The sequence below is a fragment of the Sphaeramia orbicularis genome, chromosome 15, assembly GCF_902148855.1.
Source record: "Sphaeramia orbicularis chromosome 15, fSphaOr1.1, whole genome shotgun sequence".
NCBI classification, from domain to species: domain Eukaryota; kingdom Metazoa; phylum Chordata; class Actinopteri; order Kurtiformes; family Apogonidae; genus Sphaeramia; species Sphaeramia orbicularis.
The window spans coordinates 52,313,491-52,384,163 of NC_043971.1; the positions used below are offsets into that span (position 1 = coordinate 52,313,491).

General features: G+C 42.4%; 5 protein-coding genes across 7 annotated transcripts in view; all 5 read right to left on the reverse strand.

Moving 5' to 3' along the window:
- Positions 1-326: 326 nt before the first annotated feature.
- On the reverse strand, positions 327-24,994 carry eml4 (EMAP like 4). 3 transcript variants are annotated; one of them, XM_030155390.1, is made up of 24 exons: positions 24,666-24,994; positions 20,348-20,530; positions 18,864-18,984; positions 17,775-17,957; positions 16,253-16,393; positions 16,123-16,148; positions 15,632-15,667; positions 14,707-14,830; positions 13,638-13,787; positions 13,493-13,562; positions 13,291-13,401; positions 11,981-12,076; positions 11,774-11,908; positions 11,129-11,264; positions 10,136-10,284; positions 9,431-9,556; positions 9,090-9,221; positions 8,695-8,762; positions 6,658-6,746; positions 6,457-6,554; positions 5,544-5,631; positions 5,352-5,450; positions 4,935-5,065; positions 327-4,458 (listed from the first exon to the last, which is right to left on the reverse strand). In XM_030155390.1, exons 1-24 carry the CDS (start codon positions 24,688-24,690, stop codon positions 3,985-3,987), a joined length of 2,991 nt encoding a protein of 996 aa, XP_030011250.1. In that variant the 5' UTR covers positions 24,691-24,994; the 3' UTR covers positions 327-3,984. The 3 variants fall into 3 exon arrangements, with proteins under 3 accessions (XP_030011250.1, XP_030011252.1, XP_030011251.1); XM_030155392.1 differs by lacking the exon at positions 17,775-17,957; XM_030155391.1 differs by lacking the exon at positions 15,632-15,667.
- Positions 24,995-26,387: 1,393 nt separating this feature from the next.
- tspan14 (tetraspanin 14) lies at positions 26,388-31,792 on the reverse strand. Its single transcript, XM_030155400.1, has 9 exons — positions 31,678-31,792; positions 30,694-30,776; positions 30,004-30,054; positions 29,773-29,919; positions 28,665-28,835; positions 28,338-28,463; positions 28,100-28,150; positions 27,887-28,000; positions 26,388-27,093 (listed from the first exon to the last, which is right to left on the reverse strand). The coding sequence occupies exons 2-9, from the start codon at positions 30,772-30,774 to the stop codon at positions 27,028-27,030; spliced, it is 807 nt and encodes a 268-aa protein (XP_030011260.1). The 5' UTR covers positions 30,775-30,776; positions 31,678-31,792; the 3' UTR covers positions 26,388-27,027.
- Positions 31,793-40,695: 8,903 nt separating this feature from the next.
- LOC115433844 (potassium voltage-gated channel subfamily G member 3-like) lies at positions 40,696-45,860 on the reverse strand. The gene is made up of 2 exons (XM_030155397.1): positions 44,869-45,860; positions 40,696-41,681 (listed from the first exon to the last, which is right to left on the reverse strand). Exons 1-2 carry the CDS (start codon positions 45,441-45,443, stop codon positions 41,036-41,038), a joined length of 1,221 nt encoding a protein of 406 aa, XP_030011257.1. The 5' UTR covers positions 45,444-45,860; the 3' UTR covers positions 40,696-41,035.
- Positions 45,861-50,085: 4,225 nt separating this feature from the next.
- prph2b (peripherin 2b (retinal degeneration, slow)) lies at positions 50,086-57,522 on the reverse strand. Its single transcript, XM_030155398.1, has 3 exons — positions 56,673-57,522; positions 54,127-54,373; positions 50,086-51,692 (listed from the first exon to the last, which is right to left on the reverse strand). The coding sequence occupies exons 1-3, from the start codon at positions 57,251-57,253 to the stop codon at positions 51,495-51,497; spliced, it is 1,026 nt and encodes a 341-aa protein (XP_030011258.1). The 5' UTR covers positions 57,254-57,522; the 3' UTR covers positions 50,086-51,494.
- A 2,824-nt stretch (positions 57,523-60,346) lies between these two features.
- ubr2 (ubiquitin protein ligase E3 component n-recognin 2) overlaps positions 60,347-70,673 on the reverse strand; it is a 37,917-nt gene continuing 27,590 nt past the window's right edge. The window contains exons 29-47 of the mRNA XM_030155402.1: positions 70,207-70,293; positions 69,944-70,125; positions 69,529-69,737; positions 69,365-69,455; positions 69,126-69,287; positions 68,047-68,138; positions 67,769-67,829; positions 67,277-67,425; positions 67,140-67,195; positions 66,801-66,897; positions 66,590-66,657; positions 66,362-66,500; positions 65,912-66,002; positions 64,808-64,938; positions 63,526-63,634; positions 63,297-63,431; positions 61,371-61,541; positions 61,072-61,173; positions 60,347-60,944 (exon numbers count right to left, since the gene is read on the reverse strand). Of these exons, the coding sequence (XP_030011262.1) occupies positions 60,803-60,944; positions 61,072-61,173; positions 61,371-61,541; positions 63,297-63,431; positions 63,526-63,634; positions 64,808-64,938; positions 65,912-66,002; positions 66,362-66,500; positions 66,590-66,657; positions 66,801-66,897; positions 67,140-67,195; positions 67,277-67,425; positions 67,769-67,829; positions 68,047-68,138; positions 69,126-69,287; positions 69,365-69,455; positions 69,529-69,737; positions 69,944-70,125; positions 70,207-70,293 (2,274 nt within the window). The 3' untranslated portion in view covers positions 60,347-60,802. The remainder of the gene's footprint in view (positions 60,945-61,071; positions 61,174-61,370; positions 61,542-63,296; positions 63,432-63,525; positions 63,635-64,807; positions 64,939-65,911; positions 66,003-66,361; positions 66,501-66,589; positions 66,658-66,800; positions 66,898-67,139; positions 67,196-67,276; positions 67,426-67,768; positions 67,830-68,046; positions 68,139-69,125; positions 69,288-69,364; positions 69,456-69,528; positions 69,738-69,943; positions 70,126-70,206; positions 70,294-70,673) is intronic.

Consider the following 70,673-nt stretch of genomic DNA (forward strand, 5'->3'; position numbering starts at 1 on the left):
CTAATTAAAAAATCCGATTTCGATTTAAAATCGATTAACCGTGCAGCCCTACCTCCTCCTGCATCACTTAGTTTTTATCTTGCACATCTTTTTATTCTCATCGTCCTCATTTGGTAAAACATCGCTAACTGCTCTTTGTCACCTCCCACTTGCCTTAAATTAGGGCGGGGTTTGAGACACATCAGACCCGCCTCCATCTCCGCCCACGTTTCATCACAAACCGACACCGAATCACATGAAAAGTCTGTAAAACTCTGGGTCAAAGGTGGAACCATGTGATCACCCAAACAGCTGTAACCATGGAAACAGCAGGAACAGTCAAGTTATTGTCGCAGTTTTGAAAACATTTATTTGCATTATTTTCTGTTACAATCTTCAGTACAGTCTGTCGTCTGACAGGAATGCATGAGAGAAGACATGATTGGCTCAAAACGTCATCACATGAACATGTTCATCATCATCATCATCATCATCATCATCATCAGTAACCGTGTCGTTACTGAACGTTGAAAAACAAACATCTTAATCCAGAAACTCCCATAACCCCCCACCCCTCCCCATGGCCCCGCCCCTCTGTGACTTCCTGTACAAGCCCTTAGAAAAAAATCAACATAAACTGGTGAGTAATAAAAAAGGCCCCGCCCATGTCACGAATGACCCCGCCCCACCCACTGGAGTGACATCATCACCACATTCATAAAGGAAATGGTCCAAAAAACTGAAGAAAAAGAAAGTGAGTCCACATCAGAAAAAAAATATATCAGCCAATCAAATGACACCTGTGGATTACAGCCTGTCTTCTGATTGGCTGCGCGTTTCTCAGAGGCTGGATGTGTTTTACAGATGTGCCGGGAGCTGCTGCCCCCTGGTGGTGACCAGAAATATACAGACGGCATCCGGAGTATATACAGACACAGATGTGGAGACGCCACCGGGTCCGTCAGGCTTCCATCTCATGGTTTTACCAAAGTTCAGACCAAATGTGAAGTGCACTGTCCTAATGGGAGTTAACGCCACAGTAGGAGGGGCTTAATAGTGACCCACAGATGGGGACATGCATGAGGTGATGCTCTGCTTTCCACAATAATTTCATTTGTGTCTTTGACTCTTGGGTTTGGGGAACCTGGTTTTAACGTCACACGTTCACACTAAATATCTGCTGACGTCATAAACAACCGTTTCCATAGGTTTGATGTGAGATCGTCATCGCATTGTGTGACAAGTTCACTTGACTTTTGGTCTGAACAGAGACTCTGGGAAATATTTAAAGGGTTTTTAATAACCTGCTGTTATTTTTTCCATCCAGTTTCACCATATTTACTACAGATAAAGCTGCATTCGTCCTCGTTCAGACGATGTGACGACCAAAGCCCAGTGACTTCGAGAATCTGAACCACGAGCCTCAGAGTGACACCAGTTCCACCCAACGGACCAATAAACCCACAAGGATCTGAGAGCTGGACCTGAATGTCCAAACGTGGACGGACACCAGCAGTAGGACGACCCTGAACAGGTCGACTGCTGCATCATCTGCAGCTAACAGACAGAAATGATACAAAGAATTATTTTACTTACTGGTTGTTGATGGGCTAAACATGCATAAAAACTCAAAACTCTGCGACAGATGTTATATCTATGAGTCGCTGTTACGGATGTGGCTCAATGATGCCCCCAGGAATAAAACGTTAACCCCCCCATGCACCTGGCTCGACCATCTTTGAACAAATGTGGATACATCCATCGGGTCAAACAGAGTCCAGTATTTTGGTTCGAATGAGATTTTTGTCCATTTGTTTTTGTCATTTTCTGCTGTTACAGTGTTGACATCTGAACAAACTTTAATGTGTTTGTACAAAATCCAAACCCAGACCTGAGGACACTGACACGTCCACATCCAATCCATCATTTAGTTCATGAAACATCAGGAAACGAAGACCTGATGTTTATTCCACTTTATATCTGAATTTAAAAAAATAAACAAATAAACAGGTAAAATTAACTGATCGACTAACGTGACACATTTATCAATGACAAAAAGGACACAGAGGCCACGCCCACACGTGTAATTCAATCCTCTGAGTCGGGTTAAAACACTGAGCATCTGATTGGTTAAAATAATCATAGACGCTGCCCACCACCAACGAAGAAGAACAGGATACATTCACCACAGAGAAAACTATTAAAGCTAAAACAAGCATGCTCAAACACCTGACAAATCTCTCCTGACGACGACCTTCCGTTTACCTGACGTCCACCTCGGACCGACATGATCATTGCCTTTCCCACTTTCAGAAACACTTGAACCTGAAACTTGCACATCCTATTTAAGGCTTGTTTACATTTTGCTTACTTCCTGTTTACATTTCATTTACTACCTGGTTAAGGCTTGTTTACTTCCTGTTTACATCTCGTTTACTTTCTGGTTAAGGCTTGTTTACTTCCTGTTTACATCTCGAATACAGACTTTAAAGAGACTAAAGTGCGATGTCCTGTCACATCTCGACTATGTGTCAAAAGCCAGTTTTTAGTCGACAGGTTTTTTTTAACAGGAAATCTGAGTAATAATTTTCAGAATAAGAACAGATTCTTTTGTTTCTCCAGTTTTGTTTTGTTTTCCGTTTCCACAGAATAAGAATCCAGTCTCATCACTGGATTCGAGGAGTTAATGAATGAAAATGAAGAACTCGTTACAGATTCAGTTGAGGTCTGGGCTCGGTACAGCTCAGCAATTCCAATTTGGGACGGCTTGCATGAGTCATGGCTGAACTGATGAGAACTATGGGCAGGTCAGAGTTGGGTTTAAGTAACTCTGAGTTTAGGTTTAACTCTGACATCAAGATTAAATAGTGTGAGTTTAACAACAAATGAATCCAGACGACTGGAGCCTCAACTCCATCATAAATCCATCTGTAACACTGACATTGCTAGAAAAACCACATGGTTCATGGCCGCCATTAGGCACCACTCGTTTTAACTGTGACTCCGGTCTAACTCTCAGACCCCTGAGGTGGTTCCAGGGTCTAGTCTAGAACCAGGTCTGTTTCATCTGACAAAGAACCAGTTTTCCTACTGAAAGGTTTCCTATTGAAAACTGGTTCTTTCCAGAGCAGAGCCAACTCTTTGTGGGTCCTGAACAAAGAACCAGTTACATCGGGGTCTGGTTCAGGACTATCAGGACCAACGGGAACTTTGTAAACATCATTTTTAGAAATCAGAGCTCGAGTAGCATCGAGTCTGTTGAATCCAAACTGGCCTGAACCGACGTTACAACAACTTGTTGCTTGGTAACGTTAGCTTTACCATTAGCTTGTTTCTTTGTAAGATTGTCATTGGCTCTGAACGTGTCTGAACCTGTAGAGACAGAACGAAGCTCTAAGGAGGAAAATGTTCCTGGAGGGTTTGCATGTTGAACCCATGGACGTGGGTATGTAGACGACGCATTGGTCGCCTCAGTCCATTGCTGTGATGTCAACGCTTCTGCCATTTTGCATCAGTTAAAACGCAAACAGGTTAAAGGAGGAGCTGGAGTCAACGAACCGCCACCTGAAAACACAACAGATGGTCTACATGAAAGTCTGAAGGATGAACAGAAGAAATGTCTATAGCGAAAAGTCAAAGGTCAAGATCTCTGATAGACTTAAACGTGCTAACATGCTAACATTTGTTTTTCATCAACTCATTTTATCTTCACAGTGAAGTGTGATATTTAGCGCCATCTAGCGGTGAAGCTGCAGATTTCTCCAACACTAAACATTTTGATTTCCCTCGTTTCCTTGTTTGCGTTTACAACCGACTCCAAAATGGCGGCGGCGCTGACATCTTACCAGTGCGGTGTCTACATGTGTGACTACCGGGCTGAACCAGCACCGGGGGATGTTGGTGGAAAAGGAGTGTCAGGTGTGACTGAGGTGTGACTGAGGCCCCGCCCTCTCAGGTGTGGCTCAGGTCCAGCTCTCCCAGATACCCCCTCCCCTCCAGGAGTCCCTATGAGGGTGGGGTGAAGGGTGGCAGCCCCTCGTCGCTGGGCGTGGCCGTGTCGTCGCTCGGGTCCAGGCTGTCCTTCAGACTCACGGTGCTGTCAGAGGGGGGCGGGGTTGACTCAGAGTGGGGCGGGGTTAACTCTGAGGCAGGGGGTGGGGCCAGCTCTACGGGGGGTGGGGTTTCCGGTGAATGTTCTTGAGTCCCGTTGGCTGTCAGGGATGGAGGAGGAGGAGGAGGGGCCACCTCCTGTGTGGGCGTGGTTGTGGCGGGAGCGGGCGGAGTGAAAATGGAGTCCATTCGGCGGGGGGCGGAGTTAGAGAGGAGGCCGTCGGTGAGTGACAGCGAGGACTTCTCCACCAGACGCCACTGCATGATGCTGGTGTCCTTCCCACCAGTGGAGATCAGGTGACTGTCTTTGTACAGGAAGCTGACGTTGGTCACATGACTGCTGTGAGCGCTGTATTTATGACTGGGAGCCTGGTGACAAACATGTCACATGGTCAACAGCGTTTCATTTTAACGCGACGGGTTCGAGTTTATTCACGTGAACATCTTAAACATGTTAAACGGTGTCAAAATGGTGAAAAATAATCAATATTCAATGGATTGATTAACATCTGAACTGAGGGTCTGTGTATTTAGTATATTTTGTGTGTATTTTGTGTGTCTGGGCATATTTTGTGAACATGTTGTGCATCTGTGTGTGTGTGTGTGTATATTTTGAGTATCTGTGCGTGTCAGTTTGTATTTTGTGTATTTGTGCGTATGTTTAGTGTCTGTGAAAATTTTGTGCATCCGTGTGTATATTTTGCATTTCTTTGTACATTTTGTATATTTTGTGTATCTGCGCATGTCTGTATATTTTGTGTGTCAATACATTTTGTGTCTCTGTATATTCTGTATATATTTTGTGTGTATTTTGTGTAGATGTTGTGCGTTTGTGTGTGTCTGACCTTGGGTGTGGAACATGGGTAGGCGAACAGGTGAACTTTACAGAAGTCGTCTGCGAGGGCGATGACCTTCCTGTTGTGAGACCTGATCAGAGCGTTGATGTCGGTGCCATCGGATCCTTCAGGCCACACCCCTGGTACACACAAATACACACTGGTACTGCAGTACTACTACAGTACAAACACCTGGTACACACAAACACACAATGATGCTGCAGTACTACTACTACTACAGTTCCTGTGTACTTGGAGTCAAACAGAAGCTCAGTAGGGAATCATTTACAAACTACAAAAAGTATAATACTATATGATCTAGTAGAGGAATACTACAAATACTGCAATAATCCTACATCAGAGTGCAGGTACTATGGAGTACCCTGGTTCTGCGTACTATGTACTGAGGTACATGCGTGAACTGACCGAAGACGTGGAATCCCAGGACGCAGGTGTACGTCGCCCAGTCAATGTCTTTACACTCTGAACGATTCCTGATCAGTTTACAACCGTTGGGTACATCCCCTGAAAGTACACCAAAAATACACTGTTACAACACAGTAGTACTATGAGTATACAGTCACTGGTACTAATGGTAGTATTTTGTTGTGTACTCACAGTAGAGGATCTCATAGTCTCCAGAGTTGGACATGATGAAGTTGTTGTCAGGTGACCAGTCCAGGTGAGTGATGTAACTGGAATGACCCTGAAAACACAAACAGCATCTGAGTGATACCTGATCAGTCCGATCGATACCTGATCAGACCGACTGACACCTGATCAGTCCGATCGATACCTGATCAGACCGACTGACACCTGATCAGTCCGATCGATACCTGATCAGACCGACTGACACCTGATCAGTCTGACTGACACCTGATCAGTCCGATCAACACCTGATCAGATCTGAATTATGTCGTCATATCAGATCTGTTTTTACACAAGTCCAGTTTTACTCGGTTTAACTCAATAATTTCAGTTTTAACTGTCGTGTAAACATATTCAGTGAATTTCAACTCAGAACATTTGAACTGAAAGTGTTTGAAAAAAAAAAAAAAAAAGAGTTTCATCTGTTTGTTTCCGCACTCTAAGGCCCGACTTCACCTCTCTAGGGTCACTGGGTTCAACCAAAGAACTGGAACAGGGGTCAGCAACCCTGGTCCTAGAGAGCCACTATCCTGCATGTTTTAGATGTATCCCTCTTCCAACACACCTGATTCAAATGATAAGCCTATCATGAAGCTCTGCAGAAGCCTGATAATGACCATCAGGTGTGCTGGAAGAGGGAAACATCTAAAACATGCAGGATAGTAGCTCTCTAGGACCGGGTTTGCTGACCCCTGAACTAGAACAACAATGGGGTGACAACCAGATCTGGGTCTAGGAATTCTGGTCCCTCTTCTTTACCTCTGATGATCTTCAGACCACGTCCAGCTTCAGTTGTTGCTCACATCACATCACACAGGGAACTGCAGTATTTCTGGCTACACAACTGATACCAACACACACATACATACACACACAGACGTACCGTACACTTTCCATATCGACTGTACTTGCGTCCTTTTTCCGTGACGGTGTAGAGGTAAATAAAGTTATCATGAGATCCGACCGCCAGCAGACCACCATCTACAGTGACACACACACACACACACACACAGGAGGATTCTGGGAAATGTAGTTGAGCTCTCAGACTAAAACAGAAACCATTCTGAGTTTTGACTCCACCCACCTACAGAGAACCGCATCACCGACAGCTGCTCGTTCCCGTCAGTGTGGATCGCCACCAGGTCAGTGGACTCAGCGTCCAGGACGTACCACCTGCGCCAGGAAGACCAATTAGAGACCAGTTAGAGACCAGTTAAAGACCAGTTATGCCGCGTTTGCACTATGTGGAACTGGCTCGGCTCGACTCCGGTACCAGGTCCTATTCCTAGAGACCGTTTCCATTACAGGATACTGCAGACTTTACAGTACCTGGATGTCACAGCGATGCAGCGCGTTACTTCCGTGTCATCTGCTCAGAGTTGCTGATAAACTCACTCGTTGCGTGTTGTCTCGTCAAACTCAAGCTGAATTTTTGCGTCTGAACCTCCTCGACAAACCATGGTGTAGTTTTCAGGCTGTCATCATGTGGATTAACCTACCGCTATTTTTACTGTAAACTTCCGCATCTGTTTTTTGTAAAATGGCGGGTCACTGAGATGACTCGCTGACCAATTAGTGGTCTGCAGTGTTTACACGTCACCTTTTAGTATCTAGTACCCAGTCCTGGAACCTCAGCGGAGATGATACAAAAAAACTAGTACTGGGCACCAGATTCCAGGCCCTTTATCGTAATGGAAATGCAAAAAGGCCGAGTCGAGTTGAGTCAAGCCGGTACCACGTAGTGGAAATGTGGCATTAGAGACCAGTTAGAGACTACTTAGAGACCAGTTACAGACCAGTTAGAGACTAGTTACAGACCAGTTAAAGACCAGTTAGAGACTACTTAGAGACCAGTTACAGACCAGTTAGAGACTAGTTACAGACCAGTTAAAGACCAGTTAGAGACTACTTAGAGACCAGTTACAGACCAGTTAGAGACTAGTTACAGACCAGTTAAAGACCGGTTAGAGACCAGTTACAGACTAGTTAGAGACCAGTTAGAGACTGGTTACAGACCGGTTACATACTAGTTAGAGGCCGGTTAAAGAATGGTTAACTCTTTAAGTGCCAGACAGTTAAGGGGCTAATAAGCCTTAAAAGTGCCACAGAATTTGGCCGTGTTTCAGTATTTCGCGTCGTTTTTATAATATTTCAAGAATCCTGCAGGAAACCGCTCGGTAACATCCGATCGATTGCTGATTAGATCCAAAACGCACCGGACGCAGCCGATTCATTATTGATCGTAATTTGCATAATTTATAATAATAATAATAATAATCTTTATTTATATAGCACTTTTCATACATTAAAAACTGTAGCACAAAGTGCTTTACATATCAGTTTAAAAATCAGTACCGCCCCCCACCCACACCCACCCACCCACGCACACACACACACACACACACACACATACATGCAAACCCACAAGCTCACACATACTTAAGAAGACTGACTGAGCACGGGTAGACCAGAACAAAAATGTACAAGTAAAAGTAAAACATCAATTTAGGAGGCGCTGTCTCAGGGAGCCATCCGCACCAGGAGGCAGCCGCCGACCCCGGCGACCAGGCACCAGCAACACAGCCCCGCATCCCAACTAGTGGGAGAGGGCCAACTGGGACCCCCACCCACCAGAAAGGAGCGGACCCCAGTGAGAGAAGGCGCCACAGCCCCCGGAGTCCACAGCCGCCCCCCGGCATGGAGGGCTCCCTCTGATGAAACACCGGAGAATAAGAAACATTAAAAAGATATAAACATATTATTCGGTCACGTGACCTCAAATTCCCGTCTGCTTGGTCTCAAAAGGGGGACACAGAAAGAACGTCATCGAAATGTGAGAAAGAAATGGGGGTGAATGGTTTGTTTGTACACAAATGTGGCGTGTTCTCCAAAGCCGATCTGATCGGCCCGTGGCACTTTACAGGTTGTTTTCGTAAAGCCGATTTAATCGGCCCATGGCACTGAAAGTGTTAAAGACCAGTTACAGACCAGTTAGAGACTAGTTAGAGACCAGTTAGAGACTATTTAGAGACCGGTGACAGACCAGTGAAAAAGCAGTTAAAGACGGGTTAGAGGTCAGTTACAGCCTAATCCATAGCAGGAGAATAAATGATGTACTGACTTTCCCGAGTGCGTTCCTATGGTAACCACAGCTCCACTGGGATGGAAGTCGGCACAGTGCCCGTGTTCCTGTGGAAATGAACGGAAAGAAACGGATGATGACTATATGAAACAAGACCACCCAGACCTGGACCACAGAACTCAAAACTATTGATCAGCGAGTTGAAAACAAAAATCACATCCATTCATAAATTTATGTTTTTCATTCTGTTCACATTCTCAGGTTAAAATTAAATAATTTCAGTGTTTTGTTGTTTTACTTCGTGTACATCGTGTATGTTTTGATGCTCAACAGACCTTTTATCTTAGTAAAACTGTCAATGTTCTAGATTTGTGAAACGTTCTGATCATAAACAACCATTTAATGCCGTGTTTGCCTCCTTTCGTCAGTTTTACCTCCAGAGTTCGGCTCCACTGCAGACTGTGATCATCGGAGTTCCAGAGACAAACCAGTCGATCCTGAGCACACGTCAGGAACATCTGTCTGGACGGATGACACGCCAAACCCCACAGCTCGTCTGTGTGTCCCTGAACACATCACAACAACACAAACAGCTCATCTATGTCCCTGAACACATCACAACAACACAAACAGCTCATCTATGTCCCTGAACACATCACAGTGAGGACACTTCATTCTCAGGTTTAATAAACTGTTAAACATTAAACATATCAAGTCATTTTTCCAATAATTCTGAACCTAATGAAAACAGACGCCTTCATGGACCTGGACTCACCTGGACCTCAACCATGAAGCCGTCATTGAACGTTCCTCTGAGGATGAAGTTCCGTGAGGTTCCGACCAGGAACTCATCCCCTTTGCCCTCGGACACGGCCCTGATGGCTCCGTACTGATCTGGGACCTGTGAACGCACCGTCCAGTCTGAGTGAAAACCTGCCTTATGTTGTGTCTGTGACCCCCTCCTCAGAGGCTTTGTCTTTTAGATAAAATAATGACTCACCTGGTTACAAAAATAAATAAATATAACTACTGCATGAAAATAAAACAACCACTTTAGTCTCTAATTGTTATACTCACATCCATCTCAAAGAAAAACTACTGAGCTAAAAAAACAACTATTTCCTATGGATTGTAATAAAATAGATGTGTGTTTATATCTTTACATTTTCACAATGTATTTTCAGCATTCTGGTCTAAATCCAAAAGGCAGCTTTAACATTAGATTTACAGTCAACTTTTGCATCAGGATAAAAGACAAACCCATGACCTTCAACTATTAAAAACAGCTGATGTCTCCAATTTGACAAGTTCATCCTAACAAATTAAATTCCACACATTTTCAAAATTTGCTGCTGATTTTTCTTTCATTTGGTGACTTTTTTCCAGGTTTTTCCATGAGTCTGAGCCTGATCTCAGCTCATTGACAGAACATATTGACAGTTTCAGAACCACAGAGGTGTCGGGGTTCTGTTGGACTCACCTCGATGTCCCGGTCGGGTCGAAGATCATGGTCCCACAGGACAATCTTGCGGTCTTTCCCTCCTCCGGTCAGCAGAGTTCCACTCCGCATCTCGCACAGACAGAACACACTGCCCTCGTGACCTTTGACCTGCCGATTGATCCTGAACGCTGTGTGAACAGAGTCCAATAGTTAAGGATTTAACTTTAAATAATTAATGAGGTGTGAAAACGTCTAGACATAAATACTGTAGTTTTATGTTCTTTCTTTTTTTAATGTTCTTGCCAGGAAGCTGCAGTTCCTCCTGTCACCACCAGGAGGCAGCAGATCCACAAATGGAAACCTGCCCCCCTCCCCCCCACCACCAGGAAGAGGAGTGGGTTTTAAGTACAGCCTTCAGTCGTTTTACTCGGTTTAATTCTGGCTTTGACTCCAGAGTCAAACACTGAAGCAGAAAAACCTTTAAATGTTGGCTCCGTTTCCTCCAAAACCTGCTCAGCAACATGTCCGGAAAACCATTAACGGAACCTGAACCCGGGCCAAAGCACACACCCTGCTCCTACCGCGCCTCCTGCTTCTACTCCTACTGTGCCTTTTCCTGCTCTTACTGCGCCTCCTGCTCCAACCATGCCTCCTCCTGATCCTCCTCCTGCTCCTACCACTCCAACTCCTGTTCCTTCCTTACCTTCTCTTGCTCCCACCACTCCGCCTCCTGCTCCAACCATGCTTCCTCCTGCTCCTACCTCACCTTCCCTTGCTCCCACTACTCATCTTGCTCCTACCACTCCTCCTCCTGCTCCTACCTCACCTTCTCTTGCTCCCACCGCTTCTCCTCCTGCTCCTACCACCCCTTCTCTTACTCCCACCAATCCTGCTCCTACCTCACCTTCTCTTGCTCCCACCACTCCTCCTCCTGCTACTACCATGCCTCCTCCTGATCCTGCCACTCCTACCACACCTTCTCTTGCTCCCACCATACCTCCTCCCCCCTCCAGACCTTGAACCTAGACTCACCTCGGGGGCCCTTCCCTGTGGGGGGCTCAGCAGAGTCTCGAGTCCAGACCAGCAGGACTCCCCCAGAGTCACCGGTCAGAATGTCTCCAGTGCTCAGGAAGGCCAGACACTGGACAAACTTTGGCTTCTCGTATTTCTGGACAAAAAAAAAAACTCCATTAATCTGCATTAAACCAAGACTAAGAGTTAGACCAGAATCAGGAACTACGGTTCCTGATCTGGACTCAAGAGAGACCAGACCAGACCTTAGATCAGGATGAAGACCATGACCCTGGTTCAGGCCATTTGTGGTTTTAAATTGTCAATTATCGTTTCAGTCAAGTTTTTCATCATTTCTTTTGTTTTTTAAATCAAATACAGACGCTTCATGTCAATAATTAAATTCTGCAGCATCGGTTTTCAATCATCTCCAAATAAAGAACAGAAAAATGAAGAACACGTCGCTGTTTCCAGCCTTCAGTTTCACCATCTCATCAACATAAAGACTATGTCAAGGTCTGACAATGATTTGATTTTGTCTGTATTTTATACAATGTAACATTAATATTGTTTTGTTAAATATTTGCTGTAAGTTTTACTTTAATTTAACTTCTTTCTTCACCAAATCAGAGATGTTTCTGAATAAAAGGAAGAATTAACTCTTACCCCAAAAATGCCCTGTTTACGGGCCAACGAGGTTCCAGTCCAGGTCCAGAAGAAGATGTGTGACTTTCCACAGGTGACGATGGTGTTTGGGTCGGTGGGATGGAACTCCACGTCCAGGACCACCTCGTTAGTGGTCTAAGAAAGACCACATCAAGTCAGACCCAGATACCAGACCCAGTTCACTGTGTTTTCATTCAGTTTTCTCACCTTAATCTCAGCGATCTTGGACTTTTTCTGCCAGTCCCAAACTGTGAGCATATGGTCGTTACAGTCGTCGATCACACTGAGGTGATGACCTGAGTCCTGTCAGATGACGAGAGGGGCAGAGAGAACACAGACACACAAACAAACAGATAAACAAAGAGACAAACAAGCACAACATCACTGATCTGAGGCACATTTTGTATGGACCACAGTTCCCATCATGCACCTCACCGACCCCCTTTTTCACTTGTATTAACCCTATAAGGACTACCATTATAGCAGGCCTAGATTTATTTATTTTGTTTTTGCAATTACAGTGTCAGAAAAAGTCTTTTTTTTGCCAGTTCTTAACTTTCAATATCTGGCTATTAATTGTCATTATTATATGTGATAAATTATTAAAATGGGGTGTTACAGTAAAAAAGAAAAAAAAAACAAAAAAAACCCATCATATTTAATATGAAAAAAAAAACCGAACTAAATATGCTCAATGAAACTTTATAAGATTATAGAACAAACTTTCAACAATTTTCCATTTGCACAAAGATTTTAGTCTAGATCATTCTGTGTCCATATTCCAGCCTCTTAATTTTAGTTATTTCGAGTCATTTTTTGCCTGACACATCCACAAAAACATTCATCATCTGATTCTTTTACAGACACTGCATCTCTGTATGCCCTGGACAGCTCTGCATATAGATTTGCATACACTGTAAACAGAAATATACAGACATTTATAGAATATTTACAGTTAAAATACAACTAACAATTAACTATACAAACTGGAAAAATACAGATAAAAACAGTGGGAAAAAGGTGAAAAAATGACTCAACAAAAACACAGCAAAACACACTAATACGCTCCAAAACAGCAGTATCACTATTATATACAATTACTTACAAGAACTCACAGCTAAAACCTTACTAAAACGCTGCTAAAAGTAATAAAAACCTTCCATTTCTCTCTCACCGACTGCACTCTGCTGCTCTCTGCCCCGCCCCTGGTCTGAATGTGGCCCCTGAACTGAACTAAAACCAGTTTGACACCCATGGTAGAGTTTCTTAATTATTAGTTTACTCTATCGATGCAGATGTCTGGATACTGATGTATCGTAGAATCGAGATATTTCCACCTCTATACTTGGAAAAACCAACAGGTAAATTCAGACATCTGCTGTGGAGCATCATGAGCCTGTGTCGCTCTGGAAAACTGGTTCCACAGTGGTTGAAACATGAAGGACTGGTCTGAGCTTTGGACCAGATCTGAACTAACCCAGAAAACCTCAGTGGAAAACAGGATGGTGGATACTCACAGCTTTGGAGAACGCCAGCGATCCGACTCCTCGCTCAAACGTCCCCAAACCGATAACCTGCAGCGTGGACAGACTGACGCTGTCCCAGATCCGGACATGAGGCTGCAGCGCCTGAGGATGTAGAACCGGGTCCGTATGAGATTTACTGTAACCACCGGAGAACCCATGATGACACATGTTCTGTGGTCTATGGAGGACTCACCCGTCCGTCTTTGTCAACTCCTGCAATCTGTCCTGTCGCGATTCGGATCTTATCGGGATGGATGGCCAGGCTGACGGACACACACTGCATTAGAATCTGAGTTTATCAGCATTTATTTGTGAACCTTCTGGAGGCGTTTTCTCACCACTTGACACAGTCAGTGTGTCCCAGGTAATGTCGCTGAGTTCGCTCTTCATAGTTGAACAAAACGACGACCGAGGCAATGAAATACACGATCTCTCCAGTGGGAAGGAGGTAGACGTTGGCTCTGCAGTCTCTGCCTCGGTAACCGTACCTGAATGTCATTAAGGACTCACCTGACGCCAACAACACAGCTCTCATGTTTTTACACAACCACGGATTTTCAACAGTTACTGTAAAGCAGGGGTCTCAAACTCATTTTCTTTCAGGTTCCACATTCAGCTCGATTTTTGATCTCCAGTGGGCTGGACCGGTAATATAATAGCATAATAACCTATAAATAATGACAACTCCAAATGTTTGTCTTTGTTTTAGTGATAAAAAACCCAATTAAATTATGAAAACACTTACTTTTATAACTTATCCAAAAAAAATGTGAATAACCTGAAAAAACTGAAATTTAAATCAAAAAACTTAAGAAAATTTAGTGCAATTTTAACAATATTTTGCCTCAACTTATCATTTCTACATGTGCATTATGGATCGGATCTACAAAGATACTAAACACTTAGTAACAGGCAGAAAATTATTAAAATCGTGCTTAATTTTCTTTAGTCATTTCAGGTTGTTCATATTTGTTCAGGGTATTGACATTTTATTGTTACAGATGGTTTGTAAATGTAAATATTTCCATAATGTTATGTTATTTTTTGCACTAAAACAAAGACAAAAATTTGAAGTTTGCATTATTTATAGGCATTGTGTAATATTATTTTTCTCACATCAAAGCAAGAAGAGAATACAGAGTCATTATTTTTTGTCGGTTATTCTGCTGTTATTATTTAACTGTAGATCATATTGGTCTGTATGTGGAACCTGAACTAAAATGAGTTCAACAGCCTAGACTGTGGAATTTTTGCACTTTGCAAATTCATCCCACGGGCCGGACTGGAACCTTTGGCAGTCCGCATTTGGCCCCCGGGCTGCATGTTTGAGAACCCTGGTGTAAAGCCTCTGTGATATTTATATAAAATTATGAGGACAGTGCCCCCTGTGTGCAGACTGAAGGATACACCCATTCCAGTTTGAGTCTTTCCGACGGCAGCTCCGTCCGAACGTCCTCGTAGTTCTCCACATCTGATGGTATGTACATGGTGATCGGTCGACCACGCATGAACATCTTTATGTGATTTCCCTCTAAAACGGCAAACGTACACAAAAATTAAGACACAACAAAATGACAAACAAAAGAACAATAACATCAGGTTGTATTAATGTGAGATCAGATATCAAAAACGTCTGTAAATAAAAACATTGTCCACAGTGGGACTTCACATGTATTAAAAATACAATTTGTACTGAAACAAAGTTCCACAGTGTAATAAAATTCAGCTCCCTCTGGAGGACAAAAGGTGTACAACAACACAACGAGTGTGTGACCATAAAATTACGAGTTTCATCAAAGTTTAAACTGAAATTATTAATACAATCAACATCCAGACAGTCATGTGACAAACAGGAAACAGTCATGTGACAGACAGGTAACGGTCATGTGACAGACAGTAACGGTCATGTGACAGACAGGTAACGGTCATGTGACAGACAGGTAACGATCATGTGACAGACAGGTAACGATCATGTGACAGACAGGTGCGGAGGCGTTGAGTCCGTGCAGGTGAAGCAGAAACACAAACCTCCATTTGGTTTACCTCCATAGAGAATCAGCTGTTTACAACCAAATTAAAGAGCTGTCAATCACAGCAGTGTCCAATCCCGTGCTTTAAAATCTGGTGCTATGGAGGTAAACGAGGGCGGGAGGCAGAGTCACAGACAGGTGTGACATCACCTGAACAATAGCAGGGTGAGCGAGGTGTGGAGCAGAGAGAGAGAGAGAGAAGAGAGAAATGTGATTGGCCCAGAGCAGAAACAGGAAGCACTCATTCAGCCGCTGTTAGCTGTTAGCAATTAGCCTTTAGCTTTGAGCTCTGACAGACTCACCTGCTTGGCTGTTTTTCTCTCTGGTCGACATTTTGGCTGGTTTGAGACAAAGACACCATCACTGAACAACAACACCAACAAGAACCCGAGAGGACGGCCGTCGCTGCCTGGCACCAACATCAACACTGCCCAGTGCTACCAGTGTCAGTACAGGACGCTAATGGTGTCCCTGCCAAGTGCTAACAGTGCCATTATTCAATGCTAACAGTGTCAGTACAGGATGCTAATGGTGTCCCTGCCAAGTGCTAACAGTGCCATTATCCAATGCTAACAGTGTCAGTACAGGATGCTAATGGTGTCACTGCCTGGCGCTAACACTAGCTCCACAGCCTCTGAGAGGTCATACAAATCTGTGGACACGCCCTGTTCACAATGGGATCAAATGTCTGCTGTGCTAACGGGGGCGGGGCAGCTCTGGTGTCCTCTGGGCTGAAACACATGATGAAGATGAGTATGGAATGCATGATGAAGATGATAGAATATTGATTTACCTTGACTGACAACTGGGTCTTTGTGCCTGAAAGACACAAAACACACTGTTTGTTTACTTTAACTTCATAATACTATCAATCATTTTACAAATGGAGCAGGTTACGTGTTCATCAGTGTGCTTGTGTTTACCTTTCAGCATTCTTCACCACCTTTGCCAACAGTTTGGAGGTGGACGCAGCTTTCACCAGCTTGTTCCGGTTTTCCTCTGAACTTTCCCAGGTGCTACTCTGGGAACGTTCCATACCTGAGGACCGCTTCACACTGGGACCTCTGAGGTAAGAAACACAACAACAGTCAGAGTCTGAGGAGCAGCAGGAGGAGGAGCAGCAGCAGGAGGAGGCCCTCTGAGTCACCGAGCTGACATCGATCTGGATAAAACTTACTGATCTACATGTTTGAGAAGCTGCAACTGTTTTTTCATAGTAACATATTGTGTCTTTTACACCTCAAAAGAAAACTAAATATTACACTGATTCAGTTTAGAAAATAGACTGTTGAAGCTCTGATTGACTAAGAGTTTCCTCCTTCTAGAGCAGCAGGAGAAACACACAACCCAGGGAGAGGAGGTCTGCTGGAGGAGGAGTTAGAGCAGAGGAGGCCTGTTGGAGGAGGAGTTATAGCAGAGGAGGCCTGTTGGAGGAGGAGTTAGAGCAGAGGAGGCCTGTTGGAGGAGGAGTTAGCGCAGAGGAGGCCTGTTGGAGGAGGAGTTAGCGCAGAGGAGGTCGTCTGAAGGCAGAGTTAGAGCAGAGGAGGTCTGTTGGAGGCGGAGTTAGACCAGAGGAGGCCTGCTGGAAGAGGAGTTAGAGCAGAGGAGGTCTGCTGGAGGAGGAGTTAGAGCAGAGACACCTGTTGGAGGCGGAGTTAGAGCAGGGGAGGTTTACTGTAGGAGGAGGAGTTAGAGCAGAGGGGGTCTACTGGAGGAGGAGTTAGAGCAGAGGAGGCCTGCTGGAGGAGGAGTTAGAGCAGAGGAGGCCTGTTGGAGGAGGAGTTAGCGCAGAGGAGGCCTGTTGGAGGAGGAGTTAGTGCAGAGGAGGTCGTCTGAAGGCAGAGTTAGAGCAGAGGAGGCCTGTTGGAGGCGGAGTTAGACCAGAGGAGGCCTGCTGGAAGAGGAGTTAGAGCAGAGGAGGTCTGCTGGAGGAGGAGTTAGAGCAGAGACACCTGTTGGAGGCGGAGTTAGAGCAGGGGAGGTTTACTGTAGGAGGAGGAGTTAGAGCAGAGGGGGTCTACTGGAGGAGGTGTTAGAGCAGAGGAGGCCTGTTGGAGGAGGAGCTAGAACAGAGGAGGTCTACTGGAGGAGGAGTTAGAGCAGATGAGTCCTATTGGAGGAGCAGCAGGAGGAGTTAGACTAAACCCAGTTAGTAGTCTAACTGAATCATCAGAGGTTCTGGAGGTTCAGGATCATTCAGGCCTCATTTATGAAAATCAGCATTGCAGTCAGTTTGTATCCGTTTTCACAGATTGTCTGTGAACACACCATGATGTGTTTAAGGTATATCAATCTATATGTTGACCAAAGTTATTTTTAATAAATGAGGCCAAAGATCCTGGTCCAGTGGAGCCAATGTCCTCCTCCTCCTCAGTGGAGGTCCATGGCTCCTCTGGATGGAGGGGTGAGGGTGGGGGGTCAGGCCAACAGCTCACAAACAGAAACCTTTTGGGAGGGGTGTGGCTTTTACTGCTGTCGGACTGGGTCGATCTCTGCAGGTGGGGGGTCTGGGGGGAGGAAGGGGAAGGACTGGGAGCTGGTTCCTTTGGGTGAGGAGGCTCCTCACGCTCCTGGATCTCCTCCATCTGAGACCGTTGACTGCCGAGCTCCTTCTTCCTGTCTGCTCCGCTGTGGATCAAAACCAGTACGATGAAAACCAGTTCGGAGAAAACCATGAGCATAGAAGCTGTTGGACCGGCTGGTCTTGGGTCTTCAAGGACCCTACAGACTCTCAGGTCATATGGTGCCCATCAGTCAGCTCAGGAAATGTACAGCTGTTGATCAAACAGTCAATAAAACTGTTCAAACATCCACAGCGTTTACGTCCCTGGTGCAGAGTGGGGTTCTGGAAGTCATTTCATTTCACTACAGTCTCATAAGGAAATAAAAATACTCCCAGTGTCCCTGTTTGTCAGCGTCATGTTCGGTCTGAATCAATCCCCAGTTGAATGTGTGAGGTTGTCAGGTCCTGTCTCTATGTCCCAGTCCTGTGGTCTGGATGCATATCAATCTAACAATAGAAGTGGGCGGGACTTTCACTGGAGGAGAACTGAACTAATTCAATCAAAGTCTATCAGTGATCAATAGGAACTACACTGATATCTGGAACCATTTACATGTTGTAAGCCATCGAAATATGAACCATTATAAGTAAAGGCACAGTTGAAATTTTTTTCAAAAATTCATCAAAAATTCAAAAATCTAAATTTCTCAAAACTGTGAACAAACTTTGCAGGCATTGTTCCAAAGGTGATACATGTAAAATTTGAAATTGATCCAACCAGTAGTTTCAGAGAAGATGTTAGAAGAAATTACTAACGAAGATGACAACACCAGACCACAGAGCCTTCACAATATGAGCCTGGACTGTCCTGTCGGTCCTTTTTAAGGACAACAGCTGTACTTCATTCATTCATTCAGTACTTTTACTGCATCTGGTACCCAACCATAATCCTGCTGGAAAACTGACATCAACTCCATGCTGGACCAGAACCACGCAGCAATAGATGAACATCCGATTCAGGTAGATCTTACCTCTTGGCAGCAGATGACACTGTCTCCTTCCTGGTGACAGACGTCGAGTCTCTCTTTCTTCCAGAAGTTCCACCGTTAGCGATACAGGACATTGAATACGCTTCACGTAGCGGAGTTCCACCTACAGACCAAACACACAGGTGTTAAGAGGACCAGAACCAGGTGAACACTGACCAGAACTAGGTGAACTGAACTGGTGTTGAACTGAACTGGTACTAGAGCTTTGAACAGACTCATGATGTTCATGTTCGTCCTGTAGTGGATGTGATCTCCTTGGTGTTGTCTCCTTAGATCAGGCGTGACCTGATCATAACTGCATTAGTCTGTTTACAACAAACACCACATCAGGGCCGTCAAAGTTCAGGTTCCACATTCAGCCCAATATGATGTGGGCCGGACCAGTAAAATACTAACAGTGAAAAAAGTAAAATACATTATATTGTATCAACAAACGAAAGAGAAAAATATGTAGTTGTCATTATTTATAGGCTATTACAATAGAATTTTACTGGTTCTGACCCACTTTAGATCATATTGGTCTGAATGTGGAACATGACCTAAAATGAGTGTGACATCTTTGATTGTAATTTTTAGAGTTCATAAATTCATCCCATGGGCTTGATTGGACCCTTTGGCGGCTGGTTGTGACCCACAGGCCATATGTTTGACCCCTCTGCATTACATGATATTCTATACTGATGTAAAACCACATAAATTTAGCATCATGACACCATCATCATCGTGTTTGACACTCTGTAATTTGACAGAACCTGAATAGGGGTGTTTGAAAATATCGGTTCTGCAATATATCATGATATTTCATTTCACAATACTGTATCGATGTTAAAAAGTACTGTATTGATATTTTTAGGTATTTATTCAAATGCAGATATGACGGAGGTTCATTTTTGTTTTTTCTTTTTCTTTATTTATATCTTATTTATTATTATTTAGCACTGTTTTATTAAATAATGTTTATTTGAAGCATCCTAAAAGGACTTTTTACTGTCTGAGAGGCAGATGTTAGTTCCTTTGGAAACTAGAAGAATTAGAAAAATGTTGTGCTATAGCATTAGATCCTGATCTGGTCAAATAAAAATGTGTTTAGTATTTGTACATATCTCTGGTGTAATTCAATTCTTTGAGGAAATAATCTTTACCAAAAAACAGAAAGAAACAAAAATTTGCCTTTCTAACAGTATCTTGATATATTGTGATATATCGTATCGTGATCCTAGTATTGTGATTTGTATCGTATCACCAGATTCTTGCCAATACACACCCCTAAACCTGAATGATGACCAGTGTTGGTTCAGAAGGTTTGAGTAAACCTGGTTTTAGTGTCTACACTGGGCCAGACCAGACCGGACTGAACCAGTAAAACCAAAAACAGACCCAGCTCTAGATGGAACCAGCTGATGAATCCTGGATCCTCTAAAGTAGTGAAAATAAGACACTGAAGACGAGTGAAGTGAAGCGTTCACCTTTTCCTGTGTGTTGTTTCTTGGTGTTCGACGCTGAGTCTTCGGAGGCAGCGAGGCGGCGGAGGACGTCGGCCAGAGCCGCCTTCATCACCGTCAGCTCATCCTCCTGCTGCTGAACACGGAGCTCCAGCGCCGACAGGCGGTCATTGACGTCCGAAACACTGGCTCCGGACATACTGTCATCTGGACAAACCAACACATCGACACTTTAATATAAAGGACATGAATATGGGGGAAACAGAGCCCCCTTTAGGCTAACATGGTGCACTTACCTTTTATTAGACCCACGCAGTTTAACAACCACCAATAATACAAAAGGAAACAGCCTCAAGCTTTAAACAGTGTAAACACAGCATAACCATGGACCATGTGTTCTTTGTTGTTTGCATGTTTTTTATGCGTTGTTTATGTGTTTACACGAACGGTCCTGTGTTGTTTATGCAAATGTTTGTCTTTACATGTTGTTTATATATTGTTTTTGTATAGTTTACGTGTTGCTTACATGTTTATGCAAGTGTTTGTGTTGTTTGCAAGTTTTGTTAATGCAAGTATTTATGTTTTCTATACTTGCTGTTTAGATATTTTTTACTCATCTCCACTGGCGTTAACATGTTTGTGTGGGTGTTTCTGTGTTGTTCACATATTGTTTACACGTTTATGTGGATGTTAACACAGGGTTCCTACACATTTGAAATTTCTAAATTCTATACTTTTTCCAAACCCTAATTTCCAGTTGTCTTGGTAAAATAATTTCAACCAGTCGTTATATTTGGTTTATGAGCCAGTCGTCAGAGAATTTCCATCTACCCATTGTGAGTTCTGCCAACGATCATACAAGGCATGTTGAATATCTCGCTCATGAACAGTTTGTGGATGTCACCTGTCTGTCAAAGCAACAGTGAAACTTAACGACACCTGGGTGGGCCTTTAAATGGTTTGGATGTGGATAAGAGCAGAGGGCGGGGCATTCAACTTGTCAATCTGCCCAAATGTTTTCTGGAACTCGTAGCCAACTGTATGTGCTCTCACACAAACATTTTAGCTGCGCTAGCAAGCACCTTAACAGAACAGATCGATCCATTTATTTTTTTTAGATATTCATAATTGTATGTTTTAGAAAATAGAACAGTGGGAACAGTCTGGGAAACATAAATATTTTTCCGTACATCTGCTTCCATTTTCCATACTTTTCCAGACCTGGAAATTTATAGGATCTAATTCCATACTTTTCCATACTTGCGTAGGAACCCTGTTAACATGTTATTTGCATGTTTACATTGTTATGCAGATGTTTATTGCTTACATGTTTGTGGGTGTTGTTTGTATGTCATTTAAATATTGTTCATTTGTTGTTTACATGTTTATGTATTTATGTAGGTGTTTGTTGTTTACATGTTTACTGACATGTTTGTATGATTTTTATATGTTGTTTGCATGGTTTTTATGTGCTTTTTACATGTTTACGTGTTTGGGGTTTTTTGCTTTTACATATTTATGTGTTGTTTTTTTTTTTTACAAGTTTTGTACGTGTTGTTTGTGTGTTTGTCACAAGTTGTTTATGTGTTGTTTACATGTTTTTATGTGTTGTTTACATGTTATTTACATGTTTTTGTGTGTTTACATGTTTTGTATGTGTTGTTTACATGTTTATGTGGCGTTCCTGCATGTGGTTCAGGTATCACTTCATGCCTGGGGGGTTTAAATACTTGTAAATGTGTCATATTTCACAGCTGTGTCTCACATTCCTCAGCTTTAGCTCAGGGTTATGGTTATGGTTAGTGTGTAACATTTACACAGTGTTTTTAACAGGTTAGTTCAGTCCTGTCCATTAGTCCTGCTGGTTTAACCTCTGTTTAACCTTTACTACTTATGGTTATTGATCACTGATTGACAGGAGTCGTTTTGTTCTGAGTGTTGAATAGTAAAGTGTTTAGTGCGTCTGAATGAACAGTGGTGAACAGACGCTGCATGTGTCTGCATGTCGACAACACAAACACACAAACACAATAACACACAGCGCCCTGTAATTCAGTTCAGCTGACTCCGATGGTGGCTGGGTGGGGGTTGTTGGCATATGGGGGGGCAGCACCACATATTTCAGAGACAAAGTCCAGGACTGAATCCAACACATTGTTTAATTCAGCATCTGTAGGTTAGTGTGTCGGGGGGGGGGGGGGGGGGGGGGGGGGGGGTGATGATGATGCTGGCGTCCATGGTTTAAGGTGGGTTTTAAGGTAGACTGGGGTTTGAGGAGAATTCAAGGTGGACTGGGGTTTAAGGTGAGTTTAAGGTGGGTTCAAGGTAGACTGGGGTTTAAGGTGGGTTCAAGGTGGACTGGAATTTAAGGTGAGTTTAAGGTAAACTGAGGTTTAAGGTAGACTCAAGGTGGACTGGGGTTTAAGGTGGGTTTGAGGTAGACTGTTTAAGGTAGACTGAGGTTTAAGGTAGACTCAAGGTGGACTGGGGTTTAAGGTGGGTTTGAGGTAGACTGTTTAAGGTAGACTGAGGTTTAAGGTAGACTCAAGGTGGACTGGGGTTTGAGGTGGGTTTGAGGTAGACTGGGGTTTAAGGTGGGTTCAAGGTAGACTGGGGTTTGAGGTGGATTGGGGTTTAAGGTGGGATCAAGGTAGACTGGGGTTTAAGGTGGATTGGGGTTTAAGGTGGGTTCAAGGTAGACTGGGATTTACGATCATGGTAGACTGGGGTTTAAGGGTTCCGTCAGTGACCTCTACATAAACACTTCTTGTTTTGAACTTCCTGTATCTTTCAGAATAAAAGCACATACTAACATAACCACGAATGCTGCAATAAAAGCTGATGGGATCCAGTTTAAGGTTTAAAACTGAATCCAGGTCCAGAATTAAAACCTTAATCAAGGACACAGTGGATCACAAGGTCATGTTAACGTGTCACTAAAAACACGCCACAGTCATGTGACTTCCCATCCAACAGAGTTTACGTGTCTGAAAACCAGGGTGGAGACAGATGGTTATCTCTGGTCATCACTGGTTAATGATTAACACATTAACAGTCACTGACAATAACCAATAAAACCAGTGAAAACCACATCACAGCCACTGGTTCAACCATTAAACACTAGAAATAGACGCACTACTGCCGACTGTCATTATTATCAAAAAATAAAATCAGTATTTTGAACTGAAAAAAAGAAAACAATTAACTTTAAACCATCTAATGTACAAAACCGGTGTAATTAAAATATCCTGAACTGGTTTAAACTGAAAACCAGCAGCTGATATCTGATTGATTTCACATCCTTATTTAATACGTGTCTCAGTGGTTGTTCTTTCCATTTTATCTTAATGATATCTGTTCAGTGTTTTTGTGTTTATCATATCTGGAACCATGTCTCTGAACAAATACTGTTTGTTTTGAATGTTCAGTCTCCATCTGATGGTTTTTATGTCACAGTTTATTCACTAAAAAGATTCAGTAAAAATAAAAATGAACCAGGTGATATTTCACTGACAATGTCCATGTTTAAGTGTGTAATTAAAGGTTTGCATTTATTAGTGATGTTTTCATCTGCAGATGGTGGCAGTTGGTCTGAATGATATGAAAACAATAGTCTGACTATGACTCCATATCAATAATTAACAGGTTCAGCTTTAACTCACTGTGTCCTGATGGTCTGATCCTGGAAAAGCCACATGTTTATGAGACCAGATGTACACCCTCAGTCCTGGTTCATTATTTACCGTCATCGTTAAAATTATTAAAGGGTTAAAGTCATGTGCATCCTGTTGTTTCTGTTACAGATATTTAACCATTTACTGCCTGTTTTCGACGCTCATTCAGAACCAGAACCTTTAACCCATTAAACAATGAATGTTTATCACGATCATTATTGACACTGAACTGGCAAAGCTTTATCAAGAGGACACTCTGGTCTGGACCCTGCAGAACCCCAACAGACCCGGGTCTGGACCCTGCAGAACCCCAACAGACCTGGGTCTGGACCCTGCAGACCCCCGACAGACCCGAATCTCGACCCAGCAGAACCCCAACAGACCCAGGTTTGGACCCCTCAGAACCCCAACCGGCCTGGACTGTGCAGGTCTCTATCAGACCCGGGTCTGGTCCCCCTCCCCCAGGTCCGGTCCAGTCCGATCCGTTCGTTCCACGGACCCGGGCCCTCCGGAGGGGCGGTGTAGACCCGATCCCGCTCCTCTTCGTAAATACACCAGTGACACGTGTAAAGACGCCACGGGAAGCGGCGCGTGCGGCTCCGCGGCCCGCGGCGTCCCCACGGTAACCCTTTGATCTGCGGCGCACGAGCGGCGCGTGCGGGACTCACCCAGACTGCCAGTGAATCCGTCCATTTTCCGGGACAAAGGTCTGGGTCCGGGTCCGGGTCTGGAGGAGGCCTAAGGAGGAGGAGGAGGAGGAGGAGGGCTGGCGAGACACTGCGGGCCTCCGTCCGGGTTTTTCCACACGAGGAGGAGCGGGACGAGGCCTCACGAGCCGTGCCTGTCCGGGCAGCGCCGCGCGTGTTCGCCGGTCCTATGGAACAAAGACCCGGTCCCGGAGGGTCCGAGCACCGAACGGAGACTCCGAGCAGAAAGAAGCGGAAACACCGACAGGACGGACCGACGGAGGCGCGTTTCCGACTCCGCCTGCTCTGGCAGCGCGCGCTTCCCCTGCAGGAGGAGGCGGAGGAGGAAGAGGAGGAGGGGTCAGGTTTCACAAACACAAGGGCCTGCAGCGACCCCCGGCGGAAGGACACCGACGGTACAACACTGGGGCGGAGGAGAAACAACACAAGTGAAGGACACGCACAACAAAACAAATCCATCAGATACAAGCAAACACATACAGCAACAAAAAGCAGAACAAAACGACACAGCTGAATAACACAACACAGAATAACACACACAATACAACAGAACACAACACAAAAATAACACCATAAAACACACAACAGGACACATAATAGTCCACAGTTTAATCAGGATCCAGACAGACTCGGGTTCAGACGGATCTGGGTCCAGGGTCCGGCTGATCCAAGTCCAGTTTATGTCCTGAATATGGACCTTGAAATGTGAACTGGTTCCTCAGTTTCACATCATGTCACGTGACAATTAATTTAATAACAGGTTAATTAACCCTTTCATGCATGAATTATGAGAACCTTCGTCAAGATTTTTTTCTTGAGTGTTTTTATTCCTCTTTGGGCAAGAAAAAAAAAACAAAAAACAGTGAGATTGATTCTTTTTTGTTTTTTTTAATTAACCTATTTTTCATAGAGTTACAAAAATGTCCACTCATTTGGACACCATGTGTTTAATTTTCTAAGCAAAGAAACATGTATTTAAAACCCATCATCAGAAAGTGATAAACTGTGTGAAAACTATGAAACAAAAGTATTTTTAATGCAGCTAATCTAATGTTTTCTCACCTTTTAACATAATCTAATACTAGTTCTTACTCATTTCATGGAGATAATAATAATAAAAAAAACTTTTAAGAAAACTGTTAATTAGAGTCTAATAACAATTAGCTCTTCATTTACACTCAGTCATGTTAGTGCAGATCAGGTTTATTAAGAGCACAAAGTTACAGTAATGGTATGAATTGCAGTGTGTGAGATGATGCATAAGTGTCCACTGTGTTGGCTGATATGGAACTAAAACAACAAAACCCAAAAATATACAACCGTTTTGAATAACTGTCCACTGTAGTGAACACTCTGCATGAAAGGGTTAATGTGATGTTTATCATTACGCTGCATGAATAAATGTATTTAAAACATATTTTCATGCAGAAACTTGTTTGTTCATAAACATATCATATATATAAAATCCCTTAATGATCCAAATAAACATCTCATCACGTCTACTGTGATATTAATCCATTTTGTTATTGATGTGTCTTTTATTAAACCAGCTTTGTTTTGTAGATTTTCCGTCTGTTTTCTGTGTAGTTGCTGTTTTTGTGCATCAGCATCTTCAGACCAACAGAAAATCCCCCCCAAAAACAGTCCATATATTGACCAGATAAAAAAAAATTCACATAAACATGAGGTGACAAATGTTTATTTCATTCAGTAGAATATAAAAAGGCATATGTATAAATTCAGTTTGATAAAAAAACAGAATCCCCTCAGGTTTTAAAGACACAAAAAGATGAAAATTCATCAAACAGACCAAATAAAACTGAACCAAAGCAGAGTCTGATCAGACGTTTAGTTCAGACGTTTAGATAAAGACTGGTTAGGACAGCTGTCAATCACACCCTAACACACCCCCTTCCTTTATTACTAAAGGCGAAAACAAAGCGTACCTTCTGCGCCCTCCAGGGGGCGTCGTCCTGGAAACCAGTGTTTGTTCTGAGCTCACGTCATTCACATGAAGAATCCAGTGTCGTACAGTTACAGGTGTGTTCATGAGGTCACGTGACCCATTTAAAGGAGCAGTCAGCGAGTTTTAATCGTTCATTTCTTCTTTGTATGAAAAAAAAAAAAAAAAAAAATAGCTGAGGTTGGATGAAGGCACACATTCAGTCTCCATGACGACCACGGCAGCGGCCCATTGGATGAAGAGAGGGCAGATACAGCTAAAGAAGAACAAGAAGACAAAAGAAGAAGAAGGCACCTGGTCCAGTAACACCTGACAGAGACACCGCCCCTTCTGCGTGGAGGCCCCGCCCTCCCATCAGGTTCAGTAATTAAACTTGACTTTCTGGATGTCAGAGATCAGAGTCCGAGCCAAGTAGATCCCAACCATCTGAAAGAAACAAACGAGACCGGGTGAACCCCCCAGACAGTTAGAGGACCTCCCAGACCGGCACAGATACAGATCTGACCCCCCCAGATTATCACAGAGAATAGTTTTTTGGTGTGTCTGTAGTTTTTGGTGCATCTGTAGTTTGTGGTGTGTCTGTAGTTTTTGGTGTGTCTGTAGTTTGTTGTGGATTTGTAGTTTGTGGTGTGTCTGTAGTTTATAGTGCGTCTGTAGTTTTTTGTGTATTTGTTGTTTGTGGTGTGTCTGTAGTTTGTGGTGTGTCTGTAGTTTGTTGTGTATTTGTAGTTTGTGGTGTGTCTGTAGTTTATAGTGCGTCTGTAGTTTTTTGTGTATTTGTTGTTTGTGGTGTGTCTGTAGTTTGTGGTGTGTCTGTAGTTTGTTGTTCGTCTATAGTTGTGGTGCGTCTGTAGTTTGTTGTGTATTTGTTGTTTGTGGTGTGTCTGTAGTTTGTGGTGTGTCTGTAGTTTGTTGTTCGTCTATAGTTGTGGTGCGTCTGTAGTTTGTTGTGTATTTGTTGTTTGTGGTGTGTCTGTAGTTTGTGGTGTGTCTGTAGTTTGTTGTTCGTCTATAGTTGTGGTGCGTCTGTAGTTTGTTGTGTATTTGTTGTTTGTGGTGTGTCTGTAGTTTGTGGTGTGTCTGTAGTTTGTTGTTCGTCTATAGTTGTGGTGCGTCTGTAGTTTGTTGTGTATTTGTTGTCTGTGGTGTGTCTGTAGTTTGTGGTGTGTCTGTAGTTTGTTGTTCGTCTATAGTTGTGGTGCATCTGTAGTTTGTTGACCTGCAGCAGTGAGATGACGATGAAGACGATGGCGACAGTGTAGAGGTTTCTTGGTAACCAGTCCTCCAAAGCGCTGATGCAGCCTTTAACGTGAATGTGGCTACTCCAGTCCCGCTGATCAATAATGGTAAATATCAGATCAATAATGGAAAATATCAGATCAATAATGGTGAATATGAACTCAATAATGGTGAATATCAGATCAATAATCACCATTGGTCTGTTTCTGACATCGTAGCCACACTGTGTGTTCACCACCGAGTCCTGGAAAAAGGAGACACCGTTTAGTGGTTAAACTCTGGTGTTCAGGTGATGATGTCACATCATATGTTCACTGTTGGACTGCCTTTAGAACCAATCAGCTCACTGATCAGTGTTTAGAACCAATCAGCTCATTGATCAGTGTTTAGAACCAATCAGCTCATTGATCAGCTCATTGATCAGGACTCACAGCAGGGTCGGTGACGCAGCAGGAGAAAGGAACGCCACACTTTTCTCGGCTGCGATGAGTCCCGTTACAGCTGAAGTAAACGTTCAGGTCCCAGTCGTTGGGATCCTGAGCTCCACAGCAGTAGTTCTGGAAGAACCGCACATCCGTCAGAACCAGAGCCCACCAAACAAACAGAACAAACAAACATCCGTCAGAACCACAACCCACTAAACAAACACTGTTCATCAACACAAAGGGCCGTATGTCTCCTGTACGTCATCCGTAGAAACCCTGCGCCCCCACATCAGTATCTAAAACGTGAACCGCGTCACCGCTGTGAACCGTTACCATGCGCTGCAGGGAGTCGATCAGATTCTGCAGGTCGATGTCGTCTCTGTACCCTTTGATATTCTCCAGAAAGAAGTCGTTGAGCCACTCTCGGACCTGGCTCTGAAAGACCACGGCCAGCACTGCTGCCGTCAGCTCCAGGAAGAAGATGAGGCCGATCACGCCTGAAAACTGGCCAAAAAACACAGCACAGCATTAAAAGTACAAAAAAACACCACGTCAGACCACAGATGATGGCGTCGCTTTCAGTCCACATACAGACACTGACGTCATCACCATGGGAACATTTACAACTGGACGTATTTATATTTAACAGGATAAACCATTAATCATGTTCATGTGAAACCAAACAGAAGAAACAACACTCGACACAAAAACCAAGATCAAATCCAACGAAGGAAAAGTTTCGATCACTGACCTTGTTTACATCCACATTAGAAACCTGATCAGTATTAAATTATTATTGATTGTGTAAACAGTATAATCTGATTTATTAGATAACAGCAGTAATCTGATTATGAGAAATCAGATTAACACATCTGGATTTGTCCCCAATACCCCGGTGTCTTCATGGGTAATCTGATTTATTTAGTTCTGTTACATTTGAACATGTGCAAAAACTATTAAATCATGGAAAGTAGAGGTGACGTGGAAGATGATAACAGGAAGTTTGACTCTACTGTCACTAGACTCAAACAAAACCAAACAAAAGTTTAATTGAAAATTTTTTTTAAATGAACAAAAAATAAGTAAATTACTGAAAAAATTAGCCAAACCAAACAACAATTGGGTAAAATAATGAGAAAATTAACAAAACCAAACAAAAATTGAGAAAAATAATGAATAAAATAAGCAAAATTAAACATGAGTTGAAGACAATAGCAGGTAGTTTGATTCCACTATCACTGCGTACGACAAATCTGAAATAAATCCAATAATGGACTGAAACATCTAAACCAGGGTTTGTGGATTATCGTATTTTTCTGAAGTGCACTTAACCCATCCGATCTGATCAATACCAGTTATTGGGTTTTTATGGTCACTGTAAACGGGGTCAAATATAGAAATGTTCATAAATGTGGTTCTAATGCGTCTTAAGTCCACGTACAAACTTGAGCAGGCAGACGTTTTCCCTCAGAGCTCCCACGCAGCCGGCAAAGCCCAGGATGAAGGTGACTCCGCCCACCACCAGGACCAACCACACCGGATCGAAGCCACGGAGCCGGGTCACCTGGGCCAGGTCCAGCAGAACTCCCTGTGAACCAGTAAAAGCAGTGAGATTTCAGCCGTTCACGCTGTGTTCAGAAGGTCCTGGACAAACCCGTCAGTGTGTGTTCACCTTTTCACTCCAGGCCCAGAACCCGACTGCGATGAAGGCGACGCCGGCGAGCTGCAACACAACAGACACAAAAACATCACAACACAGCCAAACATGTCACATGACCTCTGACCTGAACCTCTGCAGAGGTCATTAAACACTTCAGCTTCACTGAAGTTTAATTCACCCAAAGCAGCTTCATCCACCGAAACATATGAACAGAGTGGATTTACTCCAGTTTCAGTGTTTCATTGAATCTAAACATGTTTCAGCTGTTGACGAATCTGAGCGATTCAGTACCAGCTCCAATGTTTGTGTTTCACTGTTGTTATTTTATTGTTGTTTTTCTCTTTATAGTTGTTTGATTGTAGTTATGTTGTATTTTGCTGTTTTATTGTTATTTTTCTCTTTATACTTGTTTTACTGTAGTTCTGTCAACCTTATTGGCTGATATCGCCATAATCTAATTGATAGACATATGATGACACAGGGTGTGTCTCTGGTGTGCTGTTTCCTGTATGATAACTGGTTATTGAGTATACTCTGTGACTCATGCGACAGTCTGTGTCAACGCTTTCCTGATCTCTAACCCACAGAGGATGTGAGCGACAACCAAACAGGAAACAGAGACGGGTTTGCATTAGTCTCTGTTTTAACCCGTTAACAGCTGACAAGAGAACAGGTAAACACAGAAACAAACACCAGACTCACCCAGAAGATGATGTTGTAGCTGAACATCAGGTATTTGTAGCAGCAGCTGACCTCAGCGCTCTCATAGCGGTAGTAGTACATCTCTGAAAGTCACATGATCAAAACAGACACACTTATAGGAAAGTCAGTCTGGATGTGTTTTATACGTGTCCTACACTCAGTATCTGAAAGTACAACCAATTCACAGAACTACATCTGTCATTGTGTTGGTCCAGAATTTACATGATTCCATCATCTTTAATTGATCCACATGCTTCTGAACTTTAATCCACACAGTCAAGAAACATGAAGAAAGTACAGGCTTCATTAATCTATATAATCTGATGACTTCGTGGCAGTCATCAGTCTCCACCATCGTAGTTTAGTCGATTTCCTTCTTAATCTGGACTGTCTCCAAATGTGTATCTTCTTCTCACCAGTGTAAGACCTGTTGAACCTGTTGGTGATACAGGTCCAGAAGTTCCAACTTTAATAATTCTAATATCATTCATTTATTATCATTAACCAGAAATGTGAGGTGTTTGAACTGAACAGTGACGTATAGTCCAGTGTTATGGTTGTTTACCAGGATGGACATTTTAAATCTGCTTCTAGATCTAAATAGACTTGTTGTGAACAGACTTTAAAGTTTGGAAAAACAAACTGTTCCTCTTCTGTTTCTACCAAACTAGTTAAACCTTAACTTCAGACCAGTTTAACCCACTTTAACCCACTGTAATCTGCCCAGTCTCCAGTAACCGTTTCAGTCAGTTTAACTAAGTTCAACTATCTACTTCTTCTAACCTCTGGTTCTTTTGTCCGTTCCTTCCTCTTTTGTAACGGTACCGTAAACCGTCCGGTTCGTTAAATTCTTGTCGTTATTCTTCGGTCCGTTAAGTTTGTGCGGTGCTAACAGGAAGCGGCTAACGGCGGAGCTAACTGCACAAAGTGTATTAAAACGCATAAAGTGTCAAACTAACGGCTCCGTTCGTCACAGTGACTCACCTGAATCCCTCCGAACCTTCCACGACCCAGTCCGAACCCAGACAAACAAACAAACAAACAAACAAATAAACACACCCTGCGGAGGAGGACAACTTCTGTTTCCACTGTTACTACTTCCGCCTGGCGTATACCTGCTTCCGGTACGTCCTCCAGAATAAGAGCACAAATACTTCAACATAAAAGTACACGTCCTTCAGGAAAAAAGCAGAAGTTCCTCCAAATACTCGCACACATCTTCAAAATAAAGGCACATACCATTCAGAGTAAACACACAAATCCTCCAAAGTAAAATCAGACATTGCTCAGAATGAAACCACACATCTTTCAAAGTAAAAGCATACATCCTTCAGAATAAAACCAGACATTCTTCAGAATAAAAGCACAAATTCTTCCCCCAAAAATCCCATATTCTTCAGGATAAGAGCATAAAATACTGTTCAGTTCTTCAAAATAAACGCACACACCACGGTCCAGTCCTTCATTAAAAAAAGCAGTGAAAATGCAGAAGTGGATGCCTCAACCTGAACCCAGGCTTTGTTTGGGTTCACAGATGAGCTGAGCAGTGTAATGACACAGTTCAACCAGCAGAGGGGGACACAGATGAGCTCAACACTGTTTTATTTCTGTGCGTGATGTGACTGTGTGCAGGAGGAGGATGAAGACGACGAGGAGGATGAATCTGGATGTCAGGAATCTTCAGACTGATGTTATGAAATTTTTTTGGTTCTGTGGCCCAGTTCCTGCTGTTGCCGTGGTAACCATGACTTGATGTTTCTGTCACCATGGCGATAAGCAGCAGCATCCTGTGTCAGACAGAGGCGACGGCATCCGTCTGTCACAACAACAACAACAAAAACAGGAGTAAACAAACAGACGAGCCGATGGTGACAGAGTCACAAAACTACCATGAACAAATATGTTCAACTGCAGGGGGTCAAAGGTCAGACACTCTGTTCAAAGACTCCTCTCCAACTGCGGTTGCCATGGTAACAGAGCTTCTCAGGGTCATCTGTTGTTCATAGACGACAGAGTGATTTAAGTTTACCTGAACAGGGTCTGAGTGCTGACAGTTTTTGTCTAAATGTGAATAAAAACCTGAGGTTGAACATCATGGACTTTAATAAAACCTGAAACTGAATCATGAACCATCACTGATCTGAAACACTGACCTCGTCTACACCCACGTTAGAAACCTGATCAGCATCCGAATTCTCCAACCTCAGTAAATCAGGCTCAGTGTGTTTTCCACTCATGATTAGATCAGATCACATTAGATCAGATTAGATTAGATTCAATTAGATTAAATTAGATTAAATTAGATTAGATCAGATTAGATTAAATTAAATTATATTATATCACTATATTGTTAGGTTAGATTAGATTAGATTAGATTAGATTAGATCAGATTAGATCAGATTAGATTAGATTCAGTTTGATTCAATTAGATTAAATTAGATTAAATTAGATTAGATCAGATCAGATTAGATTAAATTAAATTATATTATATCACTATATTGTTAGATTAGATTAGATCAGATTAGATCAGATTAGATTGGATTAAATTATATTACATTACTATATTGTTAGATTCGATTCGATTCGATCAGGTTAGATCATATTAGATCAGATTAGATTAAATTATATTATATCACTATATTGTTAGATTAGATTAGATTAGATTGGATTATGGGCTCTATGCACAGCCCCTCTACTTCCTGAACTTAAAACCACTCCTTTATTTCCTGTCTTTCATTTTTGGACACACTGGCTGATCCAGGTGTGTCTGACCACAGAATCACCACAGGCAGTAGCAGGAACACCTGGACTCGCCAGTGTGTCCAAAAATGAAAGACAGGAAATAAAGGAGCTGCTTTAAGTGCAGGTAGTAGAGGGACTGTGCATAGAGTCCATTGATCCCACAACGGGGAAATTCAACTGCGTCACTTCTGTTTTCTATGATTTAATAGTTTTTCCAGCTGTTCAGATGTAAACAGAACTAAATAAATCAGATTAACCCGTACATGCATGAAGACATCAGAGTATTAGGGGGAAATCCAGGTGTGTTAATCTGATTTATTCTAATCTGATTACTGCTGTTATCTGATAAAACAGATCAGACACTGATCAGGTTTTGAATGTGGATGCAAACGGTGTCAGATGATAATGTTCAGGTGTGGACTCGGCGTCTGACCTGGTGGAAGTCACATGGTTGTGATGGCGACCACAGGTCTGATGTCATTGTGTTTTCCGTGGACGTTCAGATGATGTTCGGAACCGTTCCCGTTGTTCTTTAGGTGGTTTGAACCCATGGCACACATGTTCTGGTCTGTTGGAGAACGTGGAGGATGAACAGAGTGTCAGGACGACTTCACACCGCGTGAGTCTCTGATCTGTTACCGTGACGCCTCGACTCAACCAGCCACTCACTGTCTCCATGGCAACAAGACCCGTAACCTGACACATCAGTGGGTTTTGGATCTTTGTCTCATCACACTGTCAGTGCTAAACAGTATGTGTGAGTTCAGTCACTTGAACCCTCAGATCAGAGTTTATTCACTCAAACACAGCGTTCACCATCGCATCGTTTAGTTTCATTTATGGATTTTAATTACAACCAAAAAGCAGGAAAGGAGGATAAGAAGCAGTGACATTAAAACGTCCTGTCACTGGTTTAGGTTCATACATTCATCACATTCAGGACCAATAATGAGTTAAATTTACACGACTGTGATGGAAGCGATGACTTTAATCCTGAGTCATTTTCACATTGGTCTCATGTTCACTTTGTCCCAAACACCATCAACAAGAACAAACCTCATAAAGAGCAGATGGTAAAAACATCCTCCACTTTAAGAACATATATACAAGTGTAACTGTAACTGAAAATAAACCTGCATTTGTGGATTCACACATCAATCAGTTAAGTAACAGTGGACATGATAAACTCAGCTTCTTCCTCCAATGTTGGGCATAAAGTGATATTAATGTCAAATATTGAGATTATTGTTAATTTTTTTTTCTGTTTTCTGTTGAAATCTCTGGGTTTTTTTTTCCTTTCCTCACAGACCAATATGATCTAAAGTGGATCAGACCAGTAAAATACGATCATAATTACAATGGTCTACAATTTCTTTTTTTTTTTTTTTTTTTTTTTTTAGAAATGATCTGTCTCAGAGATTAACCTCCTCAGACCCAGCTATGGGTTTTCTGTCCACATTTGTGGACAACAGTTTCACAATTTTATCCAAAAAAAAAAAGAAAAAAAGAAAAGAAAACTGTCCACCACAAAGGACATTCCATAACAATTTTAAAAACTGCATCTGAAAAAAACTGTTGCATCATGATGTTTCCAATATAGGCACTGATTTAATAAAAAACAAAAAAAGCTGGTACAATGCTGACATTTCCTGGGTCTTACAAGGTTTAATGTGTTAAATATTATGTATTTTAATGAGGTTAATTATTAAATAAATGACCAAAGTGCTGGTTTGCTGATGTTTTCAGGTATATGATAGTGTTATTCCACATCTTTTCCTCCTGAGACTCAGGAAAGTAAAGGTTTTGGCTTTTTTACATTACATACTGTATATGCTGTGATTGGAAACAGCACAATGCCACAGCTTTCTCAAATACGTTTTTTTTTTTTTTTTGAAGGAATGTCGTTCATGGTGGATAGCATTTCTTTGTTTGTTTTTCTTTTTTTTTTCTCTTAGTAAGGCTGTTGAAACTCTTGTCCCCTACAGAGGACAAAAATGCACTGCTGGTTCTCAGGAGGATATGCTGGTTTCTATGGAAGTAAATCTGTCTCATCAGATTTTGAATTATAAAAGCCATTGAATTTTTTGTGCTGAATTTCTTTGCACTGAAATTAAGAATCTGAATTTTTTTGTCTCTGAATTCAACTATGTTCATAAATTTAGAATTGAAAAAAATTCAGATGCAAAAAATTCAGACGCAAAAAATTCAGATCACACATCTGGGACACCAAGGATAAGCAATGATTCTATCTCAAGTCGAACTGACAGCCAGCCAATCAAGTTACGTTAGGGTTGGTCATGTGACACCAATGCAGGAAGACAGTCAGCACAGATGTGTGATCTGAATTTTTTGCATCTGAATTTTTTGCTTCTGAATTTTTTAAATTCTAAATTTATGAACATAGTTGAATTCAGAGACAAAAAATTCGATACTTAATTTCAGTGCAAAAAAGTTTAGTGCTAGAAATTCAATAGCTTTTATAATTCAAAATCTGAGGAGACAGATTTACTTCCATAGGTTTCTGTCCATTTATCCAACAGATGTATAAATGTTCCACTGATAGAACCTGCACAGTCCATGTATTGTCATGTGCAGACAGTGTTTTGAAGTAGATCTGACACTAATATTCCTTTGGACTTAAACCCATTCTATCATTAATTCTTGAATTTCACATTTTCACCCCAGACTGTATCTGTGAAACTACAACCAACCAACATTTAGGGCTGGATTAGTCTGGACCAGAGACTCACATGTGGTCAAATTTTACTACTTTTATTCTGGAAGCACTTGACTTGTAGACCAGTGTAACCTATAAATAATGACAAATCCAAATGTCTTCTATATGTTAGAGTGAGAAAAGTTAAATTATATGAAAATATTTACATTTCTAAACTATCCTTTAACAATAAAATGTGAACCTGTCTTCATATAAATCAGTGTAATTGTACCAATATTCTGTCTGTTTTTAAATGCTGTGTGCATTTGTAGATCCACTGTGATCTGTATGTTATAATGAACATGCGGCACAAAACTGTTAACACTGCAATTATTTTTCATAAGAAATTTCAGGCGGTTCCTGTTATTCCTAGTTTTTAAAGGATAGTTTGTAGATGTAAACATTTGCCAATATAATGTATTTCACTGGTCCGGTCCACATCATATTGGGCTGAATGTGGAGCCAGAATATAATACAGCTCTGGAAAAAATGAAGAGACCGCTGCAGTTTCCTGTGAAATCAGCATGTGTGCACGTATGACAGCACCCCTGATCCATGTCTTATTTAAGAAGCAGAAGTACACACACCACTACTGTGGCCATCACTATCTTCTTACAGTAGGTTAAAACAGTGCTATTAGTACCACAACAGTAACTGGAATTAAAAAATAACTACTGAATCTCTACTCTTGGGACATTCAAGTCGGGACATCGTTATCGACACTGGCTTGAAAAGACTTTATGACATCCTCACATATCCTGCAAGGAAACATACTCATGTCTTGGATTAAATAACAAACCTCCCACTCAAACCACTTGGCATAAAGTCCTTATGGAATGCTTTCCTATGGAATACATTTACATCATTCCTCAAATGGACAGTTTAGGAGAATTTGGACTCCATACCGTGGTTTCACTAACTCATCAGTCACATGTATGCTGTCAGACCTCATCAGTGACTGAACATCTTCGGTGCCTGTCCTCAGTCAGATCACTACTCATCTCAACTGTCACTGCTCGACTGCCTGATCTTTGTTTTATCCTCACTGTAAGTCTATACTGTGGACTATTAGCTTTATCTTGGAATCGTCTATTTTTTTTCTTACTCTGTTAATCTTCCAACAGCTTCATATTTTTTTATTTTCATACAGACCAGGTGTTGTACTGAGACATTTGTTGTTGTAAAAATGTATTAAAATTTAATAAAGATAATTAAAAAAAGTAAAAACCTACTGAAAACTACTGGACTTGTGCTCTGCCAATGTTCCCAAACTCTGAGTTGGACTGGTTCTTCTACCAGGACAATGCTCCTGTCCGCAGCTAGGTCCATAAAGGTGTGGATGACGGACCACCAGATGAAGACCCTGTCAGGTTCAGCCCAAGCTCCAGACCTGAACACACTTTGAACACTTCTGGAGGAAGATGGATGGTTCAGGCTGTGGAACATTGATGAGCTTCTTGAATTTCTATGGCAGGAGCTGCAACAGCAGCAGAGGAGAACCAAGACATGTGGAAGCTGTCATTGAACATCAGGGTTATTCTACCAAATATGTGTGAACTTTTACCCAGTTCCAACATTAGTATTGTGTTGTTGACAAATGAATATGACAATATTTGTATTTGGAATTTGGGAGAAACGTTGTCGGTAGTTTGGAGAATAAAACACAAATGTTCATTTTACTCAAACGCGTCTATAAATGGGAACATCAGAGAAAGGGATCATTTTGCAGAGGTGTCTTATTTTTTTCCAAAGCTGTACGCATTGTTGCTAATATTATTAGAATTGCACTTTTATGTTTTTGCACTAAAACACAGAGAAGAATTGGTCGTTCTTATTTAACGGTTCTTATTTGATTATTTGAATGTTCATATTGGTCTGAATGTGGAACCTGAACTAAAAGGACTTTTCCAGCCCTGGCTTAGATTTACTAAATATTCACGTAATATTTGTCACAAAATAATTCCCATTATTATCTTTTAGATGCATTAAATGACTACTAAATAGTATCAGCATGATATTGGAAAAAACTGACCCTGTTTTTTTTAACCCTGCGATATATATTGCAATATGAAACACAACTCAGGAGGATATAATATCTGCGTGGTGCCGACGTAAATGGTCAAACTAGTTAGTTGTGTTTCCTCTCATTGTGTCGACACAGAACATGTTTCACTTTCATCCTTCTGTAGCTGAAATAATTGCAGATAACTGATGTTGCTTTTCTTTTTGGCACCATGTCTTCGTTTTTGGTGATTTTCTCTTGTTCGTTGCTCATTTTTCAGTGTCGTTGCCTGCGACTCACTCCAGACTAATTAAGAATGATTGTGATTGGTGGATCGCTGCGTGCAGTGTGTGTCACATTCCCTCGAAATTAAATGAGAACATGTTGAGGTCACTTCCTCCTACATTACAGGACCTGCGATGTGACTATTGCGCACATGTACATTGCAATGACGATGCTCAAACGATATATTGTGCAGCTCTAACTGTAAGGATTCTCTAAATCTAATTCTGTTCAGTGTTGTTTTGTCTCACAGGTGTCAAACATGTGGCCCGGGGGCCAAATCTGGCCGTTCCAGCCCTGCAGGATGAAAGTGCAAAACTGAACCTGAACAGTCCAGGTTTTCCAAATCCTTTTGGTTCAGGTTCCACATACAGACCAATGTGATCTACAGTCAAAAGAACAACACAATAACCCAGAAAGAATGACAACTACAAATGTTCTTTGGGAAAAATTATGTGGAAAAAATTTAAGTGAAAAAAATCACATTACACTGTGAAAATATTTACATTTACAAAACTATTCTTTCACAATAAAATGCAAATAAATACATAAATAAAAACAAAGATGAACAACCTGAAATGGGCAATTTGAACAATATTCTGCCTGTTCCTAAATGTTTGGTGCATTTATGGATCCACTGGGATCTGTAGTTGTGTTCATAATAAGAGATGGAATATTGTACAATTTGTTCAAATTTTAGTTCCAAACTCTAAAATTTGAACAATATTCTGCCTGTTACCAAATGTTTATGGAACACTGTGTGTAAATGTACATGTAGAAATAATAAGTTGAGGTATAATATTGTTAAAATTGCATTCATTTTTCAAATGAAATTTCTGTTTTTTCAGGTTATTCCCATCTTTTTTTGGAAAATGTAAATATTTTCATAATTGAATTGGGGTTTTTTTTTGTACTAAAACAAGAAGAAAAAACTTGGATTTGTCATTATTTATAGGTTATTAAGTCATTATTGTACTGGTCTGGCCTGCTTGAGATCAAATTGGGCTAAATATGGAACTGAACCAAAATGAGTTTGACAGCCCTGTTTTATCTCCTCTGTCATTTAACTATAATGTCCACTTTTGTCCAGTTTTGTGCCGATAATTCCTCTAATTACATGTATTTACAGACAAACTCTGATCAATAATAATGATGCGAAGATGCTTTTATTGACTCTGATGATGTGTTTGAATACAGAGAAGGCGACAGAGTCTGTGTGATGACGTCCTTCATGTTTCAGTGCAAATGGCGTCGGATGATTGGGCGAAGCGGCAGAGTGTTGGTGACCTGCTCTGATTGGCTGCTTTACTCAGAGAACAGATAATCCCCCATAATCCACCTGAATCCCACAATATGAGGAGGAGGCCGTGACAGCAGAGGAGAACTCATAAAGAGAAGATCAACAGATCTCATGATGATTTACACATGTCCATCAGCTCTGACCTCTGACCTCTGAGTTCACCCACATGTTCAGTTTCAGTGTTTAACTCTGAACCAACGTCACATGATGGTCTGGAGTTGAACCGAAGAGTCAGAGTCACTTCAGGTGTTTATTCAGTCGATGAATCTGAGCAGTTTGACGACGACTCGGACACAAAAACAGTCAATTAAAGTTAATTAAAGTCATTAAAAGTTCATTCTTCGATAATTATCTCCGTCTGTAAAAAGGGTTTCCTGAATGTGGATCCTGTGTCTCCTTTTGGATCCGCAGCTTCATTCTATCACAGAAAAACCGATTCAGTCCCAAACTCAGATCAGGAACATCCAACACAGACCTGGACCTGGACCTGGATTAGAATCTGAACCTGGACTAGAACCTGAACCTGATCCTGGACTAGAACCTATACCTGAACCTGTAGGTCGAACCTGAACCTGATTCTGGACCTGGAGGTTGAACCTGAACCTGATTCTGGACCTGGAGGTTGAACCTGAACCTGATTCTGGACCTGGAGGTTGAACCTGAACCTGATTCTGGATCTGGAGGCTGAACCTGGATCTGAACCTGGAGTAGAACCTGAACCTGGACTAGAGCCTGAACCTGATTCAGGACCTGAACCTGGACAAGAACCAGAACCTGATTCTGGACATGGAGGCTGAACCTGGACCTGATCCTGGAGTAGAACCTGAACCTGGACCTGGAGGTTGAACCTGGACTTAGACTAGAACCTGAACCTGGACTAGAACCTGGATCTGAGTCCAGGTCGTCACAGCAAAAACATCTTAAATAAATGATGAATTCAACCAGAACAAAGACAGTGGAACCTTTTCCTAACAGAGACAGACACGTGACCAGGTGAATGACAGGTAGATGGACCAATGAAGGCCTGCACGTTAAATTACGAGCCAATAGGGATGGGGGGCGGGGCTAGTAGGTCAACAAACCTCAGAATGAAACAGATTAAACCTTTATTGAAGGCGTGTCTCAGTTTTATCCTGGTTTTACTTTCGTGGGTTTTACCTGAAGGTTCCACAGGTTTCCTTCGATCACATGACCATGTGGTCACCTGACCCGGACAGGTGTGTCGGGTAAAGAGTGTGCGTCCGGGGGTTACCTGAGCGGGTCACCTGAGTCCTGGTTCACCTGTGCAGGTGTGCGCGTCTCAGTGCGGGAACTCCCCGGACAGGCTGCGCACGCACCTGGCGGAGCGCACCTTGAGCTCGTGGTAACACTGGATGAAGCTGTGGTAGATGAAGGTGATGGGCAGGGCCAGCAGCACGATGCCGCTCACCACGCACACGCCACCCAGCACGCGGCCCGCCACCGTCACCGGGTACATGTCCCCGTAGCCCACCGTCGTCATGGAGATGATGACCCACCAGCACGCGGCCGGGATGCTGGCGTAGTCCCGGTTCCCGGACTCCAGGTCCAGGCCGTGCTCCAGCAGCTGTGCCAGCGCGCTGAAGATCGCCATGGCAACGCAGATGAAGACCAGCAGCATCACCATCTCGCGGTAACAGCGGCGCAGCGTCAGGCCCAGAGTCTGCAGACCCAGGAAGTGACGCGCCAGTTTGATGACCCAGAAGATCCGCATGATGCGCAGGACGCGCAGCGTGACCCCCGCACGCTGGAGCTGCGAGTTCTCCCCGGTCATGATGGTCACGGTCACCGAGATGTAGTAAGGCGTGATGGCCAGGAGGTCGATGATGTTCAGAGGACGACGCACGAACTCACACTTATCCCTGGAAACCATGAAGCGGACCAGGCACTCTGCGGTGAACCAGCCGATGCACACGGCCTCCACGATCCTGCAGAGACGGGACGGAACATCAGACACATGGAGGTCCACATGGAGGCCCACATGGAGGCCCACATGGAGGTCCACATGGAGGCCCACATGAAGGTCCACATGAAGGTCCACATGGAGGCCCACATGAAGGTCCACATGGAGGTCCACATGAAGGTCCACATGAAGGTCCACATGGAGGTCCACATGGAGGTCCACATGGAGGCCCACATGGAGGTCCACATGGAGGCCCACATGAAGGTCCACATGAAGGTCCACATGGAGGTCCACATGGAGGTCCACATGGAGGCCCACATGAAGGTCCACATGGAGGTCCACATGAAGGTCCACATGGAGGTCCACATCCAGGATCAGACATGAAGATAACATAAACAAAACAAAACAAAAAATGACAGAAGGTGTTTTAGATGTTTCAGATATTTGAAGTGTTTTAGATGTTTCAGATGTTTCTGGTGTTTCAGATATGTTAGCTGTTTCAGATGTGTTAGATGTTTTAGGTGTTTGAAATGTTTAAGATGTTTTAGATATTTTAGATGTTTCAGATGTTTGAGATGTTTCAGGTGTTTGAGATGTTTCAGGTGTTTCAGATATGTTAGATGTTTCAGGTGTTTGAGACGTTTGAGATGTGTTAGAATTTTCAGATGTTTCAGATGTGTTAGATGTTTCAGGTGTCTTAGATGTTTCAGATGACCGTCGGCCCCTCTGAGTCCATTGGTTCTGACCAAAATGATAAATTGACTTCAGTTCATCGGTTCATCAGGTTCCGAGGTGGATCAGCTGTACTTTAATTTAATAGAACCCTTCAACAGTTTCAGCTCTTTCTTTGAGTTGGTGTGAAGTCAGTGAGTGTTTATGCTGCAGTTTGGGTTCATCAACAGTTCAGTGTCAGCGTTGTGTTCTAACTGTTTCAGCCATAAGTTCAACCCGTTCTACTGATGTGGACTCATGGTTGTTTCAGATCCTGGTCTGGATCTGAGTCTGACCTGTTTTGCAGATGTTCTTAACTCTGTATTCAATATTTTAATCAGATGTTAGACGGACATGATAAAGTAAACACTAAAAGGACGCGGCATAATCCTTCATACACGTTCATTAATGGTTTATTAGGTGTTTAACATAAAACCCACTAATAAACCACTGATAAACCTTTACTCTGACATTGGATAAATAGAGGGTCTGCACATACGTCCCCCCCCCAGGCCACGCCCCTCTCAGTCAGACTGAGTGTCTTAAACCAACCTGCTCAACATGACGCAGTATAGCAGTAAACACAGCCAGAGCAAAGGAACATGGGAAATCTGAAATTAAATGAAGGACAGTTGGACTGGACATGGATCTGTACGAGCTACCAAAGAACAAGTGGTCCATGAACACTGACATGTGGACACACATGGAGGATCCAGACCTGATCCAGGGGGGAGGGGGTCAGCGCTATTTAGACCTGAAACTAATATACATGGTTTCATCAGGACTGACAACCAGGGTCCAAAACTAGGGCCCAGAACCAGCTGATCCAAAGGCTCCAAAACTAGGACCAGAACCAGCTGATCCAAAGGCTCCAAAACTAGGACCAGAACCAGCTGATCCAAAGGGTCCAAAACTAGGGCCCAGAACCAGCTGATCCAAAGGGTCTAAAACTAGGACCCAGAACCAGCTGATCCAAAGGCTCCAAAACTAGGACCAGAACCAGCTGATCCAAAGGGTCCAAAACTAGGGCCCAGAACCAGCTGATCCAAAGGGTCTAAAACTAGGACCAGAACCAGCTGATCCAAAGGCTCCAAAACTAGGGCCCAGAACCAGCTGATCCAAAGGCTCCAAAACTAGGACCAGAACCAGCTGATCCAAAGGGTCCAAAACTAGGACCAGAACCAGCTGATCCAAAGGGTCTAAAACTAGGACCAGAACCAGCTGATCCAAAGGCTCCAAAACTAGGACCAGAACCAGCTGATCCAAAGGCTCCAAAACTAGGACCAGAACCAGCTGATCCAAAGGCTCCAAAACTAGGGCCCAGAACCAGCTGATCCAAAGGCTCCAAAACTAGGACCAGAACCAGCTGATCCAAAGGCTCCAAAACTAGGGCCCTGGGAATTTCTGGGAAATTAGCAGATTTACACCACCTGTTTTTAAATTAACACATTATTCTGATCATATTATGGCTTCATTGTCAGAATATGACGACTTTAATCTCATAAACAAATGACAATTTTGTTAAATTATGAGTTTTTTTTATAACTACGACTTTATTCTCATAACATTGTGATTCTTTTTGTATTCCACTTTATTCTCATAAAATTCCAGGTTTTATCTCCATATTTTCTGACTTTCTTCTGGTAGTGCCCAGTGTTTTTCTTTTCTTCTGTGGTCCTAATACTCCGTCGTAGCTTTATTCTCCAGTTCCTCCGTATTTGTAAAACTAGGTTGGCCTCAGTTTCAGTTCGTTTACTAATCATGTAGGAGCACAAGGTTCACAATCACAAAATGAGACAAAAACCAGGAAAGATCTGATCATGAAACCAAGAGCTGCACTAAGAAGGACCGTTAGCCAAAACAATAGGTCATTTCAGGTCTGATTGGACCCAAAAATACAGCATCAGTGAATGTTAGCTGACACCAAACAGGATCCACAGATCTAGGTTTGGTTTCCTGGATTTGTGGATCCATCTCCTTCTCTTTTCTTTGTCTTTGGGTGTCTGTAAACGATAGCTCCCACTGCTTTAAGAACCTGAAAATACAGCCAATCTCACAACAGCTCTGCCCCATTTTTGATTCAATATTGTTCTTCAGTTCAGACAGGATTGAAACCAACGCTGTCACTCATCTCCCTCTTTCTGCCACTCAGTGGGCGGAGCCGTGGTGACTTCCACTAGTGGTGACGTCACGTGCAGACCCTCTATACCACGGTCGTGTTTTAACGGCGTCACATTGACTCCAGTGTTGGTGATGATGTTAAAGGTTCAACGTGTCACATTCAGGAGGATCTGACTGAAGGAACAGAAGGAGTTAATGAATGTTTTCTGTCGACATAAAACCACAAATACAACAATGAAGACATACAGTAGTTTTGGTCTGTAGTGGAGGAGCAGTCTACCACTTCACCACTAGATGGCACTAAACCACACACACCAGACTGTTTTAACCGTTGGACTGTGACCCGGCGGTCCGAGGTCCGGTGGGTCAGGTGGTCCTACCTGTGCTGGTCCAGGGTCTCGGCGGCCTTCCAGTCGGGTAAGGTACTGGTGCAAAGCATCACCATGGAGATGAGCACAAATATGACGGACACGGAGGCCAGGATCTGGGCCGCCAGCGACGACGTGGGCTCCTCGAAGGTCCTCCTCATGGTCTCCAACCAGCGGCTCTGCGGCTCCTCTGGGCACCGCAGCTCCTCCTCTGGGAAGAAGTGGACGAAGCAGTCGGACATGCGCTCGTCCAGGCGCCGCTGGCAGCACAGCTGGAGGTCAGAGCTCTCCAGACCCCAGTACAGCATCTCATTGTAGAAGGACAGCTCGCACATGTCAGGAACGAAGCGCAGTTTCCCGTGTGTGACGTACAACATGATGAAGCTGAAGGCCTCCGAGTGGCGGTCGAAGAAGAACTCGTTCCTGTCGCGGTCGTAGTCGTCGCAGAGCTCCAGCAGCTCGCTCTCCGACCCGCAGCGGTGCAGGCGGCTGAGGCGGCTCAGAGGGAGGCGCTTCATCAGCTCCACCGAGAAGGAGAACCTGCGACCACCCACGTTCAGGGTGCAACGACTGCTGCCGAACTTCATGTCCAATCAGATCCTCCGTCCGTCTGCGTGGAATCAGGTGATGGGATGATCATCTGATCAGAGTCACAGAGATAGAGGCGTCACATAACACCTCTGAGGTTCTGACCCGCAAACCGCTCAGAAGGTTCTGGTCCTTTAACTGGTCAGAAGGTTCTGGTCTTTAAACCGCTCAGAAGGTTCTGGTCCTTTAACTGGTCAGAGGGTTCTGGTCCATAAACCAGTCTGGTTCTGGTCCTTATTCTGCACAGAAAGTTCTGGTCCATAAACTGGTTAGAAGGTTCTGGTCCTTAAACCGGTCAGAAGGTTCTGGTCTGGAGTCGGTCCAGTTTGAGTAAAAGTAGAACTCAGACGCTCCGCACTCACCACATGGAGGACGTTTGTCGAAGTCCTGGATGTGAGACTGAAGATCCACCGAGCATCGCCTCCTCCTCCTCCTCCTCCTCCTCCTCCTCCTCCTCCTCTTCCTCCTCCTCCTCTCAGACAGTATCAGGATCACAGTGATGATTCAAGCTGTCAGAGCTGCTCTGCTCTGCTTTGACTCAGACAAACTGAGCCCTCATCTTCATCATGTACCCCTCAGTGTTTACGCCCCTCCTCCTCCTCCTCCTCCTCCTCTGCTTTTATTATTTCTCCTGTTTCACATCTCAGTGACATCAGCTTCATGTCTAATTAAACCTTCAATTAAATTAATTCTTTTTCAGTAACTGCAGTGTGATGATGATGATGATGATGATGATGATGATGATGATGATGATGGTTTGTCACTGGTGTATTTTGTACAAATGGCTCCCCCTGCTGGATGTTTATGTGAAGTCACATCTTCAGTGTTGAACGTTTGACAGGTTGTTTCATCCACGGAAACACTTTAACATAACCATGAATTCATGTTATGACTGACAGCAAACCCATCATCATCATCATCATCATCATCATCATCATCATCATCATCAGGTTGAGATGGAATGAAGAATTAAACCAAACCAAACTTTTATTCATGGTTAAATGAAGATGTTTCTACTGGAAATAACCATTTCATCGTTACATGTATTAAACGTAATTCATGTTGCATGTAATAAATGTACCACGTGTTACATGTATTAAACATGTGTATATTAAAAGTACTTAGTGTTATATGTGTTACACATGTGTATATTAAATGTTCTATGTGTATTAAATATACTGCGTGTATTAAACATGTGTATTAAATGTGTTGCATATATTAAATGTACAGTGTGTATTAAATATACTGTGTGTATTAAACATGTGTATTAAACGTGTTGCATATATTAAATGTACAGTGTGTATTAAATATACTGTGTGTATTAAACATGTGTATTAAATGTGTTGCATATATTAAATGTACAGTGTGTATTAAATATACTGTGTGTATTAAACATGTGTATTAAACGTGTTGCATATATTAAATGTACAGTGTGTATTAAATATACTGTGTGTATTAAACATGTGTATTAAATGTGTTGCATATATTAAATGTGTGTATTAAACTTCATGCGTGTTGCGTGCCATGTAAACTGGATCACAGCTTAAATCCTCCTCAGGTTCACTTTAATCCCATTATATTTGCTTCAGCTAAAAATACACATAAACCTGACCTCGACCTTTGACCCCACTCAGAGACCCCTTTCCGTGACCCCTCATTTTTTAACCCACTAAACTTCATTTAATGATCTTGAGGCTGAAGCCACGCCTCCAACCTCCTCCTTAGCCAGTCAGGAGCAGAACTGAAAGAGGGTGACCCTGGCCCCCTGGCTGAACCTTGACCTCTGACCTCTGCAGGGTCATCTTCAGGTCAGTGGTGTAAGTCCAAAGACCGGACACAGATGAGAGGCGGAGTCAGACCTCAGTTTCAGGGTTTTTACTCTGAACTCCTACTTCATTATCTGTGTTTTTATGTCTTTACATGTTTCACTGATCACAAACACCGTTTATTGTGTCCATGTGGAATTCGTCCTTTGTGAGTTCATGTTCAGATGTTCGTTGTGTTTGTTCCAGTCTGTGTAGTTTTAAAGATCATGTCTAAACAGATTGAAGAACTTATAATTATCTCAAAGAAATCAGAAAAGAATAAAAACATCGGCTGAAAAAGAAGATGAATGCAAAGTACATGGAATACACATGTGTACCAAACACATTCTGACACAAATACTCTTCCCCTCACTTTTACTGACTGTGGACGGATTTAAACAGCCTTAACTGTTTATGTGAATTATGGAACACACACAATATATATTAACACAAGAATAACAACAACAACAACATCTTTATTTGAATACTATTTGGAAACACCACTTCCTCCGCTGTGCACTAGGTGGCCGCCATGAGGTCAGAGGGTTTCAAGGAACCATCAGGGTCAATAAATGGCTACAGGTCTGAAGTCTGCCTAGCAACAAATGGTGAAGAGCTCTCTGATTGGTCAGTTACAGTTTTTTGTTAAATAATAAGTTTATTCTGAAAAGTTTTGATTCTTTGAATGTGAAAAAAGGAAAGAGCAGAACCAGGACCAGAATCAGGACCTGGACCTGGATCTTGACCAGGATCCTGGTTCGAGGTGCCAGTTTACAGTGAACTCGTCCTTTAAAGGACGGCCTTCGCTGCCTCCTGCGTCATAAGCAGAGTCAGCTGACATCAGTAGTTAATCTGGTTCTCTGAGCTCATTAAGTCTGATTATCTGCTGGTTATCTGCTTTCAGACTCAAACACTCACACTAGAACACCCTGAGCAGCTAAATGTACGGCACGATTTATAACACAATGTAAGAGAAACTGACCAGCACAGACCTGACCATGTGACTGATTCAGACTGTGTACGACTATGATCTGCATCTGCTGATCTGTGGACGCTCATCTCAAGACTCACTGGTCACCAGCACAGACGCATTTAAAACACATGAACATTTCTATTATCGAAGTATTTATAGAATTATTAGACTAATATTCCATCACAGTCTGTCATATATTCTTTATATTATACTACCCATTTGCCCATCTATTAATGGTCAAAGACATGGTACCAGACCAAATGAGTGGAACTCCTACTGAGAACATTAGTACTGAAGTTTAACCACCACAGTGAAAAGAGTTTGGGTGTGAATCATGAATCAGTGAGTAATACAGAGTCAGTGGGTAAAGACCGATGCCCCCTTAACACAGCACTTCTATTACCGAAATATTTCACCTTTATTCTGGAACGACGTCTGTGTAAACGAAATGGTGGGATCATTTAGTCCCACCTCTGTCAGGGCCGGGAGTGTGGCCTGGGGGGGGGGGGCAAAGTTATAATCGTCAACGAAAACTAACAAAATGATGAAAACTAGAATTGAAAAATCATTTTGGTTAACTGAAATAAATAAAAACTATAATAAAAAGAAAAAATGATAACTAACTGAAACTGTATTGTGTGTTTACAAAACTAACTAAAACAGATAAAAATTATGGATAAAATTCCCTTTGTTTTCATCTTTGTCAGTGTCGGACAGATATGAAATTGATTTATGTTGCTGTAGCAATTTTAGTTAGCGGCCCCATATGACACTTCACGGTCCATCACTTGTGGTTTCCAGTTGTCTTCTGGTCCCCACTCTACCTGGAAACATGGAGACTAAAGTTGGGAGAAAGCAGCAGAGTCCTGTCTGGGATTTATGAGAATATGACGACGAGGAAGATAAAAGATTTGACGAAAATAAAATTAATACTAGAACTAAACTAAAACGAAGCATTTACAAAAAAATGAAAACTAATAAAAACCTAGCAAACTTTCTCTAAAAACTAATTAAAACTAACTGAAATAGAGAAAAAAAAGTCAAAACTAAATAAAACTAAACTATAATGAAAAACTCAAAACTATTAGAACCTTGGTCCAGCCTACCAGAGCTGAACAGAGCCCGTTTGACCGTCACAGACACGCCCCTCCTCCCAGTCCGGCAATGACAGATGCCCATCCCCCCAGTCCCACATTACTTTTCTGCCCCCGAAAACATGCAAAAAGCCCCCCACACACACACACATGACATTCTGGTCCCACCTGTGTCTTGGTTCTGTAACTCTACTGTAGGTACTAACAGAGCCCTGATAAAGGTAGACTCGTGATTCTGGAACACTATGTTAAAGGAACACCTCTCGTTCCGCAACCAAGGTGTCCTTTTGATGACGTATTGCGTGTGTGACCCCCGCACTGGGGGGATTGAAAAATGAGCGTGGGCTGTGTACAGTAAACAAACATATCACAAAGATGTCAAACTGAGGAGATGGCGAGATCTGCGAACTGTTGTCACTTTGTGCAGAGGACTCTATCCATGCTAACATTTGTGGAACGGTAAAAGACTCCAGAGAGGTTAGCAACACCGCTATGCTCGGAGTGTTTCCAATGTGCAAGTTATACATCCCACTACAAGCTGCACTGCTTCACCCCCCCACTTCACCCCCACCCTTTAGTTCCAGAACGCAGGTCCTCTGTGTAAAAGTCCATCCTGTCTCACCTCTGTTCCTCCTCTGGCTTGGCTGTGGATATAAGGTGGGATCACCATCTCACCTTTTTTCTGGGATCTCTGTGTAAAAGTGGCTAAAGAGATGGTTGTGTTTGTATCTTCAACTCAACAAGCGTTAATAAAAGACGAGCCAGTCGGTTTGGTGTCACAGCCTTTATAGATTTTATCGTACATAGTGGAGCGACTACAAGCTCCCACCGACCCACAACAACTGTCAAACATCACAACTGTCCATGTTACAAAGAAAAGTACAGAAAATACAAATATTACAACCTGGAACTGAAACCTGATTTCCTGGGTACATGTTAAAGACTACGTCACTGTACAACTGGTCCACACTCTGCTGGTTTCACTGGTTTCATTCAGTGCGAGTTGCTTTGGCTACGACTTCACAGAACAACACGTTCCAATTGTTCGGACAGAACCGGAAGGTTTTCACCCTGAACTCCGTCTGACAGGCTCAGTCAGCTACAACAACCTCTACCTGCTCCTATTACAGATGTTAGCATTAACATTAGCTAGCATTAGCTCCACAGCAGCCGTCACCATTACTCCTCTAAAGGAGGAAACTGAAGCTCCTACCAGTTTATCACCAAACATTAAAAAACACAAAGTATGGACTTAAACCAAGGTACATGATGTGCACTGTACATAAAAAGTTAAAAAGACGATGTTCAAGAAATCCAATAAAAGAGAAAGAGACGAGAAATACATACAAACACTCAGCGCTGCCCCTGCTGGTCAGGAGTGGTACTGCAGCAGTCTGACTATAGGAGGCATTTACACATGCAGTTGCACTCCTGACCAGCAGGGGCAGCACTGATCTCCATCTTTGTGTCGGATCATACAGCAGGAGACGTTCGGCCGGGTGTTTCTATGTCAACTAGCTATGTCAGAGGTCAAACAGCGACGGTAACGACCAGAACCCGGACCAGAGCCCGGACCAGAGTTCGGACGGATTCAGATGAAAACAAGGGAAAACAATAACATAATCGTTGAAAATAACATTATGATAATATCAACATAGCATTAATTCTGTAGCTGAGCTTTGTTTTTAATCAACACATTTGGCAAAAATCTCTTAATTTCAAGTCTAGGTTTAGTTTGATCTGTGCTGCAGGAACAGCGCCCTCTATGGGTGAACTGTGTCCCTGCAGCACAGGGTGGACATCAGCTCAGACTGGTGGATACTGATCAGTGATCGGGTTCTGCAGAAGACCGACGTTGACTCTTTGAGCTCTGGCAGGAATTTTAAAGGGGAGGGGATTAATTTATTATTTTATGATTATTATATAGTTGTTTTATTTACAGCATTTACTTCATCTTCCTGTTTAAAAATAAACTCTGTTTAACATATTTACAGATGGAAAATACAACAGAAAGTTTAATGGATTGTTCACCTTTGAACATGTGTGTGTTGTGTGTTAATGTTGTGTTATATGATGGCATATGAACAGAAGACCTCTCCGCTCTCTCCCTATTTTTTAGGGAAGGGGGTGTGGCCTCAGTCCTTTGGTGGGTGTGGCCCCTCCGATGGGCGTGGCCTATCAGGTGGCCTGAGCCTCCCCACCCTCCTCCACCTGATTAGTCTTCCCGAGTGTCTTCAGCTTGGCCATGAATTCGGCAAATGTCTCCTTGACGCCTTTTTCCAGGAGCCACCCTTCGCTTTCGCACTCTGGGTTTTCAGGGTCGGCCATCGTCTCCAGGGACGTGGTCAGGTACTTCAGCCCCGCCATGTCGGCCGACTGACACAAAACAGAGACAGAAAGACGACAAAGAACCTCAGCAAACCGCTAAACTGAAGAAAACAGTCACATGATTTAACTTTACTCTGCATCTCAGGTCTGACAACTGAGGAGTCCCTCATGGACTGATACTTGAACCCATTTGAATTTCATTATATAAGCTCCATTTGAGTCTGAGACGTACAATGAAATGTTGGTAGTAACTTACATTACAGCTCATCAGTGGTCAAAATATAAAAACTAAAAATGGGGAAATAATTCAATGACAACAATAAGTTGGATCAATAAATGTTTATCTTGATATTTATTTAATGTAAATTATTTGGTCTCAGATGTAGGTCATGTGACGGCCTGTGTTTTCCCTGATGTGATGCTGCTCGGTCAGAACTGGCTGATCTTCACGGTTCTGTATCTGAATCCTGATTGGTCCAGTTTGTGAAATTAATTTAGAGACTCCAGGTGAGTCTGAGCCCCATGAGGTGAGGTCCTTGTATTTAGTCCAGGATGTTGGCATTAAATCCTTGACACGGTGCAGATCAAACTTGTTTTTTGACCCAGATACTGAATGTCTTTTGTCTCAGGTCGCGTCTCTCATCCTTATTTTCCCAGAATGCATCCTGCTGCTGCAGCAGGCAGATTAACCCCCCAGAATAGACTCTGATCCCATGAGCCTGAGCAGCGGCCGGCATCTTAACACGCCACCGAGTCCCACCGAGTCTGGAGTCACAGCACAAAGCACTCAGATTAACGCTTTCAGTGCTGTTTACGACTCTGACAAACATCTGACATTAAAAGACAGTTTAACGAACGCTGGACAGATCTGAGCACAGAACATTTATGCAGCTCAGTGTTTTTATCATGTAGCTCTGAGAACAAATATCAGCTTTGTCTCCATTACGTCTGCTAATCACTTGCTAATCAATTAACCCTAAGAATGTAAGGTTAATTTACTGCAGGTGTTCTGCGATTATCTTGTTTCAAATCATGAGATTAAGAACAGAACTTATCCTGTGTTCACCTCCGATCGTCCCGTTTGAACTCACTTTCTCTTTAGTCAAAGTAAAAGCAGCAGACTGAAGATTTAACCACAGCCAACACGTCATATGGTCTTTATGTGGTTACGGACACTTTAAAGAAAATGTGTATCATTTGAAGAGATTGCGTTCTGTATTTGATTTCATAATTTTGATGTAAAATTATGGAATTTTTTCCGCATAATTCATGGATGACAGAGTGAAGAAGTAATTAATAGCAATTTCTTTTAATAATTTACAAACAGTGGGCTCTGGAAGTCCTCAGGGATCTGTGTTGGATCCTGTACTCTTTGTACTGTTGGTACCATTTGTGATATGAACTGATGCATATTTTTACATGAATTACCCAAAAATATTTTTGAATATTTATTAAAGAGACAAAGTCTGTTTTTTCTTTATCTTGATTTTGGAAATCAACCTAAACAAAATGAACATAAGTTCTATAAAATCACAAAACCAAAGACGACAGATGTGTTTGTCTTTTACCTTGTTTTCATCTTGTATTGACTTAAAATAGAAAGTAATCATCTCAGTATTAGAAGAAAATGATAGAACGTTAAGGAATAATATTGAAAATGAAATTCACTGCATGAAGAGATAGTCCATGTTATTTAATGACCAAAGCAAATCTCCTAAATGGACGATTATGCATTTTACAGGATGTAGGTGTAATTGTCTGTGTATTAAATATGGATTTAACTTACTTTTTATATTTATCTATATTATATTTAACAATAAGAAGTTCCACACAACACAGTTTTAAGTCAAAAAATACTTTGATGTTTTTTCAATTTTATGGCTAAATTTTTCTCAGAAGAGAAAGAATTTAAATTTGAATGTTGTTTTGATGCTTCTTTTGCTGAATGTCATTACCACTTCATTATGTAAATGAAAAAGAAAAAAAAAAAAAATACTGATCTATCCCCAGAAGAGGTTCAGCTCTAAAACCAAGTCTGGAGAAAAGACGAAAAATAAGACAATTCACAGGCAGAAGTCCCTGTTGTTTTTCAGACCTTCTGATGGAGATCAATATTCGACTGAAACGCTGTCATTAATGTTCTTCGATCCAGCCACCCATTGGTTCCTGTTGTATTTAAGATCAAGTTTCTTTGCTTTTTTCCTGACAGATTGATTTGTAAATGTGATAAGTTGTTGATTCGTGTGATGATATATTTGGCTTCATTACGAAAAAAGACAAAGGTAGAAACAAAGAAAAAGAACAGACACTGAAGAGGTTCAACTGAATTCTAATGTTGTTACTTAGGAGGTACGCTGTACCAAAAGGTCAGCGGACGCTTAGATCTACTCAGTGTTTACAGATGTGACTGATCGTCTGATTGATTGGCAGCTGATTGATTGGCTAAGTACTCATCTGATTGATCGGCCACTGATGGTCTTACCTCCAGCAGGATGGTGAAGATGACGAGCGCTCCGATGCTGTTCATCATGCTGCTGAAGTAGGAGAACAGCGCCTCCCGACAGCCCCGGGTCCAGATGTTGAGCTCCTCGGTGCGGTGGTCGTAGTCGTAGTGGGCGGAGTTATTGGTCAGGTGATGTTGGATGCAGGGGCGGGGCGAGCCGGGGTTACAGCAGCTGAAGGGGACGCTGTCCATCAGGAACTTCCCCTCCACGTTACTGAGGAGACGACTGAGGACAGGGGCGGGGTTAGAGTCAAACACAGCCAATCAGACATGACCCTGTTAGCTTCTAGCTGCTGTTAGCGGTTAGCGCTAAATCTGACTGTTAAAGAACATAAGGGTTAGATCTGGAAGTCAAGCTAAAGGTCAGGGTATAGTTTTATCGCGGCTCATTCTGTAGTCGATGTAATAATAAATTTAAAAAAAACACAGTTTAAACTAAAATAAAATCAGTCAGAGTTCAACACTGATGGAAGACGATGAAGATCTTTAACTGAGTTGAACCCAAACCATAGATTTACGTCAAAGCAATTAATAAAACATCTGGAAATGAAAATCAGACTAATTAAAGAAATCAGTTTTACATATTACAAAGCATCAGATTCTGGGTTTGATGTAGACGTGGTTAAACTGGACATTTATCAAACAACACTATTCATTTTACATTTTAAAAAACTTCTTACACAATTTAAATATTACCCTCCATTCCAGATTCAGAGACTGAAAATGTACATTTGTAAATTGTTTAGCCACAGTGATCATGAAAATAAGAAAACTACCTTTCAAGAACATGATTGTGCACATAGAACAATGAGCTATTAATAACCCAATAAATTATTTACATTATTATTTTAACTGTTTTAAGTGAAGTTCAAAACAGTAGCTATTGGTAATTGGAGTTGAAATCTGGAGTTCCTCAGGGATCTGTGTTGGCTCCTCTACTTTTTATACTTTTTATACCATTTGTGATACAGTCTGTTGCATATCTTTACAAGAATGAGACCAAATATTTAGAATCGTTATTTAGGAGACTGAGTCTGATATGATCACTGAATGTGAAGGTTCAGGATGTGAAGCCAATGTTTACCATGTTCAAGTGTAATACCACCGACAGGATGCTCAGATGTTTGACTTCTAATGATCTTTACATCAGTTCGAGTCATTCTTTACTGATAAAAAGTTTCACTGTAGATGTCATTAAGAGGTTCCACTAACAAGACAAACTTTGACTTTGTTGGGCAGTTCTTGATGGGGTTTACAGATTTACCAAGTTTGTGAAGTAGCAATTAGTATTAGCTCAGCTCTGACCTCTTGGGCTCCTGAAGCTCCATCCCTTTTGACCAAATATGGTCACTTTTGGCTCCAAAAAGCCAATGTGGCAACAGCCAAGCCATGAACATCTGGCTACAAAACAACAGTTCAGAAACCAACAGCAGACGTTGGTTTCTCTGTGGTTTTAACCTGAAACCAACCTGTGAATGATGCATTCAGGTACCACGGATGGAGAAAACAGATGCCGCCATTAGCTTAGAATTAGAACTATATGAAAGGAAACAATGGTTGGATCGAGCACAAAACAGACTCCAACATAAATGTAACGTAAACATATGAACATGAAAGAAACTTATATATCAACCGTTGAAGTGAATGTAATTTTTCTTTTTTGGGAACTATCAAAATAACATTCATCATGACCCTGTTTCCTGTAGACCACCTGGGAGAAGACACATATGAGTCATTTTTTTAACGACCACTGACGACCCACAAACACCACACTGGTCCACTGACAAACCATCATCACCCACAGTCCACAGAGTCCTGTAAATACCCATGATCCTCTGGAACAATCCACCAAATTCACAAACCTCAACATGACCCACAGTTGTATCCACCCTCAAAAAATGTTAAACACATGAAGATAATGTTGAAGGTTGTAAAAACAGTTTAAGACATAATGATGTAAAAATGTTGCATTAAAGTGTTTTTGGTTGATATTCTTCACATCATCGCTGTAAATGAGTTGGAGTTCGCTGACCTTTAAACTTGTCATGTTAGGAGGTGAATAAGCTGCAAAGTGGAATAAGATCTTGACAGATTATGGACTTAGAGGAGAAGCCGGTACATCGACCTCCTGCACGGTAACTTTTACCTTCTTAAATCCTCCATTATCCTTCACTGACCCCTTTACAAACTCACCACTGCCTCAACAGAATCTCACAAAAACACACAAAAACACCTTCCTGTTAACGCCTGATCTCCATCTGACACTTTGTTCTGGTTTAAACCTTCTCTGAAAAGAAGCTTAGAGATGATCCTCCAGGTCCAATGCACACTTTGGTTATTTCTGTTCATCTGTGTTGAATTTTCACTTCCACCACCTTAGACAAGAATAAACTAAGAGACTAAATGCGATGTGAATTGTGGTTGAATGTGACTTGGCTGATGTGGTTTTCGAAGACCACCTCTTGGTGTTTGTCAGGTTCTCATTGGGTTTGTTGGTTCTGCTTCCCGTTCCTGGTTCTACTCACTCTTTGACCTCGTCGTTGCTCATGTCCAGGTACCGGTTGCTGATCCACTGGACCTCGAACCAGTCCCTGTAGTGGTTGTTGCCACAGCAGCGGAACTCGATCTGCGTCATGTCCAGCGTCCTCTTCATGAAGCAGCGTCCCGGCGTGTCCGTGTCCTTGTAGAACTTGATGCTGTTCTTCAGGCCGTCGGCCAATGCCAGGTAGACGGCGAACTGCATGAGGAAGCAGAGCATGGCGACCAACAGCAGGGCGACGTTGAAGCCGCAGCAAACCAGCAGGTACGTCTTCAGCATGGGCTTCCAACGGGCGAACTTCATGGGATCCAGGGAGTCGTGGCACACCTTCCCTCCGAAGGCGTTGACCCCACAGGCCACCAGGCCCACCAGGATCAGCAGGTTGGGCACTAAGTGGCTCTCATTGTTGTCCATCATCTCGCTCCTTTTCCGGAGCTCCACTTTGAAGAAGATGCCGAGGCTGAAGATGAGGATGCCCACGATGACGGACACCCAGTAGAGCATCCAGAGGCCCTGGGCCAGTTTCACCCGCTTCTGCAGGTTGAACTTCACCGGCATGAACGGCATCCTGACGACTCAGCAACGCAACGCCACCAACAAATCAACAATCGAGTCCAAAATGGAAAGTTTCCTTTGAGAGAATCGGCACGTTTTAATCCCAGAAAGACGCTGAAGAAACAACTTGTCGATCGATTCCCATAATGCCAAGCTGCAGGTCAGGACAGTCCATAGTGGTTGGGGGGTCGAGGGTCGGCCATTGGAATGGAAGAGCTGCTGCCGGAATGAAAACCAGGTGTGAATGTGAGCGTGGAACTGCGACACGTCAGCCCGACCCAGCGATCAGGACTGATCCCATTAACGGCCTAATCCGCCTCCGACTTAGCGCTAAGTGGTTTAATGTAAGCGGCAGCTTCCTCCGGCCTCTCCTGTCACCTCTGCACAGGTGAGGCAGGGAGGGAACCAGGGACAGCGCCGGCCTCTGATTGGTCAGAACAGACACTGACAAAACACAACAATGTCCCCAAACACAACCAGGAATTAACTCAATAACCAAACCAGGTTAATTCATCCAACAAAGAAAAAACTACCCAGAAACACCTGGATTAGTTAGACCAGTGTTCTTCAACCTCAGGGTCGGGACCCCACATGGGGTCACCCGGAATTCAAATGGGGTCACCTGAAATTTCTAGTAACTGATAAAAATAGAAAAAAAAAACGTAACTCATAAAAATATATGTTGAGTTGACAGAGACAGTCACCATCATCATCACTTCTTCATGGAGGAGTTCCATAAATCAGTGTTTTTTAATCTTGGGGTCGGGACCCCATGTGGGGTCGCCTGGAATTCAAATGGGGTCGCCTGAAATTTCTTGTAATTGATAAAAACTGGAAAAAAAACAAACAAACAAAACAAAACTTACTAATAAAAAATTTATGGTGAGTTGAGAGACAATCCCAATCCATCACAGACAAACTGTGGTTGTGAAACTGCAGCACTGTGGTTCTGTTTCTGTGTCAAATGTTCACTGTGGTCAGTTTCAGATGCTGCAGCTCTTTCATAATTCAGAGTTTCAGTTCTTGTTTGTTCAGTATTAATTGTCCTCCTTGTAAATCACAGCTGGACTGACTGGACAGATCCTGACCAAGGAAAATAAAAGTCTCCCTTTGTGCAGTAATCTACACCTGGATTTACTGCCTCTGTCCACAATAATAGACATTATATAGACTAAATGTCCAATAAAATTAACGTTTATTTGCAACATAGTATAGAAAACTATTACATGATCAAAAACAAATTAATCTTTGCAAAAAAAAAAAAAAAGGGTCTGTTTTGAATGTCTGGGCTCGCCAGAAATTTGTGATGTTAAAATGGGGTCAGGAGCCAAAAAAGGTTGGAAACCACTGAGTTAGACTGTGTAATAAATGTCAAAACTTAGAAAAATAAGAAATTGCTCATTTAAATGTAACTTAATGATGTTAAATAGTAACTTTACTCTCATGGATTCAGGATAATTTCAACCACAAACAAGTTTCTGGATCATTGATGAGTTTTAATATGTAAATAGATGATAAATTACTATGATCTGGTTAAAATAGTGTCACTGTTACTTCAATAAATCACAAGACATCCTATTATATTACTTTTCTAATGGATGTTTTAACCAAGAAAATAAACGTTAGAGACATTCATTTGTTTCATGAGTAAAATATTTTTGAATCTCCAAATCTGAAAGATGTTTCTCATCAAATCTAAAAATGTAAACATCATCTAAAGTGACAATTCTACTTTTGGTTTGTACCAATCTGCAAACACACTTTGGAAAAGGAAAAGTCATATTACCAAAGACTGGAAAACAATTAACTGGAATTAAAATAAAAATCTGGAAAATATCAAATGTTTATGATCCTTTAAACTGATGAATATAGTTAAAAAAAACAAAACAAAACTGTCATATAGTTGAAAATGTGACCAAATTGTCTTGTATCAAAGAGTAAAAACACATTTAGTTCAATAAGTTTAAGGCAGAGAAAATAGAATCAGACCTGGTTTCAATTTTGACACAAAAACCAAGAATGAACAAGGATTAAAGGAGAAAAAGAGTTAAATGGAGCTGACAAGTGAAGCTGGTTCTGATCACATCCTGATCACTGATCAATACAAAGGTCATCGGGATAAAACTATTTATATCCTGATAAAAATCATCATCAATTCGCTGTTTAAAGGTGGATTGTTGATCCTTTTTTTTCTTGAAAGTTGAACAAACCAGACGGAGGTTTGTGTAGTTTCAGATTGTTGGTTCTTATTTCAAACTGTAGTGATGCTGAAATGTTTGTTCCAGAGAAAAATGAAAACGAAATATGTCAACTGGAAACAGAAAGTGAGAAAGCCTCCACCATCTGAACAAAATCCTGAGTTTCAAGGCTGTGAACGGGTTTATGATGCTGGCATTTTTATGTCTCGACATTCACACAAAATCAAAGTTGTTAAAATTACATCGAGTTTCATGAACAGTTTCATTTACAGATGAGTTTGATGCAAGGTTCTAATAGTTCTGGATTTTTCGTTATAGTTTAGTTTTATTTAGTTTTGACTTTTTACTCTAATTGAGTTAGTTTTAATTAGTTTTTAGAGCAGGTTTGCTAGTTTGTATTAGTTATTTTCTAAATGCTTAGTTTTTGTTTTTTTCATCTCTTTTCTCTTCTTCTCTGTCATCGTATTCAAATAAATCCCAGACAGGACTCTGCTGCTTTAGTCTCCACGTTTCCAGGTAGAGTGGGGACCAGAAGACGACTGGAAACCACAAGTGACGGACCCTTAAATATCATATGGTGCCAGCAGAGAAAATTGCTAGAGCAAATAAATCGCTTTCGTATCAATCCGACATTGACGAAGACAAAAACGAAGGGAATTTAAGCTGTAATTTTTACGTTTTAGTTAGTTTTGTAAACACAATACAGTTTCAGTTATCGTTTTTTTTCTTTTAATTATAGTTTATTTATTCCAGTTAACAAAACTGTTTTTTCAATTCTAGTTTTTGTCATTTCGTTAGTTTTTGTTAACCATTATAACCTTGGTTTGATGATGATGATGTTCTTTTATGTGGAGGGTCTGAGGCAGAGGCGTTACCATGGTAACAGCTGGTCCAATGACAGGGGCTGTGGTGTTTTTCTCAGTGTTTATTGTGGTTCTTATACATATTGTACATGTCGTCTTTTATACAGAGTCATTCACATATCAACAGTCAGGAAATTAAACGCACATCACAACCAAAACAAACCAAACGGCCAATCCAGAATCAATACGATATGTTGATAAGCTCCGCCCCTTAAGGTGGGAGACGGGAGGGAACGCTGTCAGTCAGCTGAGTGGGCGGGGCTTCACTTTGGTTTTATTTAAATAAAGGTTTTAAATGTTAAAACTCTAAAAAAAAAAAAAAAAAACTAAAACAAAATAAACTGTACTGATGCGTTTCCTGTTGGCGGACGGAGTGAGCCAAGCAGAGGTTGGAGGTCGGAGGTCAACCGCAGACCCAAACCCAAACGTCCAGAAAAATCCCTGAAAGAAGCCGCAGGAAGAAGCTGATTGGCCAAGCTCTGCAGGGGGGCGGGGTCCCGTCACAGGTGCTGCCAGTCGATGGCCACCAGCGTCTGATTGGCCTCCTGAGCGTGACCTATGACCTCTGCCACGCCGTGCTGACGCCACAGACGCTCGATCTTCCTGTAGCGGTCGGGACAGAGGTGGAGGGGGTTCCCACGCCTGGACGCAGGGGCGGAGACCGAAAACAGGTGAGGAATGTATAAGACAGGTGGGTATGGTTTTAGGGGTGTGTGTGTGTAAGTGTATATGTGTGTGTGTGTGCGCGCGCGTGTGTGTGCTGACGTACTTGAGGCCCTGGTCGGTTTCTCCGTAGTCGTCCAGGTATGGAGGAGGATAAAAACAGCCCTTTGTTTTACCTGCGACGAACAACACCTGACTCTCTCTGACTCTGAAAAAGAAACAGAGTTAAACACTGTGAATACAACGGACACAATGGGAACAGTACAGGTACAAGAACAGGTACTGCAGTACAGGTGCAACTACTGCAGTACAGGTACAACTACTGCAGTACAGGTACAACTACTGCAGTACAGGTACGTCTACAGTAGTACTACAGGTGCGTTAGCGTCGGTGCAGGTGCGTTACCTGAGGAAGAGGCCCAGTCCGGCTCCACAGGTGAAGGTGTGGGCGGTGCAGGCGCCCACGTCCTCTCCGTCCACCTCCGTCTGACAGCAGTAGCTTTGAGAACACAACATACACCCACAGACCAGACACAGCGTCGGAGCCCGAGACTTGTCCCCCCCGGACCGAGGACACCTGGGGGACACGAGGACATGTACGTTAATAATAAACCCATCACACATCTACAGGCTCCACAAACAGTTCAACCACGGTGGTGAGTTCACGGTCCAATGGGATTTCTCTGTAATGATCAATGAGCAGTTAGTTCAAGAAAATACAAGACATTTTATTACCTAACGAATGGACTTTTTAACCTGGAGAATAAACATTAGGAACATTTCATTATTTCACCTGCAGAATATTGTTGGAATCTCCGGCTCTGAAAAGTGTTTCTCATCAAACCAAAAAATTTAATATCATCAAAAGTGATAATTCTACGTTCAGTTTGTACCATTCTGTAAAAACACATTGGAAAATGTGGAAATGGAAAAACACACTCATATTTATTATTTAGGACTGGAAAGTAATAAACTGGAATTGAAATAAAAATCTGAAAAATATCAGATGTTTATGACACTTTTAACTGATGAAGAAAAAACTGTCGAATAGTTTAAAATGTCACCAAATTGTTTTGTATAAAACAGTAAAAAAAAATTTAGTTTAAGGCAGAGAAAACAGAATCAGACGAGTTTCACTTTGACACACAAACCAATAATGAACAAGGACTAAAGGGAGACAGAGTTAAACTGAGTCGATAAGTGAAGGTGATAAAACTATTTATATTCTGGTAAAAATCATCATCAGTTTATGGTTTTAAGGTGGATTTTTACCTCCGCCAGGAGGTATTGTGATAACTTTGCTTTGTGTACATGCGAGTTTGTTTGTTTTTATTAGCAAGATAACTCAAAAAGTAATGGATGGATTTTCAGGAAATTTTCAGGAAATGTTGATGCTGGCACAAGGAAGAAATGATTAACAGGATTACATTTTGGTGGTGATTGGGGGGGGGGGGGGGGGGGGCAGATCTCTCTTGGCGGAGGTCTGCGCTCTCCGAGTGTTGATCCTTTTTTTCCTTGAACGTTGAACAAACCAGACGGAGGTTTGTGTAGTTTCAGATTCAGTTTGTGCTTATTTTACAAAACATTTAAAACTGTCACAAAATGTTTGTTAAAGAGAAAAAGGAAGAAAAATAACTAAATATTTTAAATGAAAAAGTGTAAAAACAGTGACTTTGATAATTATTGCGATGGAAGTAGTGTTGCTTTCGTCAGCAAAAATTATGACAAAATATCTTCGTTAATGAACCTTTATCGCAAAGCCAGACGGAACCTGACAGGTTGGGCTGGGTTCGGACGTAACTGTGTCAGGCACGGTTTGGGTTCGGACAGAAATATGCAGCCCGAGCCGGGCTCTACCGCACGAATACCCCCCCAGCATGTAATATAATTAACAGCATATAATATATTTCTGAGTCCGTAAGGATGATAAGATAACCTTGTTTGAACTAAAATGGGTTTAATTCAAAGAAAATGATGGTTTAGTCAAGACTATATCGACCAGATTAAATAGAACTGCATGACTAAAACGAGACTAAAATGTCATCAGTTTTCATCGACTAAAACTAGATGAAAATAGTCGTGTATTATTCGGACTAAAATGCTCAGAGCTTTAGTCGACTAAAACTTGACTAGATGAGAAAACTATGAACGTGACTAAAACTAATAAAGACTAAAATGAGACTTTGGCACAAAGACTAGACTAAAACTAAAATGAAAACAGGCGGACAAAAACAACACTAGATGGAAGTACAGCCTCCACCGTCTGAACGTTACAGGTGTTGAACAGTGAATTCAGACTCGTGGTCGTTGATGCGTTTGCGTTTTTCCTCACGTGAAACTCGAAGCCTGGTTGATCAGGACGCTGTAGTCTTCAGGCAGCTCGATGAGGCGATTGGACTCCCGGGGAAACCTGACAATGACTCCGCCCCCCCGTAGCGTCTGGTGAACACCTGGATGACGACACCAGCTGTATGACGGACAGGAGCACACGTTCGAGTCAGGTGACGGCGGTAAATGAGGCGTTATGGTCATGTGACCCGTCCATCCTGTATCCGAGTTACCTGTGGATGAGGGGCTCCAGGACGGCGCGGTGGCTGTGGTGAAGCTGCAGCAGGTTGGAGGGCAGACTGAGGTAGCTACACAGCGCCTCCCACTGGCCAACGCCAGGAACTACAACACAAACACAACAAAGACGAAACCTGAGTGAAAGAAAACAACCTGAGAAGGAAAATGTGTAGAATAACATCACTGAATGGAATCATTTATTTCAAAAGCAAATTAACACAAGCACAAACAATTGACACTATTATATAAAAAAAATCCTTAATACAGTTTTGTTTTTTGTTTTTTTAATTTATCTGTAAAGGAGTGACGAAGCCAACACTTCTTTAATTCACCCCTTTATTACAAAACAACACACACACTATATCAATTTATATTAACCCTTTCATGCACTGTGGTCACTACAGTGGTCAGTTCTTCTCCAGCTGTTCTCTTGTTTATTCATGGATTTTGTTGTTTCAGTTCCATATCAGCCAACACAGTGGACACTTATGCATCATCCCACACACTGCAATTCATACCATTCCTGTAACTTTGCTGTTCTTGATAAACCTGATCTGCAGTGACATGTCTGAGTGTAAATTAATTGCTTGTTATTGTTATTTATTTTTTTAACAAAAGGGTTTTTTTTTGCATGTCATCTCCATGAAGTGAGTAGTGACTAGTATTAGAATAGGTTAAAATGTGAGAAGACATCAGATGAGCAGCATTAAAAAGGTTTTTATTTCATAATTTTCACACAATATATCAATAAATACCTGTTTCTTTGCTTCAAAAATTAAACACAATGGTGTAAGTGGACATTTTTGGAACTCCATGAAAAATAGGTTAATAAAAAAACAAAAAAAAAACAAAAAACAATTGCATTGCTTTTTTCATGCCTAAAGAGGAATAAAAAAAATAAAAAAAAACTCAGGAAAAACAATCTTGATTAAGGTTCTCATAATTCATGCATGAAAGGGTTAATACAACATGTACATATGTTTATATCAGTTAATATAATAATTATATATATATAATTATATATATATATATATATATATATATATATATATATAACTGTGTTAAAAATAAACCCAGATAAATACAATTGGATATCATTAATAATTATAAACTTCCCTGTAATTTACAACATACATGATTATCTCAGTCATAACTTTACATATAACCCAAACATGTATATTAATAGTGTTCTAAAGGCGCTGTCTCTTTGTTCCATGTTTTCCCGTGAATCCCTGCTGTTATTGATCAAGTGAAGCTCTGACCAGTGTGTGTTTTTACCGAGCAAGTCAGCAGGTGGCGCTGTAGAGTTCAGGTAGTGGAAGAACAGGGCGGCGGCTCTGAGGAACGGCGTGACTCCAGCTTTAACACAACGCCACAGCTGCCACCCAGACGACACCTCTGGCAGCACGCTGATCAATACAGATCAATACACAGTCAATACGGATCAATACAGATCAATATACACTAGGGCATTGACTGAAAAGTCAGTTTGTCGACACGTCGACGTCTGTGGCACAAGTCGACGTTACTTTGTTGGAGTCAACTAGTCGTGTGTCATTCTCTCTCTCTCCCTTCCATCACTCGACAGCACACAAGCCGTCCTTCAGCGCATGTCCATACGCTCATCTTTCTACATGAAAACATGGAGCGCAGTGAGCGGTAGTGATGCACGGATTAGCGGACCCGGGTTGGATTGGTGCGGGTCCAAAAAATGTCACTTTATTTGTGGGGTGGGTCAAAAAATTCTAAAAAGCGGGTTAAAAAAAATATACAAATATAAAAGACCCGCACGTCACTAGTGCAAGGTCAAGACTGAAGGAAGAAGACGACTCAGAATAGGAACTAAACTGACTGATCTAGAAAAACTCTGGTCTCAGTAATGTTCTGAACCATGGAAGTACCACCAATACTGAAGAATAATATGGACTGACAGTGTGTTTGGATGATTCTGTTCATTTAGTTCATGAAGACAGTGCGCTCTTTTCTTTAACATGCTGTACATCTTTTCTGCCACCGTCTGAACTTTTTCCCACTTTGTCATTCAGTTAAATTTAAAAGAAAAATCAAGGTGTTAGCCTGTGTTTTGTTTGGTTAAATGTCTGAGGACTGTCTTAGTTTTTATTCTGCTCTGTACTGTACATTGTTAATGATCCAGTGAACGTCAGTACAAGTTTCTCATTGTTGAACGGCTGTGTGTCTAAGTTGTTCCTCGCTGTCAATGTGATGACGTCATCATAAGACAAGTAGACTCAACTTCGATTTTATTGGCAAAAAAATCTGGAATCTGAAAAAATCTGGAGTCACTAACACCCTAATATACAGTCAATACTGATCAATACAGATCAATACAGAGCAATATGGAAACATGGCGTCGTCACTCACCCGTCCAGGTGAGTCCTCAGGGAGTCGTACAGCTGACAGGTTAGCTCCTCCTCCTCAGACCCCCCACTGTCCTGCTCCATGCACACCTCCTCTGTGGACAGACAGGTGAAGCCTGAGTGAACCTGAACCTGGACCTCCAACCTGCAGGTTTTCTACAACGACCCCTGAGTTTGTGACTGTGGTTTTCCAGGTTTCAGTCTCTGATTTCCCTCCTTTACTCCGGTCTTTATTTTTTAAATTGTTTTTTTAGACAAACATTGTATAGTCTGTTATCACATTTGTGTAGTTTGGAACATGCCTCCGCCTCCACTGAGTTATCGTGACCTGTTGCCATGGTGATTCATCATCTCTGAGCTCCACTGATAACGTCTGAACTAACTCTGATCACATGACTTATGGTGATGAAGCCTGGTTCTGAATCAGAACCCAGGTGTGGTCATGTGTGTTCACCTGTCGTAGAGCTAAGCAGGATCTGCACCATGTGAGCCACTGTGACCAGGTGGAGCAGGTGGAGGTGGGCGGAGTCAACCACACTGCGTCCTGATTGGTCCAGACTGTGAACTGAGCTGTAAGACAATACACTGTAAACCTGAAAAGAGACAAATATAAACAGAGTTACACTGGGGTCAAACTGGGACTAAAACTGGAGTTAAACTGGGTGCAGGAGGTGAAACTAACCAGCAGGTGGAACATGTCGATGTCCAGGATACACGGAGTGTTTTCTACCTGAGAGTCTGGAACCAGGGCTAAAAACACAGATACAAACACACAGAGTGGTTCGAGTGGGTCAAGATGTACAGGCGTGAAGGTGATGGATGTGCAGGTGAAGGTGATGGATGTGCAGGTGAAGGTGATGGATGTGCAGGTGCTTGTAAAGGTGTTTGTTTACCTGCCAACAGGCCAATGAAGTGCTTGTGAACAGTTGTGGGTGGAGCCACCGTCCAACAGGATGAACTGAACCTGCACAGTGAACTCAGACAGTCGTCCTGAAACACAGTTACAACAAATACATGAACGTTCACCAATCAAACTATCAGAGACATTTAGTGATGAACAGAAACAACATTGATGGAGTTTGTGGATGAACAAAGTCACACTGTTTGAATTTTACCACCTGACGAATGCGTTTCCTGTTCAGGACCTGATCTACGGTCCATAATTGTCTACTATTTGAACTCTGGTCATCAGAGCAGACCTGTGATGTCACCTTCAAGTCAAGGTGAGTTACCTGTCGACAGGGTAAACTTCCAAACAGCGGCTTCTCCTCGTCCATCAGGAGGCGCTCTGCACCAACACAAACACATTGTCAGCCTGACCTCTGACCCCCCCGTCTGACCCCTGACCATGTGATCTCTGACCCCTCACCTATGGCCTGGATGGTGTAGGCACAGGTGGACCAGCTCAGGACAGGGACTCTGTGGTCCTGCTCGTTGGGGTTGACCTTTAACCCCACCTTGTACGTGGACATGCTGAAGGTGGTGATCATCTCGCTGACGCTGCTGGAGAACGGCTTCCTATTGGACAAGGACAAGTGACATCATCGGTTTTATTACGAGACAGTAAATGTGTGAATTCAAAAAGAAATTATTTAAAACAAACTGAACTTTATCAATTCACTGACATTAACAATGGAACTGATGTTCAGTCAAAATGGAAACGTAATAATGGTATCAGGCCCACCGACCAGGCCCCTGTTCATAGACTTCCAGCGCTCCACCAGAACCTCCTGACCTACTGTACAGGCTGGTTCAGGGGTGGGCGGGACAGCACTGCCCCCCCTCAGTGTTACCTACACTGGCAGACTCCAGTGGAAAAGGTTCTGAACGGGTGAATCCACTTTATTTAGTTTCAACTCACGGTGGAACAAAGTCGACTATGAATCCTTCAGGTACAGGAGGCTCCACCCCCTCTGCAGCACCTGAAACACAAACACCTGTTTAACACAGATTCAGAGCTGACCCCGCCCCCCATCTAACTGACAGGTGAACTGATCATAGACATGTTAACACAGACCCCAACGGGTCACTTCAGTCCATTGTCGTGTAGACTTGACAGAACCATCAGATAATGATAAACTGATGGAACGGACTGAAGTGACCGACGCAGGTCTACGGTCGTCTGTCTGAGGATCTAACCTTCAGATTCCTGCTTTCTGTGGGCGGCATGAAGAGCTGCTATCTGCTGACTGGTCGTCTTAAGCCACGTCTCCAAACTGGTATGAATGACGCTGTGAGAGAGAGGGAGAGGGAGTGAGTGAGCGAACGAGAGCTTCATGATGAGATCATTTCCCCCTTTAACTCAGACTGAACTGAACCTGTTAAATGAGATGAAAGCAAATAGGATTTTTTCATAAACCCACTGCCTCCATCTGTCAGTTTGATCTAATATGTGACAAATATGTGAATCAGAGTAAAACTCACAGGTCAACACTGATAACATGATGGGGTTCACTGTTAAGGGCACAGATGTTCTCCTGATGTCAGTGTTAAGGTCAGGCAGATGTTTACAACGTGTTACTGTATTTGGCTGCGGTTTATTAATTCTGGTTATAATAATATAAAGATTGAAATATTATTTTAATTTAGATAGTTGAATTTTTAAGTTTAATCATATATTAGTCAGTATTAGTATTAGTCAGTATTAGTTAGGATTCCTTTGTGTCACTAGATAGGTCACATCTTGGTCAACATACTAAACTGGCAGATTTATGTTCACAGGACTTAGGTTTTACCTTAGGCACACTTTTAAATACACATGCCCACAGATGATCGTAAACAAGAGATAAGAGGAAAACACTGTCATATGGGGTTTGACATAGAGTTGAGGAATCACATCTGCTTGACTTTAGAGTCAGATGACTCCAGTCCATTTTCTGTGACCCAGCCCACCTAGCACAAGGGGGTCAGCCCAGATTTTGAAGATCAGTTTACAAGGATTATACAAGTGATGTGCATTGGAATGTCTGGATCCATTTCCCTGCTTGGGGTGTGGATCCTCAGTGCTGAGTCATACTGTGTACTTTGTTTGTGGTCGGATAAGCCAAATTAAATTTATAAAAATGAGACCTATAAGAATCCGGACTTTTTCTTGGAGGTTCCAACAAAAGGACATGTTAACATGAGCTTTTGGAGTAAATGTGCCTGTGAATCAAGAATCTTACAAAACCGCCTGTACCTGCAGTAATGTGACCCTACATGCAGTCATGTGACAGTACCTGTGGTCAGGTGAGTGGGTGTGTGGCAGCAGAGGGATCACGGTGTTGCTCAGACATTCACAGAGTGGACACAGAAACTCTCCGTTCTCCACGTCGTAACTGGTGTGACCTCGAAGGCGCTGCTGACGACGCTGCTCCTTCAGCTGAACCGCCTCAAAGTATCTGCAAACACAAACACCGTCATCATCATGAACCAGCTTCGGCTGCTCTGATTGGTCAGTGTGAGTTGCAGATCTCACCTCTGCCAGCAGGTGGCGTGCATGATGTGTCCACAGCTGGCGGTGTGGATCCCTAGAGCCAGGTCCGGGTTCATGAACAGGGGGTCCCGGTCTGAAACACAGAACCGCAGCTTTCACCACCATTCACTCCAATCACATGTCTGTCTCGAAGAGGCTCCACCCACCTGACCCAGGCAAGACCCGCCTCCGGTTTTTGGACAGAACCGTCGACCTTTGGACGAACGCTGCCAAGACCATGGCCCTGCCGTGACCTTTCACCTCCTGCTCCTCCTGACACAGGATACAGGTGACAAGCTGACGATGCTCCACCCCCCCGGGCCTCCTGGGACCGACACACACCTGGGATACACTGGACTGATCCAAACTGGGAGAACTGGGATGGAGGACAGAACAGGTTTAGTGTTTGGACACCAACTGGTCACCAGGTGCTGCAGAATTTATACAACTTTTCAGAACATCAGCAAAAGAAAAGACAGGTGTATGATCACATGTGTTCCAGGTGTTTATACAGGTGTGTGTTCCAGGTGTGTGTTCAGATGTATACCAGGGCGTAACTCCAGGTGTACATCTGGTGCTTACCTGGTCTCTGCTGCGGCAGATGTCGACGCCTCCAGCTCCTCCAGACTCTGCTGAAACAGTTCTTTGTTCTCGTTGATGAAATGTTTCTGCATCTCCGACATCTGAGCCATGATCTTCTCTCTCCTCAGACGAGCCATCTCTGCTTTCCTCTTCCTCTCCGCTTTGTCTTTGTCACGTACCACCTGCGGGGGGCAGCACCACGCACGGTTTAATTAACACATAATTAACTACCAGCCAGATTCAGTGATAGGTTTGGCTCCTACCTCCTCAGGTCCTCCTGGTCCTGGACTCACGGTGACGGAGGAGTTGGACGATGTCCTCTCTCTCATTGTCTTAATGTTTGATACCATCTAATGACAAACATCCCAACATGTTATTTAAAACATTATTTAACCTCTTCTTTAACCTCCTAAGACCCAGGAAATGTCAGCAAAGTACAAGATGTTTTTGTTTTTCATTAAATCAGTGCCTATATTGGAAACATCATGATGCAACAGTTTTTTCAGATGCAGTTTTTAAAATTTTTATGGAATGTCCTTTGTGGTGGACAGTTTTCTTTTCTTTTCTTTTTTGTATAAAGTTGTGAAACTCATGTCCACAAATGTGGACAGAAAACCCACTGCTGGGTCTGTGGAGGTTAAGAGGGCACGTTTCAGTTTACATTTTGCACACAAAATTTACTTAACACTCTTTTGTATTTTTTAAATATATTACAGTTAAATATATGTTG

Bases quoted from the DNA above. Each gene is read 5' to 3' on its own strand.
- eml4 (XM_030155390.1), bottom strand. From the start codon at position 24,690: ATGGACGGATTCACTGGCAGTCTGG. The intron at 11,909-11,980 runs GTGAGAAAACTG...GGTCTTTCTTAG, and splicing joins CCAAGATCGCTGAGATTAAG to ACCACTAACGAGGTGGTCCT. The intron at 5,066-5,351 runs GTCAGTTCACGC...TGTGTGTACCAG, and splicing joins CCTGGGATTCCACGTCTTCG to GGGTGTGGCCTGAAGGATCC.
- LOC115433844 (XM_030155397.1), bottom strand. From the start codon at position 45,443: ATGAAGTTCGGCAGCAGTCGTTGCACCCTGAACGTGGGTGGTCGCAGG. The intron at 41,682-44,868 runs GTAGGACCACCT...CCGTCTCTGCAG, and splicing joins GAGACCCTGGACCAGCACAG to GATCGTGGAGGCCGTGTGCA.
- prph2b (XM_030155398.1), bottom strand. From the start codon at position 57,253: ATGCCGTTCATGCCGGTGAAGTTCAACCTGCAGAAGCGGGTGAAACTG. The intron at 54,374-56,672 runs GTGAGTAGAACC...CCCTGTCCTCAG, and splicing joins AGCAACGACGAGGTCAAAGA to TCGTCTCCTCAGTAACGTGG. The intron at 51,693-54,126 runs GTAAGACCATCA...GTTTTGTGTCAG, and splicing joins TCTTCACCATCCTGCTGGAG to TCGGCCGACATGGCGGGGCT.
- tspan14 (XM_030155400.1), bottom strand. From the start codon at position 30,774: ATGTACTACTACCGCTATGAGAGCGCTGAGGTCAGCTGCTGCTACAAA. The intron at 29,920-30,003 runs GTGAACACACAC...ACTGGTTCACAG, and splicing joins TCTGGGCCTGGAGTGAAAAG to GGAGTTCTGCTGGACCTGGC. The intron at 28,464-28,664 runs GTAACGGTTCAC...CGGTTCTTCCAG, and splicing joins TCGACTCCCTGCAGCGCATG to AACTACTGCTGTGGAGCTCA.